This window comes from Phodopus roborovskii, unplaced genomic scaffold, assembly GCF_943737965.1.
Source record: "Phodopus roborovskii unplaced genomic scaffold, PHOROB, whole genome shotgun sequence".
NCBI lineage: Eukaryota > Metazoa > Chordata > Mammalia > Rodentia > Cricetidae > Phodopus > Phodopus roborovskii.
Window position 1 is genome coordinate 4,431,218 of NW_026126459.1, and position 58,279 is coordinate 4,489,496.

A 58,279-nucleotide genomic window follows, 5' to 3' on the forward strand; every position below is an offset into this window, starting at 1 on the left:
GATGCACACAAACCACATCACCCTTTCCTATGGGATAGAAATCAAGCTCTCATGCTGTCCAGGCTGGCCTGGAGCTCACTAGGTAGCCAAGAATTGCCTTCAGTTGCTGATCCTCCTGGCCACCGGGATCAGAGGCGTTGCACCACCACACCTGAATTTTTGGTTAGAACCCAGGGCTTTCTGCATGCCAGGCAAGCACTCTACCAACTGAGTATTATTAATTTATTTACTGGGTCAGGGTCTTGCTATCTCACCTCATGCTGGCCTCAAACTTCTGCCTCTGCTTCTTGAATAACTGGGCTTCCAGGCCTGTGTCACAGAACCTGGCTGGGCATTGTTCAAATGCTGAATTTTGTCGAACATTTTCCACATGCTCACATGGAATACAACGAATTGTATTCCACCCGCCCTTATACCAACACCACACTGTCAGTGTGTTCATGGCAGCTTTGTTATGCATCTTGAAATAGGAAACTGTTCATCCTTTATATTTGTTTTTGTGGGGAGGGGCTCTCATCTAGCCTCGATCTTTACATGTAGCTCCAATTGACCTTAAGCTGCTAATTCTCCTGCTTCAACCTTCTAAGTGCTGGGATTACAAGCATGCACCATTGTGCCCAGATTGTGTGCTGCTGAGGTAGAACTTGGGGTCTGGTGCATACTGCACTGCGTTCTGCCTGCTGAGCCTCATTCCCAGCCCCTCTGCATGTTTTAGTTATGTGGAGCTTCTTGCTATTTCACGGTGATATGAAGATAGGCTTTTCTATGACCCATTAATTTTCATGAAGTTTGTCCTGATAGAAACTGCATTGAATCTCTAGCTTGCTCCAAGGTATGTTGCCATGTCAACAATATTAAATATTCCAACCCATGAGCACAGGGTTTTTTTTTTAATCCCTTTAATGTTTCTTTAATTTATTTCAGTAATGCCTCATAATTTCCAGTGTGCAAATATTTCATCTCTTTTCTCAAATTTATCCCAGGTTTTTAAAACATATGGTATTATAGATAGAGCTGTTTTTCTTTTTCTTTCTTTCTTTTCTTTTTTTTTTTTTTTTCGAGACAGGATTTCTCTGTGTAACCCTGGCTGTCCTGGAACTAGCTCTGTAGACCAGGCTGGCCTCAAACTCAGAGATTGTCTGCCTCTGTCTCCTAAGTGCTGGAATTAAAGGCATGTGACACCATGCCAATCTTCTTGATTTAATGTGTATGTGTGTGTGCTTGAGTGTATGTGTATTGTATGTGTGCAGGGGCCTGTGAAGTTAGAAGAGACATTGGGTCTCCTGGACCTGTGTGTACCGGTTGTTGTGAGCTACCACAGGTCCTCTGCAACTGCAGTCAGTGCTCATAACCACTGAGTCATCTCTCCAGCCCCATATATTGCTTTTTAAAAAATACACTTATTATCGGTTATTTTGTTGCATGTGTGCTCATGTGCATGCCTGATGCATGTGGAGGCCATGGGACAATGTCAGACATTTTCCTCTGTCAGTTCCATCCTCCTTTTGAGACAAGGTCTCTCACTGACCCTGGAGAGGGCTGACCCACCTGGCTGGCTGGCTAGCAGGCTACAGTGACCCTCCTACCAGGCCTCTGCAAACCAGTCTTACAGGCGAATGAATGCCTCTGAGCCTCTTACTCAGATTCTAAGGTTCCAAACCCAGACCCCACCTCTCCCTGTAAGCACCCTGCTCAGGGAGTCATCTCCCTGCCCTGCCTGTCATTCTGACACCTTGCAGGTCTCTTGAAGCTGTGTATTATCTATATTAAACTTTTTGTGGATTCCAAGATTTGGGGTGTTGAAGATGATAGCATTCACTTCCTTCTTCCCCATTTGGACATCTTTTATTTCTTTGTTGCCTGATTCCTCCAGCAAGAATGTCTGAAATGCTGAATTACAAAATTAAAAGGTCTTGCCATTGGTTGGTCTTGATCTTTTGGTAGAGTGAAGGCTTAATCTTTTACCACTGAGTACAATGGTAGCTGTGGCTTTCCCCCAAATGTTCTTTACTGTATTTAGAAAGTTTCCTTCTATTCCTGTTTTTCTGAGGGTTTTGTTTGGTTGTTTATATGTTTATGCTTGGCCTGAGACAAGGTCTTACTGTGTAGCCTTGGCTGACCTTGATTTCATAGAAATTCACTTGCCTCTGTCTCCCAAGTGCTAGGATCAAAGGCGTGCACTACCATGACTGGCTTTAGTTTATTTTCTAATTATGTGCATGTGTGAGTGTACAGGCATGTGCTTGAGAGCAAAAATGACTACAGAGGCCAGAAGAGGAAGTTGGATCCCCGGGAGCAGGAGGTACAAGTAGTTTTGAATCAACTCTGGTGCTGGGACCCAAACTCAGGTCCTCTGTAGAAGCAGTACGGGCTCTTACCCAATGAGTCTCCAGCCCCTTATGGAGGCTTTTACATTAACGTCAACAAAGTGTATTGATCAGAAGTTTTCTTTCTTGTGGATGAATTAAACAGCATTTCCTGCTGTTCTGAAAGTTGAGTTCTAATGTTAAAGTCTCTTTGAAATGTTTGGTGACATTCACCAGCAAAACTTTCTTGTCCTGGGCTGTTTTGGGTGTGATGGCTCACTACTGATGCAAAGTCCTTTTGTTGTAGCACACCCCAGTTCCTTCTGTTTCTTCTTAAACCAATTTAGAGGCAGTGCTTCTAAACATTAGCCCAGTTCACCTAATTGTCTGGTTTGCTGAGTGCATGATTCCCATTATCCCCTCGCCCTTCCTGCCCTGTCAGAGCAACTGTGGCGCCACGTCCCACATTGATTGACTTATTTGCCTTTCCCCTTTTCATCAGCCTAGATGAAGGTTTGCCAGGCTTATTGATTTTTTTTCACAGAACTAACTTTTAACTTTGTAGCTGCCCTCTGTTGTGTTTCTCTCCTATAATCACTGAACATTCCTCCTGCCAAGTGGAGATGCAGCTTACTCTTCTATTGTAATTCCTCAAGCTGGGAGTTCAGTTTATTAACTTGAAATCTTTATTTCTTTTTAAGATTTATTTATGTATTTGACTTTTTTTTTCTTTTTGAGACAGGTTTTTTCTGTGTAGCTCTGGCTGTCTTGAAACTCACTCTGTAGACCAGGCTGGCCTTGAACTCAAAGACATCCGCCTGCCTCAGCCTCCTGAGTGCTGGGATTAAAGGTGTGTGCCACCACACCTGGTTGAAGTCTTACTTTTAAAATATAGTCATTGACAAGGCACAGCACTTAAGAGCACTGATTGCTCTTACAGAGGATCAGAATTTGGCTCCCAGCACCCACAGGGCAGCTCACAACCTTCTGTAACTCCAGTATTAAGAGATCCGAGTCTCTCTTCTGGCCTCTATGAACCCTGCACACACACCGTGCACATACATACATACATACATACAGACACATATATAAAACAAAAGTAAATTTTTAATATAAGCACATAATTATTTTTCTACTGCTGTGAGCAAATACCATGACAAAGTGATTTATAGAGGAAGAGTTTGTACGTATCATGTTGTGGAAGCCTGATAGCATGTAGATTACATGGTGACAAGGGCAAGAAGCCGATACCTCATATCTTCAAATGCAGAAACAGTAAAGTGGCATGGGACTCTCAAAGTCACCCCTAGTGATGAAGTCCTCCAGCAAGGCCACACCTCCTATGCCTCCCCAAACAGCACCACCAGCTGGAGATCCATTTTCAAATATCTGAGCCCATGGGGACATTCTGGGTGAAAGCATAACAGGTATCTATGGCTATATATTTTCATTCAAAAATTGCTTTTTCTGCTAGACCCTTTTCATTTCAAGGATCAATTTGAAAGTCTGATAATTTCTTATTTACTTTGATTGTCTTCTCTGTGAATGGGCTTACAACTACATCTTGGTTTTTCTTTTAGTTCTCTAAAAGGTGCTCTCTGAGAAAATTGCTTTGACTAGGTTCATATCATATATTTGTTTTTCTTTTTTAAAAGTTGTTTAGATAGGGGCTGGAGAGATGACTCAGAGGTTAAGAGCACTGAGTGCTCTGCTCTTCCAGAGCTCCTGAGTTCAATTCCCAGTAACTGCCTGCTGGCTCACAACCATCTATAGTGGGATCTGATGCCCTTTTCTGGTGTTCAGGCATCCATGCATCCAACACACTGATACATAAAACAAATAAAAAATAACCCTTTAAATTGTTTATATATTTAATTTATTTTATGTGTGTGAGTGTTTTCCCTGCATGGATGTCTGCAGAGGCCAGAGGAGGGCATTGGGTCCCCTGGAACTGGGGTTACAGATATTGTGAGCTGCCATGTGAGTGCTGGGAACCAAACTCTGGTCTTCTGCAAAAACAGCAAGTGACACTGAACTATCTCTTTAGGCCTTACATTATTTATTTTTAAAGACAGATTCTCACCATATAGCCCAGACTGGCTTAGAACACTCTATCTTCCTGCCTCAGCTTTCTGAATAATGAGATTGTAGGTGTGTGTCAACAAGCTCAGACACAAACACTCACACCAAAGACCACAAACTATATTCTCCTCTCTCTCTCTCTCTCTCTCTCTCTCTCTCTCTCTCTCTCTCTCCTTCCTCCTCTTTGATTTTCTTAAGTCTCCTTTTATTAGACTCACATCCCATATGTTCACCATCCTTTGAAGGGCCTTAGTTAGACCCATGGTTTCATGGGGTTTGCAAAACAGTGGCTCTCTATCTTTTTTTGTTTGCACTTAATAACTAATGCATCTTAGTCCAAAAGGAACATCCTTGGGTTGACTTTGTGTTCTCTGTCCTGATTTTAGGAGTCTATGACAGCCTCCTTTCTGTCTAGCTCAGGACTCCTCAGTGAATCTTTAATACTGTTGGTGAGATGGAGTCTTTCTATGTTGCTCAGGCTAGCCTTGAGCCCTGGGCTCAGCCTCCCAAGTTAGAACTACAAGTGCACATACCATGGCCAGGTCTGCAAATCTTTAGTAAATTTTTTTTTTCATTTATTCCAGACCCACAGATTGTCCCTTGGGCACAAATTGTAAGCTGCTATTTAATTTCTTCTTTGACTCTTGCTTTTGTGTTTTGAGACTGGGTTGCAGAGCCCAGGCTGGTGTCAGACTTTTTATGTAGCAGAGGATGGCTGTGAACTCTGACTCCTCTGCAGCCCAGAGCACTGAGACTACATTTGTTTACCAGGCTCAACCTCTCCTTTGACTTTAAAGGTCTAGATTTAGTCTCAAGTCTTTTGCCTTTTTGTCACTCCTCCCAATTAATTATTTCTGTTTGTTTGTTTGTTTGGGTTAAATGAGGAGTTTATGGAGCTAGTCATACATGGCAGGGTGCTGAGGAGCAGGAAAGACTCCCTGCATTCTTGAAAGCCCATCCTAGCATGAGTGATGACTCACACAGGCTGCAGCCTTGAAGCTCTCTGCAAGGCCTCAGGCAACGCTAAAGTGTATGTTTTTAAAAGTCATACATTCATAAGCTATTTAAGTCCTGGAATTTTAAGAATTGTGTCTTTCTCCCAGTACCCAGGAAGCAGAGGCAGGCGGATCTCTGTGAGTTCGAGGCCAGCCCTGTCTACAGAGAAAGAGTTCCAGGATAGGTTTCTATTTTATTTTATTGGACAGTCTGGCTGTTCTAGAAATCAGTATATAGACCAGGCTGGTCTCAAATTCATAAAGATCTGCTTGCCTCTGCCTCCTGATTGCTGGGATTAAAAGTGCATGCCATTATGCCCAGCTAATCAAATATTTTAAATTGTAAAACTTGAATCTATGAGGTCTAGAGAGACCACTCAGAGGTCAAGAGCACTGACAACTTTTGCAGAGAACCCAGTTTGGTTCTTAACACTCATAGCTGGTGGCTCATGCCTGCCTTGAACTCTAGTTCCAAGTAATCTGATGCCCTCTTCCCTGCTGGTGGCCAAGTCAGAGGAGGAGCAGGTAGCAACTGACTTCAGGTGATCAGTTCACCAAAATGCAAAGCACTGATAGATGAGTCTCAGATAGGCAAGGCCCCCAGGACTTCAGGTCCAGAATATCCACATGTTTCGGTGTGCATCGTAGCTGAAATAAAGCTTTCAATGGACTTCAAGTAACTAGAAAACAAAGAATTGGATGGTCAGTTAAGATAATTGGACAGGACTCTAAAATATAAAAAGTGAAACTAGTAACCTGTTTTTCTGACCATTACAAAAACTACTGCCTACGTAAGTGGTTATGCTGAAAGGCCCCTGAATATGAGAAGTCTAAAAGATAAATATTTAACTTTATGTGGGCTCTTGGGTGTAATTTGTTTTTCACCTGTAATATCTAAAATGTGTAATCATGTAGGGATATGGATAACATGTTGGCTTGTATTCATTATAGCCCTTCATTTAAAAACAAAATGTAGCCACACTGTAACTTTTATATTGCTTGAAAGATTCTGCTGGGGTATATAAATAAATTGTAAGGGAAAAAGTAAAGAAATGAGAAGACAACATCAGCAAAGATGGAGAAGGAAGTCATCAGGGAGCAGAGGAAGGGAAACAGTGTACAAGAACAGAACTGCAAAGAATAAAGTAGAACAAGGACAGAAAGAACAATAAAGTAAAGAAACAGCTTTTATCTCCCTCAGAAAAGAAGTCTGTGTGTGTGGTGTGTGCTGACTTTGCATCTCATTCCCAGTCTCTCTGATTTGCAGAAGTCTGGACCCTCTGTACTTCTGGCCTCCCGGGGCACCTGCACGCACATGGTGCTGTTGCAGGATATTTGTTTAACTATGGAAAGATATGTAACATTTGTTTAACTATGTAAAGATGTGTTGCTGTTTCACCTTGCCTGCCTGAGGCACCTGATTAATCTAATAAAAAGCTGAATGGCCTATAGTGAGGGAGGAGGTATAGGCAGGATTTCTGGGCAGAAAGAGTGAGTAGGAGAAGGAATTTAGGCTTGGGGAAGAAAGAAAATGAGATACCAGGAAGACACCAGGGGACAGACAGACAGACATAGATGAAGCAGGAAAGTAGGATGTACAGAATGAAAGGTGAAAAGTCCCAAGGCAAAAGGTAGGTAAATAGAAATGGATTAAGTTAAAAGAGGTGGTGGGACAAGCCTAAGCTAAGATTGAGTATTCATAATTAATAATAAGTCTCCATGTCTTCTTTTGGGTGCTGGTTGATGACCCAAAGAAAATGCCAACTACATAGTGCACATAAACTTCTGCAGACACACACCTGAACATAAAGAAATAAACAAATCTTTTTACTAAAGAAATGAGTTCATGAGCTGGATGGTTCAGTGATGCTGAGCATGTACAGCTCTCCAAGACTATCTGAATTTGGGTGCTAGCACCCAGGCTGAGTAGCTCACAACCACTTATAACTCCAACTTCAGGGAGGTCTAACACCTTTGGCTCCATAGACACCTGTACTGACATGCACACACTCACCTCTGTTAGTTGTTGAAGTCTCCTGTGGTTCTGATGATTGGATATGGAAGTACAAGGAACCTTCCCAGGGACTGTTTCAGACATTCCTAACTTTATCTCCTTCTTCCCGTAAAGGAGACGAGTCGTTTTTTTCTTCTCTTGGCTCAAATGTTTGGTGATGAATATTGTCAACATGATAGGATCTGGAATCATACAGAAGATAAACCTCTAGCCATGTCTGAGAGGGAATTTAGATTGAGTTGATCAAGGAGTGAAGACCCCTCCTAAAAGTGAGTGGTACTATTTCATGAGCTGGTGGCCCAGACAGAGACAAAATGAGAAGGAGAAGGCAAGCTGAGCACCCACCAGCATTCATTTCTCTACTTCCTGACTATCTTAATTAGGGTTTCTATCACTGTGAAGAGACACCATGACTTTATACAACAATTCTTATAAAGGAAAACATTTAGCTGAGGTGGCAGCTTACAGTTCAGTCCATTGTCATGGTGGGACATGGCAATATGTAGGCAGACATGGTGCTGGAGAAGTAGCTGAGAGTCCTACATCTTGCAAGCAATAGGAAGCAGACTGTTACACTGAGCTAAGCTTGAGCAAAAGAAACCTCAAAGCCTTCCCCCACAATGACACACTTCCTCCAACAAGGCCACACCTGCTTCAACAAAACCCCACCTCCTAATAGTGCCACCCCCTTTGGGGGTTATTTTCTTTCAAGCCACCACACTGACTGTAATCACACTGTCATCTGCTACCTTATGCTCCTGCTACTATGCCCTTCCCACCAGGATGGGCTGTACCTGAAAACTATGAGCCAAATAAACCCTTTCTTCCTTAAGTTTCTCTTATCACATCTTTTGTCCCAGCATGTAAAAAATGACTAATACAAAAGACATAAAAGCCCTGAAGGTTGCTGGAAACTCTGGCACCTGGGTCAGTGAGCTGAATCTGTGTTCTTCTGTAGAAACTGCTTTGCTCAAAAATCATGACCTCTAAACCTGCAGAACTTAGAGTTGGTGTAGTGAATGAACATTCTTAGGAAGGCTGATGGCACAGTGTTGTGGGGCCACTGACACCTCCATCTTGAACTCCTGAACTTGTGACGGAAGAAAGCCTACTGTGGTGATATCTTGCTTGTACAAATAAAACCTGTCCAAAGGTCAGAGAATGGAATTTGCCACTAGCTAACCTTAGAGGTTTAGAGGTCTGTACAGACACAGGAAATGAGCTAGCTGGGTGGAAACAGGATGTAAACAGGTAGAAACAGGAACTCATTCTCTTGTCTGTGGAGATGCTAAGGAGGTTAGGTGTGGCGGTGACTTGCGCCTTCTATCTGATCTCTCAGTACTTTTCTCTATATCTGACTCCAGGTTTTTATTATGTAAACCAATTAAGGACTCTGAGTACATTTTTGGGAGGTTCTTCTTTGGCAACTTATATCTGATTCAATGAAAAACATTTGTTCATTTTAGATTAAACGGCCATGCTGCTTGGTGAACAATAATCTCTTCTAATTAAGAGGTGTCTTGTTGAGATAGAATCTTTATCTTCACCTGTGGAAACAAAAGCAAAACCTCTTCTCCAATGTAACACATGTCCTGGTTTCCATTCAGAGGTCCACATCTTTGAAGTCCACTGGTTGGTTTAATTCCATGGTTTTTCTATTATTCAATGTCTCTCTGCAGCTATTGTTCCTTTTGGTAGAGCAAAAGACTTAATCTTCAGACCCCACGTTGGGCACCAAAATGTACATGGAGTTCTTAATTGGTCTCGATGATAAAAACCTGGAGTCAGATATAGAGGAAAATGCTGAGACATCATAGAGAAGAAGGATCAAGCCACCACCACACCTTACCCCCTTAGCATCTCTGCACACAAGAGAAAGAATTTCTGTTTCTCCCTGCTTATATCCTGTTTCCACCCAGCTAGCTCACTTCCTGTCTGTTCAGACCTCCAGACCTCTATGTTTAGCTGGTGGCAGGCTCTATTCTCTGACCTTCAGACAGGCTTTATTTGTACAAGCAAGATATCACCACAACCTACCTTATGTTGGTGTCTAAGACAAAGCAGGTCCTCTTGATTCCATTCTTTCTGGTTGGAGGGCTCATGCTTAGAGGGCTTTATCCTAGAGACCCATGGATGAGTGGGATCTAGGATGGAAAAGTGGATTTCAGAGTCAGAGTTAGGAAGTGAGACTTGAGTTTTGAGACAGGATACAAGGCAGACTAGAGATACAGCAGACAGAATGGCCGGACTGAGAATGCTCCTGAGCCCAAGTGACAGAGAGGGAGAAAATACATCCTCGAGTGTATGTTTCTCTGTTGCTAAGCCAGAATGGTCATGCATAAATCTAAAAATGGGTTCTAAAGAAGCAGTGTAAACACTGGTAGCCACCAAAAATAAGCCAGTGGGAGAAGGCCAGCCTTGTTGCTTGACCCTGGCCTTCTCTCACACAGTACTCCTCCTGGGAACTCTTGTGTTGGATTGTCATTGGCTGGTTTAGGAGACTCATTACAGCAGACACTGTATGACTTAGGTAAATCTCTTCAATCCCTTTATATCCTTAGAATTCCCATCTCTATAGGAATGTTTATCTATATATTCCCTGTTCTTAGCTCCACCTTAGAGCCCAGAGGAGAGGGTGAGGGAGGGTTGAACAGCACACAATTTGAGCTCTGTTGAACATCAAGTTAGGTTTCCAGGAGTCAAGCCTGTGGAGGCAGGGTTTCTGCCTCAAGATGGGTCTGTACCAGGGACTGGACAGATGGCTCAGTGGTCCTGAGTTCAAGTCTCAGAAATCACAACCATCTGTAATGAGATCTGGTGCCCTCTTCTGGCAGGCAGGGATACATGAAGACAAACACTGTATACATAATAAAACCCCTGGGCTGTTAGAACCTGCCACCTATTGGAAGGTAGCATTTGGTGCTGTTCATGGTCCTGAGAGGAACTGGGGGTGGGGGGTGGGGGGTGGGGTGCAGGTTTCTCTGGACCCATCAGTCCCCTTCCACTAGGGCAGGGAACTCTTCTAGAAATAAGAAGTCAGGCACGGAGTGAAGCAAGGGGTAGAGGGAGGGTGAAAAGCAGGCTGTATCCTTGAGTAAACTGCTTAGGTCTTCCTTGGAAGAAGAAGGGGCTTTTCTTTTGGACCCCATTTATAAAATGTTTAAGTTGTCAAGGCCTCTAAGGACTGGGGAGCTCTTAGTTCCACCACACAATTCCTCTTTTGGGTAGGTTAATAGAAGCCATGGAGAGGGATAGAGACCCAGGACCTCAAAAACATGGGTGTCAGGGCCCATGTGAAATGTCTTCAGTGTTCTGCCAGTGAATACACATAGAGTTCAATGAGTGTTAGCTGCCAGTGTATACACAGGGGTTTCCATGAGTCTCAGCTATGTGGACAGGGTATTGTGTATGAGACAAAAACCCACCACTAAGTCCTCAGAATAAGGGTTAGCATTGCTCCTGCCTGTGGAGAGGGTGAGAAAGATGGCTGGCATGGTCCACTATGTCTCAAGATTTGCTAGTAGTATTTTTATTTAATCCTTATTGAGGATTTATTATAGATTTCTTTTTAATATTTATTTATTATGTATACAGTGTTCTGCATGTACACCTGCACACACCAGATCTCATTACAGATGGCTGAGAGCCACCATGTGGTTGCTGGGAATTGAACTCAGGTCCTCTGGAAGAACAGCCAGTGCTCTTAACCTCTGAACCATCTCTCCAGCCCTTATTACAGATTTCTTAACCAAGAATAAGGCTCAGGCCAGGCATTAGTGGCACATGCCTTTAATTCCAGCACTCGGGAGGCAGAAGCAGGCAGATTTCTGTGAGTTCGAGGCCAGCCTGGTCTACAGAGCTAGTTCCAGGACAGGTTCCAAAAAAAAAAAACACAGAGAAACCCTGTCTCAGCCCCCTACACCAAAAAAAAAAAAAAAAAAAAAAAAAAAAAAAAAAGAGAATTATGATGGGAGATGTAATTCTGTAAATATGTTTCTTGTATTGGTTAATGAATAAAGCACTGTTGGCCAATAGGAAAGCATGATAGGCAGGACTAGGAGACAAGGAGGAGAGAGGAAGTGGTAGGGAGGAGATTCAAGATGGTGGACTGACAGAGAGAATGCCAGCCCTCTGGTAAGATGAGACCACGTGGAAATACTTAGATTAATAGAAATGGGTTAATATTTAAGACAGAGCTAGCCAATAAGAAACAAGTAACAGGCCAACAGCTTTACATCTAATACAGCGTCTCTTGTGTGTTATTTGGGGCTGGTGTGGCAGTGGAACCAGACCAGCTGGGGAAAAACCTACTCCTAACAGAATTAGGCTCAATGAGGGCTGGAGAGATATGAAGAGATGGCTTGGGAGATTAAGAGCCCTGACTGCTCTTCCAGAGGACCCAGGTCCAATTCCCAGTACCCACATGGCAGCTAATAACTGTCTGTAACTCCAAGATCTAACCCTCTCACACAGATATACATTCAGGCAAAACACTAATGAACATAAAATGAAAATAAATAAATAATTTTTAAAAAACAGAAAAATCAGGCTTAGGGGTTAAAAGTACCGGCTGCTCTTGCATAGGATCCAGGTTCCGTTCTCAGCATCCATATGGTGGCTTACAACTGCCTGCAATTCTAGTTCCAAGGAATCCAATATCCTCCTTCCAGCTTCTGTGGATGAAAGAATGAGGTCCAAGCCAGGCTGGGGTGCATGCCTGTTATCCCAGTACTTTGGAGATAGAGGCAAGAAAATAAGGAGTTCATGGTCACCCTGATTATATAAGCTTGAAGCTAGCCTGGGATAGATGGCCCCTGTTCCAAGAAAGGAAGGAAGAAAGTAAAGAAGACAGGAAGGAAGAACAGAAGGAAATGGGAGAGAAGGAAGGGAGTAGGGAGGGAGGGGAGGAGGGAGAGAGGGAGAAGGGAGGAGGGAGAGAGGGACAAAGGGAGGAGCTGTGGATATGAGTGAGTGCCTGGCGCTGTTTGGCGTGTCGGAACCTCAGACCCAGGTCTTCCCATCTCTAAGGTCACAAGCTTATCATTGCCTCCCTACATCTCACTAGACTCTTGCTTTCTGTGACAGGAATGTTGACTTGAGCCTGGCAAACGTCTTGGTCAGTGTCTGGAAGTAAAAATGTCAGAAAGAGGATTATACAGGCAGGATCTGTTTCTAACTGGGGTGTGAGCCAGAAGCTCAAGGGCCAGGGTCAGGGAGGGGGAAAGGGTGGGCTGGAGCCTCAGCAGGGCCCAGGGTTCTTCCTTGTCTTGGAGCCTCACTCACAGTCATGTTTCAGGTAGCAAATTTATGAATGGCTTCCAACAACAGAAGTCTCATGGGAAGCCAATAGAGATGTGACAGATCCGGCAAGAACAGGTGTAGTACTAGGAGGCCAAAGGCAGGCAGCTTCCTTCAGGTTAAGGATGAATCAGCCTGGCAGCCACCCAGCCTTCGATCGGGATCAGAAGTGCAGCCAGCATACACACAGAGGATGCCTTCAAAGGATATGGTCTAATTAAAGCATTTACTGAACAACACCCCTTGGTTTAATCACATGTTTCTCCACACTGGTGGACAATGCATGTGCCTATGCTGATTGGAGTAGTGCCACCTACTCCACACAAGCTGCACCTGATTCCTTCTTGAGGAAATGCTCAACCAAGGGGGACACCTAGAAGGCCACTGAGACCTGAGGTTGAAGGCACAATCTAGAACAGGAGCAGGGTCGCTCTACATGCAGAGAAAAATGACTAAGGGGCAGGTAGATTGAAAGAGCTGGATAAAGATGCTGATGCAGACATGGATACACAGAGAGGCGCTGTCTCAGTGAGGATCTCCTATGGGAAACTTCTGAGTGCTGGGCAACCTACTGGTACAGGGATCAGGCAGAATGACCACCAGCTGATACCTGGAGAGCCAGCATAGAGAGCTGGATGCTCACTGAGCAGTGCAGGAAGCAGAGGAAGAACAGTTGAATCAGGAGGTACTAATTTGTAGGGATTGTTTAAATGCTTGCATCTTGGGAGAACATCCATCTGCAAGGGGTGTCTGTAGATATGAGATCCTTGGCACAGCTTTTCACCACCAACCATTTCTTGGGCATTTCATTTACACACAGATCATCCATTTATAGTTTTTTTTTTTTTAAAAAACCACATTTGTTTATTTTGTTCTATTGAGACAGGGTTTCTCTGTATAGCCCTGGCTGTCTTGCAACTTGCTCTGTAGACCAGGCTGGCTTGAACTCATAGAGAGCCTCCTGCCTCTGTCTCCTGGGTGCTGGGATTAAAGACATGCACCACCACCTGCCCAGCACACTTAATTTATTTTGTATGCATGTAGGGAGCATGTAACTGAAGGACTGAGGACAGTGTGTGAGAGTAAGTACCTTACATCAACCTTATGTCTCAAAGCTCAAAGTTCATCAGATTCGGTCGCGAGTACCTTTACCTGCTGAACCAATTGCTGGGCCCACTTGTAGTTTTCTTGTTTATTTTTAACACTCCTAGATTCTTCTTTATTAATGATTTGTTTATATTATGTGAATGTATGAGAGTGTCAGATCTCCTGAAGCTGGAGTTACAGACAGTTGTGAACTGCCATATGGGTGCTGGAGATTGAACCTCCTCTGAAAGAGCAGTCAGTGCTCTTAACCACTGAGCTATCTCTCCAGCCCCTGTAGCTTTCTTTTCTTTTCTTTTTTAAAGATTTTATTTATTTATTATATATTCAGTCTTCTGCCTGTATGCCAGCAGAAGCACCAGATTCAAGGTGGCTGTGAGCCACCATGTGGTTACTGGGAATTGAACTGAGGTCCTCTGGAAGAACAGTCAGTGCTCTTTAACCACTGAGCCATCTCTCCAGCCCCCACCCCCTGTAATTTTCTTAAAAGACTAGAATTAAGCCAGGCATGGTGGTAAATGCCTATAATCCCAGCACTTGGGGAATGGAGGCAAGATTAAATTTTAAGGACATCCTTAGCTATGTAGCAAGTTCAAGGCTGGCCTGAGCTATATGAAACATTGTCCTACTCTGCCCCCACCAAAGGAGAATTCTAGTAATGACTTAATTAAAAGATGAAGAGACAGTTGAGGTGGTATACATCATTAGTTCCAGCATTTAGAAAGCAGAAGCTGGTGGATCTTTGTGAGTTTGAGACTAGCCTGGTCCATATAGCAAATTACATGCCCACCAAAGTTGTGTGTCTCAAAACAAAAAAAAAATGAAACTGATTATGTAAGGTGGGTGACACACACCTGCAATCCCCAGCACTCAAGAAGCCGAGGCAGGAGGAGCATAAGCTCAAGTCCAGACTGAGCTACACAAAAAGACTGTCAAAAGTAAAAAGAGAAGGGAGGGAGGGAGGAAGAAAAAAGTAAAATATCACATTTTAAAAAACAATTGAGTGTATATGAGTGGGGAGAGTATGTGCATATGAGTGCAGTGCCCACAGAGGCCAGAAGAGGGCATCAGATTCCCTGGAAATGGAGTCACAAGGAAGTGTTGACGAATCAGCCTGGCACCATCTTGAGCTGTCTTATAGCAAAGTTAAATTAGCTTTGTTCCTGTTTCTGATTAAATCTCTCCTCCTCCTCCTTCTCTTCCCCCCTCTTCCTCCTGCTCCTCCTCCTCTTCCCCCTCTTCTTGTTTTTCAAAACAGGGATTTACTATGTAGCTTTGGAGACTATCCTGGAACTCACTCTGTAGATCAGGCTGGTCTCAAACTCACAGAGACCTGCCTGACTCTGCCTCCTGAGTGCTGGGATTAACCATGTGGGTCCTGGGAATTGAACTTAGGTTGTCAGGCTGGGGGGCAAGTACCTTTATCTGCTGAGCTATCTTACTGGCCAAGGGACAGTTTTAAAAGAAACTTCTAAGAGTTTATACCAAAAAGCATAGTAAATACTGTGAGGTGTGTCTCTTTAACACTGAGCCCCAAGAGTGGGAAAGCCCAGATTGGGCCTGAGGATGTGTCTGGATGTCCTCAGGAAGGGCTCTGAAGCATATGCTACACTCAGGTAATTGAGGAGGCAAAAACATGGGACAAGAGACTATGTCCAGCTGGTCATGATACCAGTTTAGAAGCAGCTACCCAACCTAAATCTCTGTTTTTCAAGGATTAAACTATACCCCGCCCAGAACCTTAACTACAAATGATTCTGTGGTGTCTATTTCAGGAAATGGAGACCATTCCTTTTTTTCAGTAGGCTGTCAGGACCAATTCATTATGCTTGTGACTTGCTTCTGCAACCCCACTTATTTGCCTACCAACCCCCCCCCCACTTGGGAAACCCCTACTCTTGAGCTAGAAAAACCTTATGTTCCATGTCCAGGGCCACTCTCCAAGACTTGTACTAGGGGAGATGGCCACCAGACCAGCTTTGTTCTGTGCACAATGAAAATGTTTGCTTCTACCAGGATGCTTTACTCCTGTCTGGTGGACTTAACATTGTGAATTGATTGCTGTGGCTACTGGAAACCAAACTCAGGGCCTCTGCAAATCACTGCATCATCTTTCTAGCCCCTAAGACATCATTTTAAACATTAGTAATTACTTCATACCCATAAGGCCTTCCTCCCTTCCCCACTTGGGCAACAGTGGACTCTAGTGAACACCCCTCTCTGTCACAAAGTGACTGAGTCACAAGTGGGCACATGACCTATACTGGTCCAACCAATCTCAAACCCCATACCCCCCCCCCCCGGAATTCTAGGATGCAGCCCCTCTTCCTTGGTCTGGGTGGTGTGTGGAGGGCTTGTCACTGCTGCTATAACTGGTTTCCTACTGTAAGAAGCTGGTCTGAAAAGAAGCCAGCTCCAAGACGACAGAGCCAGAGCCCTGACATCACAGAGGTGGTCATTAGTTTAATTTATCATTTGATTCACTAGGAATTGGGTTCCTGTATCCCTGACTGAATATACACTGACCTGCCCCTACCTGCTTTTCTACACAGCATGCTGAAGAACATGTTAAACTTTAGACATTGTCCACTTTTTTAAACCATTGCTTGTTTCCTTTGGCCAGAATCAAGGTCTAGAAATAGCACTGGTGACCATTAACTCTTTTCTGTGAATAAAGCCACTGGAGGAACACAGGCCTTTGTTCCCACAACAGAGCCCTTCCTCCTGCTCGAGGCCTGCTTCCACACTGGCTCAGATCCCAAAGCAACGTTTCTGGCCCGTGACTCACAAAGTAAATCACCTATAAGTGAAAAACCCCATATCATAACTTTGGCAGGAAAAAGAAGATGGCAAGCCAGGCAACATTCTTCATGCTGGAGCCTGTGTGCCAAGCGCTGCTCTGCGCACTGCGCATGAGCAACGTCAACGGCTTCCTTAAAAGCTGTGCGCACTTGCTTGTGTGTGACCCATTGTTTCCTATTCTGTGTGCTCACAATGGGACACAGAGCATCATGCAATAGCACCACCTCATCATGGAGCCCTGTCCCTGTCCCTGCCCTGGATGGTTCCCAGCACAGTCTTCCCCTTGTCTTGGCAGGTTGTTGGTGAGGACATGACTGTGTGCATTTGCCAAGAGGACAGTGGTGTCAAGAGAGGGAGGGCTCTGTCTTCTGTAACCTTGAACTTTTAGGAACAAGATAAATTAACTTGTGTTTTTGGGACGGGTCTCTTATAGCTCAGGCTGGATTGGAACTTGCCTTATACGCAAGGATAACTTGAACTTTTTTTTTTTTTTCCAAGACAGGATTTCTCTGTGTAAGGCTCTGGCTGCCTTGGAACACACTCTGTAAACCATGCCTGCCTCAAACCCAGAGATCTTTTTGCCTCTGCCTTCCAAGTGCTGGGATTAAAGGCATGCACCACCAACACACCTGGACCTGGCTTTTTTTTTTTTTTTTTTTTTTTTTAGACAGGTTTTTTCTACATAACCCTTACTGGCCTTCAACTCAGAGATCTGCCTGCTTCTGCCTCCTCAGTGTTGGGACTTTGTTTTGCACTTTGCAAGTAAATTCATTTACAGCAGGATCGGTGGTTTTGTTCCTTTGGGGACACTTGGCCTCAGCAGCCAGAAGGAAAGTCTGCAGTGAATTCAGACTCATTCTGCCCCATCCACAGGAAACACCAGCACCTTTTCATCACAGTCAATGATAGCAAGGCTCTGTGAAGGCAGAAGGAGAGCATGATCCTGCCCCTCCTCCCTGTACTCCAAAGCCCCCGTTTTGCAGGGTTTCTGCCTCTCCACCCTCACTCCCATTGGCCATCTCATGATACTGGCTATTAAGGCCAACAGGTGAGGGATGGGTGAGGTTGAAGAGTGGGGGGTTGATAGCAGGGTGGAACCTGTTGGAAATGGTAATCCTGAGGACCTGGGGTGAAGCCCACTAGCTTTGGCCCCATTTGAGGAAACCTCAGCATAGTATAGAATGGCCACTGTTTTGCCATCTATCACCCCCAGATTACAGCAGACCAGAGAGTTCATCTCCTGGCCAGCATCCTCTTTTACAGGGGTGGTAGCACACTTGACATCGAGTGCAGGCCTTAACATAGTTGGCATTTCAGAGCTTTGGCAGGAGTCCAGTAAACTGGTGGAAGTTGGTGCTGCCAGCTGGAGCTGTTAATAGAACTGAGTAGCTGCTGTGCCTTCCTCTTCACCACAGTTTAATTCAGTGCTAGGGATCAAGCCCAGGCTTCATGCATGCTAGGCAAGGATGCTACTAACTGAGCCACATTCCTGGAGAGACTAGCCAGTCTTGTATTAAAAAGCGTTATCCAGGCCGGGCATTTTTTCGTGGCACATACTTTAACCCCAGCACTCAGGAGGCAGAGGCAGAGGCAGATAGATATCTGTGAGTTCAAGGCCAGCTTGATCTACAGAGCAAGTTCCAAGATAGCCAGGACTACACAGAGAAACCTTGTCTCAAAACAAAACAAAAAACAAAAACAAAAAAACCTCAGCAAACACAAAACAAAGAAAAAAGGCATTGTTTTCATGCTTATTCTGGGGAAAGAGGTTGGTTATTTTTTAATGTGTGTGTGTATAGCTGAGTGTCTGTGTGTGTTGTAGAAGGCAGAGGACAAACTTGGGTGCTTGTTCTTGAATGCTTCCTACCTTTTTCTTGAGGCAGAGTCTCTCTCACAGACCAAGAACTTCACCACAAAGAACAAGCTGGCCAGCCCCATGCTTCTAGGGCCCATCTTGCCAATCACTGGGATTACCACCCCTGGATTTTTATGTGGATTCTGGGAACCTGAACTCAGGTCTTGAGGCTTGCAATCCAAGCTCTTTGCCAGTTAACTTCCCCAGCCCTTAAACAGAAAATGTTTCCATGGCTTCAGCCTCAAGGCTTTAAATGTCATGCATTCACACTGAGGGGAGGAATGAATTGCTGGGCAAGAAAATGAAATGTTCATCAGCTCTCACTGAACTTGCTGACTCATAGCTGCACACGAAACATCATTCCCCAAGGATCTGCTTGTCTTAGAACGTGCATTTCCAATCTTATACTCACTCTGGAGGACTGTTTCTTCATTTTGCCTGCAGTACCCTGGCCTGTATGCTGCCACTTTCTCATTAGTCGTTTTTATTTCGTTATATGTTTATTTGCCGTATGTGTCTACATGCACCCATATGCATACAGAGATATCTGGGAACTTGTGGGAGTCAGTTTTCCTCAATCATGTGGATATGGGAAACTGAATGCTGATTCTGCAGCTTGGCAGCAAGCACCTTTATTTGCTGAGCCCTGTCGCTGAGATTTTCATCGTTAGTTACATTTAAAGAACCCTCTGGTAACACTGAGTCAACTCTCTAAGTCAGAGATACAATGTAACATAATGGCAACCAGACCACTCAAAACAGGAGCAGTACCTGAAAAGCAGTTCTCCCCCAGACCGTCCTCATTCCTTTCTCCTCAAGGTGTCTCTTCTAAGTGATAGCTTTTAAGATTTTGCTTTTTCATAGTGGCTCACAACTTCAATCCCAGCACTGGGGGGAAGGGAACAGAAGCTGAGCAGAGCTCTGTGAGTTCAAGACCAAGCAGAGCTACATAGTAAGACACTAGTTCTTTTTATTATTTCTTATGTTCTATGATATATTTTTGAGTGTTTGCGTGCCTATGTGAAGAGAAGTAAAGGCAGATGTAAAAGCAACCAAAACTTTGAAAAAAAAAATTACTGAATTTCTAGACCGTAAATTATCTGTTGTCTAAAGTGTCTTTCCCTCCATTGTTGTTCTGTGAGGCAGGGTCCCACTGATAAACAACCTGGAACTCACTCTGTGGTGGCCCGTACCTCCCAGCAGGCCCCTTTCCGCTCTATTCTTAACTAAAGATTTTCCTCAGCTGGGGTAGTTGTTGGTAGCCAACACTTGGCAATGGTCTTGTATGCCTGAGCTAGGACCCTGATGCTAACTTCTACCAGGATGCTTCCTCTTTAGGGTCAGGATGTAAAGGTAACCTGGACACGAAAGCACAGCAGCCATTTCCTCCTTTTCCTTGCCTTATTTATTAGCTTAGACGTTCAGAGAATTTGACTGCACCTGGTGGCAAAGCAGCGCCGGCTCAGGATTGCTCACAGGAACACCTCCTCTCCCTTTTTTGAGTACAGGAAGGAGTCAGACTTTCCATCTTTGAGGTTCGCTGTGGACATGTGACTTATTTTGGCAAATGAGATGTGAGCGTAGGTGACGTCACTTCCATGTAGACGCTTTAAGACCTAGAGCAATCAACAGCGTCCCTAGGTTTTGTTGGTCCAGTGATGGTGAGCTTCCTGAGTTCAGTTGCGGCATGGTATTCCCCGCCCCGCCCCAGGAATACTTAGCATAAATAGAAAAGGGCTTCATAGAGTCAAACCCCTGAGATCTAGGGGTGCTTGGTTTCTTACAGCATGACTTAATCTCTGCTGGCCCCAAAGAAAAGCCACAGGTCCAGAACAGGACGCGCATGTCAAGCTCCCTCTCTGACAGCCTGCACCTGCAATCTCGCGTCCTAAGCCCGGGCTCTTCCAAACGTTCCCGCGCTGGATCTCGGCGATCCCCTTTCTCTAGCCAGTCTCGCGTTTGCTCCTTACCAATCACGCACTGGATATTAGGAACATTCTCGGTATTGGTATTGATCCGTAGCTTGCAAAACTGTTCAATCGCAGACTTCTGCGATTCCAGAGACACCGCTGACCCATGATCTAAGTGGTTTAAAATGTCAAGACCTAGGTGCTGTTCAAAGCGCTGTGGTGCACAGCGCTGCACCAAGTCTGCACAACCAAGGCCAAAGATTGTCACGCGGATGAAGGTGGTGGCTGGGAATGCGGTGCCCCGGGCCCGGGAGCCCCCTGCAGGCGGCAGTGGGAGAGGCAGAGGTGTAAGGGCTGCGGGAGGACCCGCCCTGACATCCAGCCGGAGACTGCGCAGCTGCAGAGAGGTTGGAGCGGCCACATCCTCAGCTGGGCTGTCCTCAGATAGAGAACTGACCCATCAGCTGAACCAACGGAAAATCAGGGCGTGGCTTGGGCGGAGTAGAGCGGAACAAGCACACCTACAAACTCAGGGTTTTTCCAATCTTCAGAATTGTGTGATGGGAGGGGGAAACAGTTCCCACGCATCCCACGCGTTTTGTAGAGAATGACCATTCCATGCTTCTTGCAGAGAATGAACAACTGAACTAGGTTGTTTCCCAGAAATGAGTTCCAGAACTCCCGCATGGCGAGGCAGGTATTATTTCGGCCAAGAGAGGCGACTGTGAGCTCCGTGGTCAGCATTGGAATGACCCTCAAAGCTGAAACCTTTATAGATCAATTAATGATAGGTAGATAAAATGATACATGATCGATGGATGATCAATAAATAGTTGGTTATAGATAGGTGATAACTAGATGATAGGTTGGTGATGTGTAGATGAATGAATGGATGATAGATAATAGGTATAGACAGATGATATATGAATGATAGATCAATGTATAGATGATGAGTAGATACTTCATATACTTCTGTGCAAGGTGGCACACACCTGTAACTCCACTTCGAGGCTGAGGCAGGAGGATCTCAAATTCAAAGTCAGCCCGAGCTACATATTGAAACCCCTGCCTCAAAACACCACAGCACCAAAAAAAAAAAAAAAAAAAAAAAAAAAAAAAAAGAAAAAGAAAGAAAGAAAGAAAGAAAGAAAAAGAAAGTGTGGTGAGATATTCACTTTGTCTGCACCTGTGGCACTGACCACGCCCATTGGGGGTGGGGACAAGGGCAGACGTTACCTGCGGGAACTAGGTCTGAGGCAGGGGCTCCTGGGAGCTCTCTTGCTTGCAGGACAGAAGAGCATTCGGTGGCCTCCTTGGGACCAGGAACCTGCTGGTGTTCATCTGTCTATGTTGTAAGTTATTTCTCCCTGAATAAACATCTATTTGGCCTATTTGTTTCTCCCGGTCCTTATTAAACCACAATAAGAAAGAAAAAAAGAAAGAAAGGAAGGAAGGAAGGAAGGAAGGAAGGAAAGCCAGGTGGTGGTGGCACATATCTTTAATCCCAGATCTTGGGAGGCAGAGGCAGGTGTATCTCTGTGAGTTCGAGGCCAGCCTGGTCTACAGAGAGTTCCAGGTCAGGCTCTAAAGCTACAAAGAAACCCTGTCAAAAAAGACCAGGAAAAAAAAAAAAAAAAAAAAAAAAAAAAAAAAAAAAGGAAGAAAGAAAGAAAGAAAAGTTGAACATGTAGCTCAGACTGACTTTGAATTTGAGACCCTCCTGCCTCAGCCTTGAGACGGAATTACAGGTGTGTGCCACAGAAGCATATGTTAGCTCTACAATATGGCCATCTGGTCTGGCAGAACACCATTCTCGATCAATTCACTTTAGAATGGGTGGCAAGAACTATTACCTTAACCTGTGCAGGGAAATGAAGGAAAGTAGCAACTTTGCTCCAGCATGCTGGTGATTGTCATTGGTATGAAACAGCAGCCTGGCCTATAGCTACTAGAATATTCCCTGAATGATCCTTGAGCATCTTTGACCCTTAGACAGGCAAGCATCCTTAGCCCCTTGAAGAAGGGACTGGAAGGACACCAGTAAAATCAGAGGCAAAAACAATATTAGGTTTTGGAAGGGGCTAATGGTTCAAGAGGACACTATGACAAATTACTGGGGACTGAGACATTTATTAGAAGACTTATTTACAGACAGAGAAGAACAGCATGGTGTGGGGGTGGGCATGGGGGTCCAAGGAAAGTTCAGGCCCCGAGTCCAGAGGCAGACAACATGGGAAGGTGTCTGGAGAGAATTGGAGCCCACTGACAGTAGGGGCCCCCTTGTTGAAGTTTCTTAGGCTGGAGAGAGGTTTACAGCAAGAGACTGCAGCTGGGCTCTCTGACCCAGGAGCAGGAGGCAGGGAAGGGATTGGGGAGTAGAATGGATACCTCTTCCATGGATACCTCTTGCCACATCAAAAAGTTTGCTAGTTCTGTATTCACAGAGAATGTCCCAAGAGGTGTCTGTTGGTATCTGTTCCAAGCCTGAGCAGAAGCTGAATTCCAATAGCATATCATCTTTTTTCCCCCACCAAGACAGGGTTTCTCCTTGTCACCCTGGCTATCTTGGAACTTACTCTGCAGATTAAGCTGGCCTCTAACTCAGAGATCTGCCTGCCTCTGCCTACTAAGTGCTGGGATTAAAAGTGTGTGCCACCACCAGCCAGCTCTTTTTTTAAGGTTTATTTTTATTATCTGTGCTTATGTGTATGCATGTATTCGTGTGTGGATATGAATGCATGAAGACAGAGAGGTTGGGTCCTCCTGAGATGTAGCTATAGGCAGTAGTAAGCTGCCTCCCATGGGTGGGTGAACTTGGGTTCTCTGCCAAGAGTAGTATGTTTGTTTGTTTTTATGTATACAGTGTTGTGCCTGCAGGCATACATGGAAAGGGCACCAGATCTCATTACAGATGGTTGTGAGCCACCATGTAGTTGCTGGGAATTTAACTCAGGACCTCTGGAAGAGTGCTCTTAACCTCTGAGCCATCTCTTCAGCCCATTGATTTGTGATCTTAACCACTGAGCAATCTCTCCAGCCCCCAGAACATTCTTGCTTTTATCCAGACTAGCACTCAGCTCCCATGAGCCATTTGTATGTTAAAGACAAAACTGTAGGAGACACTGCACATTTAGAGGTCATTGATTTAACAAAAGAGGGGAGAGATGGCTCATCATGCTTTTGTAGGAGACCTGAATTCTGGCTGGGCATTGGTGGCACATGCCTTTAATTCCAGCACTTGGGAGGCAGAGGCAGGCTATCTCTCTGAGTTCAAGGCCAACCTGATCTACTGAGCTAGTTCCATGACAAGTTCCAAAGCCACATAGAAACCCTGTCTCGAAAAAACAAAAAAACAAAACAAAACAAAAAGAAGACCTGAATTCTGTTCTGAGGACCCGTGTTGGGCCACTGACAACTGCCTGTAACTCCAACTCCAGGGCTGTGAATGACTTTGGCCTTCACCAACATCAATATATAAGACTGTGGGATAAAAGCAAAGCAGTGCTTAAAAGAGACGACATCCTTAGGAGAATGTCTTAGGGAAGAAAAAACAATCTGGGTCTGATGCCACAAGCCTTTAAGCACAGCATTCCAGAGGCAGAAGCAGTGTCTCCTACAGTTTTGTCTTTAACATACAAATGGCTCATGGGAGCTGAGTGCTAGTCTGGATAAAAGCAAGAATGTTCTGGGGGCTGGAGAGATTGCTCAGTGGTTAAGATCACAAATCAATGGGCTGAAGAGATGGCTCAGAGGTTAAGAGCACTCTTCCAGAGGTCCTGAGTTAAATTCCCAGCAACTACATGGTGGCTCACAACCATCTGTAATGAGATCTGGTGCCCTTTCCATGTATGCCTGCAGGCACAACACTGTATACATAAAAACAAACAAACATACTACTCTTGGCAGAGAACCCAAGTTCACCCACCCATGGGAGGCAGCTTACTACTGCCTATAGCTACGTCTCAGGAGGACCCAACCTCTCTTGTCTTCATGCATTCATATCCACACACGAATATATGCATACACTTAAGCACAGATAATAAAAATAAACCTTAAAAAAAGGGAGGGAGGAAGGGAGGGAAGGAAGGAGGAGGGAGGGAGAGAGGGAAGGAGGAAGAGAGGGAGGGAGGAAGAGACAATGGGAAATTATAGACTTCCTCCAGTGTGGATTGACTCTGAGGATATTGAAGTAAGTTAGTCACAGAATGCTAGCAAGTTTTTCCAACTTAATATAAGTTAGAGTTACCTGAGAATGCCTCTGTAAGATCAGATGTAGGTCATTTTCTTTTTAAAAATAACTTATTTATTTTTATTTAACATGCAATGGTGTTTTGCCTGCATGTCTGTCTGTCTGTGTGAGGGTGCCAGATTCCCTGGAACTGGAAGTACAGTCAGTTGTGAGCTTCCATGTGGGTCCTCTGAAAGAGCAGCCAGTGCCCTTAACCCCTGAGCCTTCTCTCCAGCCCATTGGGCATTTTTAAAATTAATGACTGGTGAGGAAGGGCCCAGACCATAGTGGGTGGTGCCATCTCTGGGCTGGTAGTCCTGGGTTCTATGAGAAAGCATGCTGAGCAAATTATGGGGAGCAAGCCAGTAAAAAACATCCCTCCATGGTCTCTGCATCAGCTCCTGCCTCCAGGATCCTGCCCTGTTTGAGTTTCTGCCCTGACTTCCCTCAGTGATGAATAGTGAGTGATAAGCCAGTGAACCCCTTCTTCCCCAAGTTGCTTTGATCATGGTGTTTCATCACAGCAATAGAAACCCCAAGATATACAGAAAGACAAGTGGGGTGTGATTCCAAGGAACTTGCCTGGCTCCATTTTGAAGGCAGGAGCCATTATGCTGCATTGTTAAAGATAAGTTCCTATTTACTGTGAGAGTTGAGTTGCTCTGTTTCCAGGAACTTGACCTTTCCCAACCCATGACCTTGACTTGTTTGTGAGAAAACCCTTACCCTCCCTGCCCCTCCTAATCACATGGTGACTACACTGAAGGGTCCAGAGTAAGTCTGAACATTAGCCCACCTACCCAGCTTCTATTGCTTGGACCCTTGCCCTGTAGTCTCAGTCACAGGGAGAACAGTTGGTTAAAAAATTAAGACAAGACCCCAGCTGTGTCAAGAGCTGTGTTAAGATAACGACAGACTTGTGTAAGCAAACCCCTTCTTAAGCTTGAACAAACACCTTGCTATCACAAATTGTACTAATTGTAAAAAAAAGTGTTATCACAAGTTGTAAATTCCCAGAATCAACCATCATCCAGGATGCAAGCTCAATTTGTAAAGATTATTTTTCTTATATCACCTTCCTACTTATGTCTTTTGCTTTAAAAAGGACCTACTCTGTTTGGGGTCACAGAACCAGATCCCTACCTGCCTGTGGCCCTAACTAGTTAAAAGTTCTGGTAGCCGGTGCTGACTGAATAAAGTTACTTCTGCTCATCTAACTTTTGTGGTCTTCAATATTTCATGATTCCCAGACCCAAAACACATGATGTTTTCTGGAAATTTTTTTTCTGTATTTCCTTACCTTTCCATTGTCTCTCTTCTGTACACCTGCTATGCAACTACTCATGATTTTACTCCTTAAAACGGGCCAAGAGCAGGGTGTTGGTGGTGGTGCACGCCTTCGATTCCAGTACTCGGGAGGCAGAGGCAGGAGGATCTCTGTGAGTTCAAGGCCAGCCTGGTCTACAGAGCCAGTTCCAGGACAGGCTCCAAAGTAATACACTGAAACCCTGTCTTGAAAAACAAATATAGGGGGGGGGGGATATGGATTCGGGGCTGCTTTCTTTAACCCAACTTAGGAGGTAGTCGCTGGCCAGCTCTTGGGTGCACCCCAATAAAAATCAAGTGAGGGTCAAATTGAGGTAGTGGTCTTATTCTTGCCAGTGGGATTAACAATTCCAGTTGACAAGTGCAGATCCCAGAGAAGGAAGGGAGAGAGCTGGTATGGGAGGGGGCAGAGAGCAAGACTCTTGGCTTTTCAGTTTACAGGATGGAAAGAGTCAAGGAGTGGATCTGTTTATGCAGATTATTAACATATTTAATGCAAACCTAGAGATGGCAGAGAAGCCCGAACACACCTTTCACTGTAACTAGCCACAATGCAGCTGGGCACAGTGTGGGACCAGGCAAAACTAATGCCATTTTAGACTAGACACTATCTTGAGAAACCCCTGACTGGACCCTGAACCCAGTTCCAAGGAAAACAAAGTTGCTTCAGAGCCCTTCATCCCTCTGAGACAGCCAGTTATGGGACTAACAGACCACATATCATGCTCACCAGATATCCCAGGGCCAATAGGACAAAGAGTCACCCCCCCCTTACTCCAATCAGATAATGCCAAGGCATGTGCCTTCCTAAACTTGTGTTTCTTTATCTTTATAAGTCCTCTCTGCTGCTGGTTTGGGCCACCCTCTCACTTGCTGCATAAGAGTGCTGCTGGGCGGCCTGAACTCAAGTTCTCTTACAATAAACCCCTGTGTTTGCACTGGTACCTGGCTCTGTGGTGATCGTGGTTGGGGGTCAGTCGTCTGGGGCATAACATCACATGCCTGTGATCACAGTGCTCGGAGGCTTTCTGGGGACTCTCGAGTTCAAGTTCAGCGTAGTTTATCTAGTAAGAAAGTGTCTCATAAAGCAAAACAAGCTGGGCAGTGGTGGCACACATCTTTAATCTCAGCACTAGAGAGGCAGACGCAGGCGGATTTCTATGAATTTGAGGTCAGCCTGGTCTACTGCTCGAGTTCCAGATCAGGTAAAGCTACACAGAGAAACCCTGTTTCGAACACCAGTCCCTGCAAAAAAAAAAAAAAAAGAAAGACATAAAACAACCCAACTACTTTATAGAGCTCCTGGCAAGATAAAATGTGTTTTTTGTAAGGAACTTAATGGGCACCCAAAAACAAGGACAGAACCAAAGAAATAATATTACCACTCACACTGCATTTCTTTATTGTATTTATTTGTATGGTATGTGTATGTGTGTGTATCTGGTACAAGCTCCAAAATGGAACATCAGATTCCTGGGAACTGGAGTTACTGATGGTTGAAAGCTGGCATGTAAATGCTAAGAACTGAACCTGGGTTCTCTGTAAGAATAACCAGTGCTCTTAACCACTGAGCCATCTCTGTGGCCTGTCCCTCTCTGTCTTTTGATAAGATATACAATGACTCCAGAGATGTCCTTGGAGTTACAATCTATTGGGAAAACTGGAAACTGCTTAGTTGCACAAGGGGCTCAGTGTATGTCCTTTCCCTATTCTTGGGGGCTTCTAGTGAAGGACTGGGACTGTTTGACTGAGCCTCTTCCTAGTGCCTGTGTGTTTAGCCTAAGAAATTACTACATTCTCCTACAATAGTTTTACCATCTTGTATTCTCCTTGCCAATGTCTGAGTGGTCCATTTTCTCCACATCCTTCCCAGCATCTGTTTATATCACTCATTTTTACTTTAACCAATGAATTTAAAGTGATATTATGAGGTTGTTTTGTTTTGCTTTGTTTGTTTGTTTGTTTATTTGTTTAAAGACAAGATTTCTCTATGTATCCTTGGCTGTCCTGGAACTTACAAGATCCACCTGCTTCTGCCTCCCAAGTGCTGGGATTAAAGTAATGAGCTGGAGTTTTTACTACCGTGTCTTCTGACTCCTGGGAACCTGGGCTTGGTACATTTTCTGACTCCACTTTTGCTATATTTTCTTTTTAAATGTGTCTACTTCTGATTGAAGTATTAATTCCCATTAATGCTGTTATATTGTGTCCATTGTTTTCCATGGCAAGTTCAACTAGTCAGTCTGCTTTGCACAAAGGTAGGACAGACATCCTCCAGGTGGGGGCGCTGTGATACTTTCTCATTTCAGGACAGCTGGCTACTAAGCCCAGAGCCTCTGTGGCGAGCACCGATTCACCTGCACAGACATGTATCCATGGTCGATTATCTGACCCCATGTCCTCCAAAGAACTCTGAATGAACCTTAATAACCAGAAGCGTTCACGTGCTTCATTTTCTTGGTCCACACTGCCACCCCTGAGAGCCAGGTCTGTGAGAACAGCAAGCTCGTTCATCTTTGAGCATCAGTCTTCCTCATCTGCAGGGACAAATAGGAAACGAGCTTGAATCACGGGCTCTAATGCCAGTCCATCCACCTGCAGCTGTCTGACCCTGAGCCATCAATGACCCATCTGAGCTTGTGTCCCCGTCGATTCCAGGCTCGCTCTACACCTGGGAAATTAGAGATGAAGGGCGCCAAAATCTAAGCGCACAATCAAAAACCCAAAGCTTTGACTGTCCCCTCCCGTCCTGAATCGAGAGGAAAGAACCCAGAAGTCCCACCCAGAATTCACGCCTCCTTCACACCCTTGGTTCAGCTGGCAGCTACCGCTCCAAGCACTCTGGCACAGCCTGGGTTGAGTCGGTTGGATGGAGAAGCCTGGGGCTACCCTAGAGGTGTCTGTTCTGCCCCTCAAAGAGCTTGGCACTTGCCTCCCTCTGCCATCAGTTACTTTCTCTTTCTCTTTGTGATCCCCTCGGGCTGCTGTGAGAAGCAGATCTCTGCCATGCCAGCGGACAGAGGGTAGGAGGGAAGGTGGGAAGGAGCCTGCTGGGCTCAATCGCCCAGAGCCCTCCCATTCCGGGAGCTGAAGCAGGAAGAGGGTGGGGCCTTTATTCACATGGCCCAGGAGTTCACTCGCACTTCTGGGGTCTCCCAAAACCAGTGCCTGTACACAGGAAATGCAACCCCAGACCGAGGGGCCGAGAACTGGAATGGATTCAGCCTGCATGGGATGCTGCCATCGCAAACCCTATTCACCGATCAGGTATGGTTGACCCGGTTACTCCAAGATTTCCTCTGCAGTCTCTTCCTGGCAGCCCCCATTGTTTTATGTGCTGAGCCTCTTCTCCAGGTCCCCAGGCCTGAGGCTCCTCTCTGTCTCCATGACCCTCTGTAGCTCCCACTCTCCTCCAGGGTCCTTGGTCTGAGCCACTGGGGTAGCCTCATAGCTGCTTCTACACTGGCCCACTGCACCCCTCTCTACCCATGTTACTTCCTGTTAAAACTCCTCCTCAGGCTGCAGCTGCTCCTCTATGGGTCTTCCTGCTCGTCCTGTGCTGGGCGTCAGAATTTAAAGAAAAGTCCATGGAAGCAGACTTTGAACTATCCTGTTTGGAACACTTTCCATGGATGGTTTGGCTATCCATGCTGTTCTAACCCAACCTCGGGGGATTCTGGGAAAAGAGGAGATGCTCTCTGAGACGAAGTGAATTACCTTTCCAGAAGTAGCCCCCCGGGAAAGAAAGAGTGAAAAGAGAAGACCCCCAAAACATCCACTGCCTGGATGGTCACCGTGACCTCACACAACACCATTCAGAAAACTGAGAAAAAGAATAGGGACAGGATTGGCACTGGAGACATGGGTCAGCAGTTAAGAACATTCGTTGCCTTCCACAGAGGACCCAAGTTCAGTTCCCAGCAAACACGTGGTATGGCTCACAACCACCTGCATCTCCAACTCCAGGGGATCCAAGGTCCTCTCTGAACCTGCAGACATCCCAGTATGCACATATTAACACACAACACATATACACACATACACATATAGCAATGTCAAGGGGCATGAGCATTGTATGTATGTATGTATGTATGTATGTATGTATATGCAAATGATAGCCCCTACTCCCACAGGTGACCCTGTCACTGATTTCTAGCCCCTCTCCTCTGGTACTTTTGATCTTGATTAAAGAATTCTTTGCACAGATCATGTGCAAAGTGGGAGGTAGAGGCCCAGTGTATTGCTAAGAAAGTGGGGCAGGAATGAGAGTGGTCAGCAACCGGTGACCCCTGGCCTCCTGCACCCCAAGCAGCCGTGTGTGTGTGTGTGTGTGTGTGTGTGTGTCTGTGTGTATGTATGTGTGGCATGTGTGAGTGGTGTGTGTGTGTGATGTATGTGTGTCTGTGGTGTGTCTGTGTGTATGTCTGTGTAGTATGTGTGTGTGTATGGTGTGTGTATGGGTATGGTGTGTGTGTGTATGTATGTGTGGTATGTGTGAGTGGTGTGTGATGTATGTGTGTGGGTGGTGTGTATGTGTGGTATGTCTGTGGTGTCTGTGTGTGTCTGTGTGTATGTATGTGTGGCATGTGTGAGTGGTGTGTGTGTGATGTATGTGTGTCTGTGGTGTGTCTGTGTGTATGTCTGTGTAGTATGTGTGTGTGTATGGTGTGTGTATGGGTATGGTGTGTGTGTGTGGTGTGTGTGTGGTGTGTCTGTGTGTATGTATGTGTGGTATGTGTGAGTGGTGTGTGATGTATGTGTGTGGGTGGTGTGTGTGTGTGGTATGTCTGTGGTGTCTGTGTGTATGTATGTGTGGCATGTGTGAGTGGTGTGTGTGTGATGTATGTGTGTCTGTGGTGTGTCTGTGTGTATGTATGTCTGTGTGTATGTCTGTGTAGTATGTGTGTGTGTGTATGGTGTGTGTATGGGTATGGTGTGTGTGTGTGGTGTGTCTGTGTGTATGTATGTGTGGTGTGTGTATGGGTATGGTGTGTGTAAGTGATGTGTGTATGATGTATGTGTGTCTGTGGTGTGTCTGTGTGTGTCTGTGTATGTCTGTGTGTATGTGTGTGTATGGGTATGGTGTGTATGGGTGGTGTGTGTGTGGTGTGTCTGTGTGTATGTATGTGTGGTGTGTGTTTGGGTATGGTGTGTGTGAGTGGTGTGTGTGTGATGTATGTGTGTGTAGTATGGGGGGTTGTGTGTGTGTATGGGAGGGGTGTAGGCTCTCAAGGTTAGTACTTTTTTTTCTTTTTTTATTATTTAATATTTTTTTCTTATTTTACATACCAATCCCAGTTCCCTCTCCCTCCATCCTCCCATGCCCCCATCCCATCCCCACTCCCCAGGGAGGGTGAGACCGTCCATGGGAGATCATCAAAATCTGTCAAGTCATTTGAGGTAGAGCCTAGGCCCAGCCCCATGTCTCTAGGCTAAGGGAATATCCCTCCATAGGGAATGGGCTCCCCAGAAGTCCATTTGTGCACTAGGGATACATCCTGATTCCACTGCCAGAGGCCCCATAGACTGCCCAGTCATTCTAGCTGACACCCATGTTCAGGGGGCCTGGTTTGGTCCTAGGTTGGTTCCCCAGCTGTCAGACTGGAGTCCATGAGTTCCTACTTGCTCAGGTCAGCTGTGGGTTTCTCCATACTGGTCTTGACCCCTTTGTTCGTCATTCCTCCCTCTCTGAAACTGGATTCCAGGAGTTTGGCTCAGTGCTTAGTTGTGCATCTCTGCTTCTGCTTCCATCAGCTACTGGAGGAGGGCTGTAGGATGGCATTTAAGGTAGTCATCATTCTCATTATAGGGGAAGGGCATTTAAGGTAGCCTCTCCACTATTGCTTAGATTCCTAGTTGGGGGTCATCCTTTGGATCTCTGTACTATTCCCTAGTGACAGATTTCTCTTTAAACGTATGATGGCTCCCTCTATTGATGTGTCTCTTTTCTTGCTCTCCTCTATTCATCTCCCATTCAATCTTCCTAATCCCTCAAATTCTCCTCCCCCTCCTCTTCCCTCCTCTTTCTCCTACCTCCCTCCCTCCTCCTCCCATGCTCCCAATTTGTTCAGGGGCTCTTGTCCCTTTCCCCTTCACTGGGGAAACTTGTATGTCTCTCTTATGGTCCTCCTTGTTTCCTAGCTTCTCTGGAGATGTGGATTGTATTCTGGTAAACCTTTGCTCTGTACCTAATATCCATATATGAATGAGTACATACCCATGTTTGTCTTTCTGTGACTGGGTTACCTTACTCAGGATGGTTTCTTCTAGTTCCATCCATTTGCCTGTGAATTTCCAGATTCCATTGTTTTTTTTTTTTCCACTGAGTAGTACTCCATTGTGTAAATGTACCACATTGTCTCCATCCATTCTTTGGTTGAGGGGCATCTAGGTTGCTTCCAGGTTCTGGCTATTACAAATAATGCTGCTGTGAACATAGTTGAACAGATGTCCTTGTTATATGAATGTGCATCTTTTGAGTATATGCCTAAGAGTGGAATTGCTGGATCTTGAGGTAGATTAGTTCCCATTTTCCAGATGAACCACCATATTGATTTCCAAAATGGCTGTATGAGTTTGTACTGCCACCAGCAGTGGAGGAGTGTTCTCCACCCCCTCTCCAGCATAAACTCTAGTTGGTGTTTTTAATTTTAGCTATTCTGACAGGTGTAAGATGGTATCTCAGAGTTGTTTTGATTTGCATTTCCCTGATGGCTAAGGATCTTGAGCAATTTCTTAAGTGTCTTTCAGCCATTTTAGATTCCTCTATTGAGAATTCTCTGTTTAGTTCTGTACCCCAATTTTTAATTTAATTTTTTGGTATTTTGGTGACTAGCTTCTTGAGTTCTTTGTATATTTTAGAAATCAGCCCTCTGTCAAATGTGGGGTTGGTGAAGATTTTTTCCCGTTCTGTGGGCTGTGGTTTTTGTCTTGTTAACTGTGTCTTTTGCCTTACATAAGCTTCTCAGTTTCAGGAGGTCCCATTTATTAATTGTTGATCTCAGTATCTGTGTTACTGGTGTTATGTTCAGGAAGCGGTCTCCCGTGCCATTTCATTCAAGGGTATCTCCCACTTTCTCTTCTTAGAAGTTCAGTGTGGCTGGATTTATGTTGAGGTCTTTGATCCATTTGAGCATAAGTTTTGTGCATGGCGATAGATATGAATCTATCTGCAATCTTCTATGTGTCTATATCTAGTTATGCCAGCATCATTTGTTGAAGATGCTTTCTTTTTTCCATTACATAGTTTTAGCTTGTCAAAAATCAGGTGTTCCTAGATGTGTGGGTTTAATATCAGGGTCTTCAATTCAATTCCATTGATCTACCTGTCTGTTTTTGTGCCAATACCAAGCTGTTTTCATTTCTATAGCTCTATAATAGAGCTTGAAGTCAGGGATGGTGATGCCTCTAGAAGTTCCCTTGTTGTACAGGGTTGTTTTAGCTCTCCTGGATGTTTTGTTTTTCCATATAAAGTTGAGTATTGTCCTTTCAAGGTTTGTGAAGAATTGTGGGATTTTGATGGGGACTGCATTGAATCTGTAGATTGCTTTTGGCAAAATTGCCATTTTTACATATTGATCCTACCTATCCAAGAGCATGGGAGATCTTTCCATTTCCTGGTATCTTCTTTAATTTCTTTCTTTAATGAGTCAAAGTTCTCATCATGTAGGTCTTTTACTTATTTGGTAAGCATTACCCCAAGATATCTTATGTTGTTTGTGGCTATTGTAAAGAGTGATGTTTCTCTGATTTCTTCCTCAGCTCCTTTATTGTCTGTATATAGTAGGGCTACTGAGTTTTTTTTAGTTAATCTTGTATCCTGCCCACTTTGCTGAAGGTGTTTATCAGCTATATGTGAGTTCCCTGGTAGAATTCTTTTTTTTAATAAAGATTTATTTATTTATTATATATTTATTATATACATATATAATATTCTGCCTGCATATATGCTTGCACACCAGAAGAGGGCACCAGATCACATTACAGATGGTTGTGAGCCACGGCCATGTGGCTGCTGGGAATTGAACTCAGGATCTCTGAAAGAGTAGCCAGTGCTCTTAACCTCAGAGCCATCTCTCCAGCCCCTCCCTGGTAGAATTCTTTGAGTCACTTATGTAAACTATCATATGATCTGCAAATAGTGAAAGTTTTACTTTTCCAATTTGTATCCCCTTGATCTGCTTTTGTTGCCTCATTGCTCTAGCAAGAACTTCAAGTACAATATTGAAGAGATATTGAGAGAGTGGAGAGCCTTGTCTTGTTCCTGATTTTAGAGGAATTGCATTGAGTTTCTCTCCATTTAGTTTGATGTTGGTATCGGTTTGCTGTATATTGCCTTTATTACGTTTAGGTATGTTCCTGTTATCCCTGATCTCTCCAACACCCTTATCATGATTGGGGTTTGAATTTTGTCAAAGGCTTTTTCAGCATCTAGTGAGATGATCCTTTTCAGTTTGTTTGTGTGATGGATTACATTGATCGATTTCCAAATGTTGAACCATGCCTGCATCTCTGGGATGAAGTCCACTTAATCATGGTGGATGATTTTTCTGATGTGTTCTTGGATTCGATTTGCCAGTGTTTTTGCATCAATGTTCATGAGGGAGATTGGTCTGTAGTTCTCTATCTTAGTTGTGTCTTTGTGTGGTTTGTGTACCAAGGTAATTGTAGCCTCATAAAAGGAGTTTGGCAATGAACCTTCTGCTTCTATTGTGTGGAACAATTTGAGGAGTATTGGCTCTTTTTATTTCTGGTAGAATTCTGCACTGAAACCATCTGGCCCTGAACTTTTTTTGGTTGGGAGACTTTTGATGACAGCTTCTATTTCATTAAATTGCTGATCTGTTCTTGATTTAATTTTGTTAAGTGATATCTATTCAGAAAAGTGTCCATTTCCTTAAATTTTTGAATTTTGTGGAGTACAGGTTTTCAAAGTATGACCTGGTGATTCTCTAGATTTCCAGTGTCTATTGTTATGTCCCCCTTTTTATTTCTGATTTTGTTAATTTGCATGTTCCTGCTTAATCATCTACCTGTCCCATACTGTTGTGTGTGTGTGTGTTTAGAAAATTCACCTTTCCCTAAACAACTTTATTCCATCTAGTAATGGGTAGGCCTGTATAGAGCAATTGCCAGAATTGGACTCAGCAAGGCATATCCCAGAAAAGCATGTCTTTAATCTTGCCAGCCATTATTCTTTCCACACTCTGAGTTCCTGAAGCCAGGGTTAGGCACTTGTCTGATAATAGCCTTGGCCCATGTGCGGCCTTATAACCAGGCAGGGATGTCACCTCTCCTCTCAGCGACAGAGATAAGACTCATTAAATCTGGGTCTTCCAGCCCTTTATTCTACAGGCTGTTGACTATGACAGGGTCCAGCCTGATGCTCTCCTCCCACCATGACTTAAGTTTAGAAAGTTCACATCTGTATTCTTGCTCCTCAAGATTAAATGAAAGGATGTTTGGCTTAAAGTGTGGCTACTGGATGTCTTGACCCTTAAGACCAAATTATAGGATGTTTGACGTAGAGCATGGCTACTAGGTGTTTTGAGTATTAAGTAGGTAACTACGTTTGTTTGTTCCTTGTATCATGGTAAGGAAGTCTTTTGACCTCCCCTTTAGACTGGGGTACATAAGTACTGTGAGTAATAAACTTGGGGCACCTGCAGTATTCACTGAGTGTCCCGACTCTATCTTCTGTCTCTTTCTTTTCTCAATCTTCATTCCCTCTTTCAGGTATGTTTGAACATGTCATCGTCAGCTGAACCTGACAGGTCTCCCTGTCCTAACATCTTGGACCAGCTGCCCAACCAGCTTCTCTTTCCCTCCCTGCTCTGTGATAGGGAGCTCTGCCTCCTGTGTTTTGGGATTTTGTGGTGGTGGCATTGGGGGTGGTAATTTGGCTGCTTTCAAGATTTTTTTTTTTCAGAAAGGATTTTGCTATGATGCCCTGGCTAGCCTGCCACTCTCTATATAGACCAAACAGGATTGGATCTTGGAATAATTCCCCTGTTCCTGTTCCCCAAAGGCTATAGTTACAAGCTTGGGCTTTCCCTGTCTATTAAATGGGAACGTGTCTTGCAGGGTCATGGAAGGACTTAGTGAGTTCTGACCCAAGAAATGCTGAGACAGTAGATTGTCTATATGAAGTCAGAAATTTCTCTGACAGTGTTTCTGTGTGTGTGAGGAGTTCTATATGTGTGCGCACATCTGGAAGCCAGAGGTTGATGTCAAGTGTCTTCCTCAGTTTCCCTACCTTTTTTTTTTTTTTTTTAAACTAGTGTCTTTCACTGAAACAAGCTGTGGATCCCTGATGGCCAACCAATGAGCTCCTGGGATCCTCCTGTCTCCGCGTTACCCCATCTCTGGGGTTATTGGCTTTTATATCTGCTCTGAGAACGGGGACTTGTGTGCAAGTGTTACTGACTGAGTCATTACTCCAATATCATTTCCTTCATTTTTAAAACCTCCATACCCTTCAGGGGTGTCAAATCAGGAAGGAGCTGGGTTGAAATGCCAAAAGTTATTACTCATGGATGGCAGAGTTTTGTGCTTTACATATTGTCAGGTAGGGCTCCACTGGAAGGATCAGCACTGGGGCATGGGTTGGAGGGCACCTCTCTGGCAGCTCTCCTCTCCCCCACCTTCCTGCTTGGAAAGACTACAGTACTTGTCAAAGGTTGAGGGAAGGCGGTGTCTCAGGCCTCCAGGGGCCTTGTTCTGCTTGGAGTCACTCAGGGCACATTCTGCAATTTCTGTTTTCTCTTTTGTGCCCGCAGAAACCCGATAAAGATGTTATATCAAAGAACATTCTACTTCCACTTTAAGAATCTCCACTATGCCAATGGTCGAAATAATACCTTCTTGTGCTACGAAGTGAACAGAGTACAATGTGATGAGCTTGTCCCCCTTTGCCAAGGGGTCTTTAGAAAAGAGGTATTAGGGTTGGGGATGGGGTGCAATCCAGTTGGTAGACTGTTTACCTAACATGCATGGAGGCCTGGATTTAATCCTTGGAGCACAGAAAATCCAGGCATAGAGGCTCATACTTGTAATCCTAGCACTTAGGAAGTGAAGGCAGGAAGTCCAGGACTTCAAGATCATCCTTGGTTATGTAGAGTTTGAGGCCAGCTTGGGCTATCATGTCTAAACCAACAAATCAATAGTAAATAAATGAATACCAAGAGGCTGCAGAGGGGTGCCACAAAAACATGAGGACCAGAGTTCAGATCCCAGGCATCCATGTGAAAGCTGGGCACACATAGAGCGCAGCTATAATCCCAGCCAGTAGGAAGCAGAGCCAGGGAAGCTCCACAGCAAGCCTGCTCTCTGGGCTGGCTGAATCATAGAGTCCTAGGTACAGTAGGGGAGTCTGCCTCAAGCTGGAGAGTAAATGAGAAAACATCCAGTGTAAATTTCTAGCCTCCACATGTACACGGTCCAGCACACACACACACCAAGAACAAAAACAAAACCTAAATAGATTGGTCAGGCTCTTCTCAGAACAGGCAGGAGCTCATCCCATTGAATATAGAATGATTGATTAATGTGGCTGGGCATGGCAGTGCACACTTCTAGTTCTAGCCGTCAGGAGACAGAGGCAGGTGAGTATCTGTGAGTTCAAGGTCAGCCTGGTCTACATAATCAGTTCCAGGCCATTCATAGTTACACAGTAAAACCTTGTCTCAATAATAATAATAATAATAAGTTGTGGCACATGCCTTTAATCCCAGCATCTAGAAGGGAGAGGCAGACTGATCTCTGAGTTCAAGGCCATGCTGATCTACAGAGCTAGTTCCAGGACAGCCAAGGCTACACAGAGAAACCCTGTCTCAAAAAAAAAAAAAAAAAAAAAAAAAAAAAAAGATAAATAAATAAATAATAAACAATTTTAGATTCAACAAAACAACGTAGGTTGTGCACATGCTGTAAATGTTAGTCAGATGAGCCACATTTCGAGACTCAGGAGCTGCCCTTGGCCAGCTAAGGGGACATGTCAACCCAGCACATATGGCAGATGATATCCAGCTGTGCCCTGTGGACCTGGCTACAGCAAGGTCAGAGTGCTACTGAGAGAGGCCAGGGAGATGCAGAACAGATGTGGGGTTGGTAGGTAAAGCAAGAATGGCGAGGGATGCAAGCTTAAGGAAGGAGGATGGGAGGGACAGTGACAAAGAACAGTCAAGTGCCAGAAGCCCTGTCCCTGCCCAGTCCACCCCTCCACCTCATCATGCCTTCCCCTTTCTTTCCCAGAGCAGTCACCTCCATGCTGAAGTGTGCTTCCTCTCCTGGTTCCACACCCAAGTACTGGAAGTGTTGCCCCCTGGTGAAAGGTACAGCATCACCTGGTATGTGTCCTGGAGCCCCTGCAATAAGTGTGCAGAGAAAGTGGCCTGGTTCCTGGACACACATAGCAACCTGAGCCTGGCCATCTTCAGCTCCCGCCTCTACTATTTTTGGAAGCCAGACTACCAGGACAAGCTTCGCAGGTTGAATCAGGCAGGAGCCCACATGGCTGCCATGGACTTCCCAGGTGAGGGCTGGGCATCAGGGCTACAGGAGGGACTGTGGAGAGTCCTGCTGGCCCCTGACTACCTTCTCTCCTCTTCTATCTCAGAATTTAAAAAGTGTTGGGACAAATTTGTGGACAATGATGGCAAGTCATTCAGGCCTTGGAAGAGACTTAAAATAAATTTTAGGTCCCAGGATTCCAGGCTTCGGAAGATTCTCAGGTGAGGGGCTTCCTCATGCCTGCCCACCTCCCTTCTTTTTCCTCCTAGACCTCCTCTTTCTCTGGGGCATCCTTACCCACAAGACCCTTCCCACCCCTTAACATGGTTTCCCCATTATATCACAAATCTAGCTGCTAAATGGAAGCGAATTGGTGTATGAATAGGCATGGAGATGGGAAGGTAAAGAAACTCCAACAAGGCATCCTTGAGGAGCTGGAGTGATGGTTCAGCAGTTGAACCCAGAGGTCCTGGGTTCAATGCCCAGCATCCACATGGCTGCTCACAATTCTAACTCCAGTTCCAGGTACCCTCACACAGATATATATACACATAGAAAAAAAAAATTTTTAAGTCAGCTGCTGGGCAGTAGTGGCACATGCCTTTAAACCCAGCACTCAGGAGGCAGAAGCAGGCAGATCTCTGAGTTTGAGGCCAGCCTGGTCTACAGAGTGCATTCCAGAACAGCTAGCACTACATAGAGGAACCCTGCCTCATAAAACAAAACAAAGGCGGCCTGGGTGCTCAGAGAGGAAGGAAGAGGCTGTCAGATCTCCCAGCTGCCATGACATCACCCTCCACATGCTAAGCCAGCCCAATATGCTCTCTCCAGGTCCAAGAGGTTGACAGGTGGTTTTCTTCTGAGGCTCCCTGGCTTGTAGATGGTGCCTTCTTGTTGGGTCTCTGTGTGCTGTGTGGTCCTTGTTTCCTAGGGTCCCTCTGTCCAAATCCCCTCTTCCTGTAAGGCTTGGATTAGGACCTGCCTAAGAGGGTCCATTCTGAATCCTGATGCTTAAGGCCTTGAACTCAAGGCTCCTCACAGAAGAGGATTTTTTTTGTGGATGGGAAGTGCAGAGTCCTTACTATGATTGTCAGCACCCAGGAGAATCCCTGACACCCTCTTCCATCGAGACCTTACTACACCCTGGAGCTTTTCCCACTCTGTCACTCTGTCAAATATCTGTCTAGTGTCTCCCTGAGGTCAAGTTCTGGGTGGGGTGCAGGTGAGCCATGGGGACTGAACATCAAGGAATGTTGGAATATATACTTCCATCAGAGGCTGGGGAGAGGGGGCTGAGGAACAAGATGGGCAAGAGTAGAAGCAGGCTGGTAAGATGGCTCAGTGGATAAGGGTGCTTATCATGCAAGCCTGTAACATGAGTTTGATTACTGATTCCTGGAATCCACATACAGGAGAAAGGAGAGAAAAAATTACAGAGTTGCCCTCTGACCTCCAGATTTAGGCCATGGCAGATATACACCTATATCATACACATACATGCACACACATACACACACACACACACACACACACACACACACACACAAAAAAATGATAATAATAATAATAATACAATTAAATACTTTTTTATTTTAGTTTTTAAGAGTAGAAGGCTGACCAAGAGGAACAGCCAGGGAATGCATGTCTGGCACTGGGCAGGAGGCAGGTGTTTTGGGGAAGCTCAGGGAGCATGCTGACAGACAGACTGGCCAGGGACAATAGCCCTTGGTGTTCCCTGCCATTTCATAGCACCATGAGAAGCAAGAGCTCAGCTTGACCCAGATGACTCCAGGCATACAGACAGAGGCAGTGTTACAATGAGGTCACCGTGTGGTACCCAGAGTTCCATCTTCCTTTGAGCTGTTGGCATGTCATTTGAAGGCAACATCCAGAGGTCCTCTGGCTGGGTTAGCATGTCTGCCTTCCAAATCTCCCCCAAGGGAAGAGGTACAGAGGGGCCCTGATGTAGCCCCAAGTTCCACTGCCCCCATCACCAATGTTGTCCCTCATGAGCTAGACTGTGTCTTTCTTGTGTTGAAAGATGCTTAGACCTGTGCTTGAGACCTGCCCCCAGGTGTCCAGCAGCAGCCTGAGCCTGGCAGGCTCCCCTGGCGGCATGTCTGTTTTCTGTCCAACACTGTGCCTCTCAAGGCCAGAAACCTGGGAATTCTCCAGGGAGAAGCCAGGGTTCTACCCTTTGATGTGGGACTCGCCTGGAGCCTTTTGGATAAGCTGCCAGTATACCGATGGTGGAATCTTCCTTGGAAGTGGGCTCCAGGACATTAGGACAGTGCCTCTAATCTTGTCTGAGCTTCTGTTATTGTCAGGAATGGAGCCAGGGCTGGACAGAGGCTGAGAGTGGGGCGGGGGACGGAGGGCAACTGTAGGGACAAGGCCGCTGAGACTGTGGGTCTTGTGAGAGCCAGGCCCTTAGGTGACATCCTTCACAGAATGTTCTTTGTATTTTCTAATCTGAGCATCCTTGGTTGGGACTTGCCAAAGCAGGCAGGCAGCTTCAGGAATGTGAACTTGAAGTCCATGTCCTTGTATCTTAGACCTGGCAGGGCTTGGGGGGAGCCACCTCCTCCCTAACCCCTACTCCTGCGACTTTCCTGAGAACAATGGGGGCCACAGAAGCAGCAGCTGGAGGAGGAGGGATCACACTCCAGCAGTGTTCTTAATTTGCTGTGTGACCTCTAAAGACAGTCAGTTTCAGCCTCTCTGTGGGCTTGAGAACGGTTTTGAGATGTCAGAGCCGTGATGCCTCTTCCCCCTCCCCCATTCCTGTATTGTTGGTGTAGCAGGTAGGGCAGAGGTGCTAACTTCTCCAGGGCTGGAGGTGAACTCCACACCAAGTGACTGTTAGGGGTGAGTGAAGAGGGCTCCGTCTGCCCTTCCCCCTTCCCAATCCTGCTCTTTACCCACTTCCCTTTCGGAGTTTACTTCCTCTTTCCTTTAGGATCCCTGCATGGGGAGATCTGTCCCCATCCTAGACTGTGCCAAGTCAGAGGACAACAGGAAGGAGGGTGAGCCTGAGACTGAGCCAGCCTAACTGCCCTGGGCCCTCCTGTTCCGGGGTGGGACCTGTAGATAACTATCAGGGTCTCCGAGACAGAGCCTACTGGGCAGGAAGCCCCAGGACCCAAGGACCAACCTGCCCAAGATACCCCACAGGGTGCCCCAGGACAAGTATGTGGGAGGCTTGAAAAAAGACAATATTGACAGGCAGGGCCTAAGGAGATTAAAAACAGGAGGACCGGCAGAGACCCTGGTAGGAATGGGTGAGTCACAAACAGATGTTTTAAGAGCCCAGTCACAAACCAAGGACTTCCCCAAGGCCACAGGTGGCCTCGAGAGAGGGGAAAGGACCAGGTATCTGTTTTGTATCCCCTCTTGCCCCAGATCCTGCTTCTTCAGAAGCCCCCACTGTTTCCCCAGTCCTGTGCTCCTAGGAGTTTAGTCTTAAATGTTTAAATATATATTTACATTTTTAAATCGATGTACAAAATAATGGATTTGATTGTGGCATTTTCACAAATGTATATCATGATTGGCGTGCATGTGTGTGTGTGTGCGCGCGCGCACACACACACACACACACACACCAATGACTTCTAGTTCCCTCTCCTGCTGATCCTTCCTCACCACAGAGTCTCCAAGCTCTTACTTACACCACACACACACACACACACACACACACACACACACACACACGGTTTCATTTCTGTTTTCTGTCTAATCTGGCTTATTTCCTTCATATCATGGTCTCCAATTCCATCCATTTTCCTGAAAAGCATATGTGTTCCCCTTCATGGCTGAGTAAAGCCCATCATGTTTATAGGCTCTGTTTTCTTCGTCCATATATCTGTTGATGGACACACCCAGGCTGGCCCCATATTTTAGCTTTTGTGGGTGTTAGAATAAACGTGGATGTGCAGGTGCCTTGTGTCGTGGGGACTTTAAGTCTTCCATTTCTAGGACCCATGTCTGGGCCCCATGATATTCTAAGTCTTGATTGTTTGTGCAACCTCCATGCTGTTGCATAGTAACTGCACATTGGGGAGGGGCTTCTTTCTCTACGCCGTTTCCTCACCAACATTGGTTGTCATTTATTTTTTAATTTATTTTTGTTTAATTTTATTAGATAGTGTCTCACTGGGTAGCCCTGACTGGCCTCTAGCTTGCTGTAATCTTCCTGCCTCTTGATGCCCAAGTGCTGCGATTACAAGCATGAACTATTGCTGATTGATAAGGAAAAGCAATGTAGGTTATGTGCTGAGAGGCATGTTTATGTGTTCATGTGTGTGTGCATGTTGGGAATGACAGAGGAATGCTGGGTGGTCTCACTGAATGGGCTTCATGGGCTGGATAGCCAGTTCCCGTGATGTCCTGTACAAAGCTTCCCAGTGTTGGGATTGCAGGTTCAAACCTCTATAGTCAGCTTTTATACATGGGTGCTCAGGATCCAAACCAGATCCTCCTGCCTGCATGGCAAGCATTGCACCAACTTAGTGATCACCCCTATCCTCAGTGTAGTTGGGAGTTTCATTCCCCCCTCCTGTCAAGATGTTGAACATTTTTTTCGTCATGCATTTTTTTTTTTTTTTTTCAAGACAGGGGTGTTTTTTTTGTACCTCTGGCTGTCCTGGAATTCACTCTGTAGACCAGGCTGGCCTCAAACTCAGAGATCTGCCTGCCTCTGCCTCCTGAGTGCTGGGATTAAAACATGTACCACCACCTCCCAGCACCACCACTTGGCTCAATGTTTTTTGTTGTTGTTGGTTTTTGGGTTTTTTGTTTTGTTTTGGTTTGGTTTTTTGTTTTGTTTTGTTCTTTTAGTTCTTTATTCTCTATATATTAATTCCTTGTTAGATGTATGACTGGCAGATTATCTCCCATTCTATAAAAGAGTCTCAACCCATTTTTGTGTTGTGTTTGTATATGGGTAAATGGGTACATGTGTGCCAAGGAGAACATGTGGAGGTCAGAGGTCAACTTGTGACAGTTGGTTTACTCATTACACCACATGAGTGTGTGTGGCTTTCCCTCTAAGGGCACATGCACACACAGACACACACACTGGGCACACGTGCCTTCAGGTACCTTGGGGAAAAGCCTGGCTCTTCAAGAGCTACAAGTTAAGAGAAAGAAAAGAACAGTGAGGAGGCAAAATTCCCCAGTCCTTACACAGTGCACCAAACGCTAAAATGCCACATGGGGATGGCACACACATACAGAGTCTCATATAAATAAAAAATGAATAAAAAAAATTTTAGAAGACCTGCCTATGCTCACAGGTCTTTTGTTTTTGTTTTTTCTTTGTTTTTTGTTTGTTTGTTTTGTTTTTTGTTTGTTTGTTTGTTTTGTTTTTGTGTGTGTGACAGGGTGTCTCTGTGTAGCTCTGGCTGTCCTGGAACTCACTCTAGACCAGGCTAGCCTTAAACTCAGAGATTCATCTGCCTCTGCCTCCCAAATGCTGGGATTAAAGGTCTGTCCCCTACCCCCATCTCTGCTGCAGACCTTTAATCCTAGTACCAATAAATGGATCTCAATGAGCTCAAGGCTAATCTGCACTACATGGGGAGTTTTAGGTTAGCTGGAGCTACACTGCAAGACCCTGTTTTTCAGAACAAAAGATCTGCCTGGTGGGCACAGGCAAGAATGGGCATAAGTAGATTATGGGCCCTTTGAGGAGAGAGCTTAAACCCTTGAGTGGTTCACTGTTGGAATAAGGCTGCTTTCCCAACACCATCAGCACTTTTGGATGTTGTAAGACCCCATCAGAGAGAGCCCAAGAGAGCCCATCCTCTCTGAGCTCTGGCTGCCCTTTTTGTCCCTTTATCGTCCTTGGTTTAGGTTCATAAGCTTTGGCTGTTGAATACACTGAAGGATAGTTCCTGCAGGCTGTTTATGTGCTCCTAATATACAAAGTTCCTGTATGTTGCTGGTCTGTTTGTCATGTGGAATTATGTGTGCATTCATGCATACATGTGCCCCTGCCCATACTTCTTGGGAAGGGGAGGAGCTTGGTTTCACATGAGTGTGAGGATAACAGAATGTTACCTTCCAGCAAGATCTGGGTCAAGATAAGAAAAGCTTGGGGACTGCAAAGAGCACTCAGTGGTTAAAAGTACAAACTGCTCTTGCAGAGGAACTCCACACACAGGTAGTTCATAATTGCCTGTAACTCCAGTTTCAGGAAATCTGACACCATCTTCCGGCCTCTGTCGGCATCTGCACACATGTGCACATACCCACCTCCCCCCACCCAGCCTCCACATAATTAGAGATGAAGACTAAAATCTTTTTGTTGTTGTTTTTGAGACCAGGTTTCATTGTGCAGCCCTGGCTCTCCTGGAACTCCCTGTGTAGACCAGGCTGGCCTCGAACTCACAGAGATCTGCCTGCCTCTGCCTCCCTAGTGCTTGGATTAAATTGTGTGTTACTACTGCCCAGCTTAAAATCCTTTTTAAAAGAAAAAAAATATGTCATTGATCTTGGACAATGAACTTAACCCTAGGCAGGAAGTGGGGGTACACAGGGGCAAAAAAAAAAAACATTATACATTAACCTGTATTTGCAGTTTTGCATACAAAAGGCATGTGGTCTCGTCCCGTTTCCCCCCCCCCCCCATTCCCCAACCCCCAATGTTCATGCGGCGACTTTCTCCTGGAGAACCAGGCAGGATGAGGATGCTGGAATGGAGACTGACTGTTGGGTCTCATGATTGGAGACTGCCCAGATCACATGGCATCTTCGTAGTATTTCTCAGACAGACACCTCAGGATTGTCCCCCATATCTGCCGTCTTGAGGATCAGGCCTTCCTTGCCTGGGATTTGAGATGGGATGTTGGCCCTAGATTTAACATTTATCCAATTGCTTCCCCTTCAGCAGGCCCATTTTTCTTTCTGAGAAGTTAGTTGGATGGGTTAAGAATCTCGTCGAATTTTAAATGTGGTGAGGTTTTTGTTATTTGATTTTTGTTTGATTTTTATGATTTGGTTTTGTTGTTGTTTTCCTTTGGGTTTTTTGTTTTCTTTTCCTTTCTTTCTTTCTTTCTTTCTTTTTTTTTTTTTTTTTTTTTTCCTTTGTTTGTTTTTCAAGACAGCATTTCTCTGTATAACAGCCCTGGCTGTCCTGTAACTCACTGTGTAGATCAAGTTGGCCTCAAACTCACAGAAATCTGCCTATTTGCCTACCTCTGACTCTTTAGTGCTAGGATTAAAGGTGTTCGAGACCATGCCCTGCTCATGTGGTAAAGTTTTGTGTGTGTTGAGAAAGAGACAGAGAGAGAGAGACAGAGAGAGAGAGAAAGAGAGAGATGAACATTTTGCCTGCACTTATATAAGTGCACTTGCATATACCGCCTGTAGAGGGCAGAAGAGGGTATCAGATGCCTTGGAACTGGAGTTACCGAAAGCTGCTAGCCACTATTTGGGTGCTGGGAACTAAACTTGTGTCCTTTGCAAGAACATCATGTACTCTTAACCACTGAGCCACCTGGAGCCCTTCAGATGGCCCTATAGCCCCAACATGTGGTGAGCTTGAGTAGATTTGAATCTTGACAGAGATGCATGGAAGACAGAAAATAGGGAATCACTGAACACTTGAAAAGTATAGGGTGAGGAATATGGCTCATGAGGTATGAGTATTTGCTTTGCAAGCCTGAAGACTAGATTTCAAAATTCCAGTACCCATGTGAAAAGAGTCGGGCAAAGCTGAATGTGTTTATAGTCTAGCCTTGGGTGTCAAAATGACCAGGTCCCAGGAGCTTACTGGCCAGCCAGCCTAAACTAAATGAGGACCTCCCAGTTCAGTGGGGGCAGCAGATAAAAATAGCCAGTGTCCTGCTCTGGCCCCTCATGGGCACACATAGGTGTACCAAACATACAGAAAAGGAGAAGACAGCCAGGCTGTAGTGGTGTATGTACACCTTTAATTCCAGCACTTGGCAGGTGTATCTTTGTGAGTCTGAGGCCAGCCTGATCTGCAGAGCATTCCAGAACAGCTAGGACTGTTACACAGAGAAACCCTGTCTTTAAAAAAAAAACAAAAACAAAAACCAAAGGGGCACTGGTGGCTCATACTTTTAATCCCAGCACTCAGAAGGCAGAGGCAGGTGGATCTCTGAGTTCAAGGCCACCCTGGCCTACAGAGTTAGTTCCAGGACAGGCTCAAAAGCAATACAGAAAAACCCTGTCAAACAAACAAACAAACCAAAGGGAGAAAAAAAAGAAAGAAAGAAAGAAAGAAAGAAGGAAAGAAAAGGAGAAGATGCACAATACTCTGGAGGCCCAGATCTCCTGGTGTGGGATTCATAGTTTGGTCTTCACACAGGGAGTTAAATGCCTTTAGAGTCTGAAAGTCAAATTTGTTCCAGTTTAAAAGAAAGCACCATTGTAGTAAGTAAAAAAGGACAGAGGATGACTATGACATGAAGGGACATGATGGGACTATGGGCTTCACAAAGCCCCCCACCCCCCATGGAAGGTAAAGTTGAAGGCCCTACCTGGTCTATAGAGCCAGTTCCAGGATAGCCAAGGCTACACAGTTTATCTCATAAAACAATAACAACAAAAATATGTCTTGGGCTGGCAAGATGTCAAACTAGGGAAATGTGCTGCCAACCGGATGAGCACATGGTAGAAGGAAGAAGGAGGGGACCAGGTCCTGCAAGCTAACCTCTGACCCACATACGTGTTATGACACTCATCCATGCATAGTTGCCCATGTGCACCACCCAGAATTAATAAATAGATAAATAAATTAAAGCATTTTCTGAAATGGTTCAACATGACCCTCATTCCTAAATGCCATGCACAGGGAGTGTAGAGGCAGCAAAGGTGTAAGGGAGAATTAGCTCCTGATATACTTTGCCTCAGAGTTGGGTTAAGGCTAGGCTGAGCCCAGAGGTCACATTTCATACCTTCATTTGTTTGTTTCTTGTACAGAAGCCCAGTGAGTCTGCTGAGAGAAGACATATTCTATTTGCAGTATAACAATAGACACCGGGTTGAGCCAGTCCAGCATCGCTATTACCAAAGGAAGACCTATCTATGCTACCAGCTGGAGCAGCACAATGACCAACAGCCACTCAAAGGCTGCCTGCAAAACAAGGTGCCAGATAGGTCCTCAGAGCCAGATGGAGAGGCAGCCAGGGACTCCCCCTCTCCAACACATCATATACTGTGAGGGTCCCAATTTTCACTACCCCCCCATACTGGAACTTGGTCTTTTGTTGTTGTTTTTGCTTTTCAAGACAGGATTTCTCTGTGGCTTTGGAGCCTGTTCTGAGACTAGCTCTTGTAGACCAGGCTGGTCTCAAACTCACAGAGATCAACCTGCCTCTGCCTCCCAGTGCTGGGATTAAAGGCCTGCGCTACCACCGCCCAGCAGAACTCAATCATTCTTGGTGGCCCTGGTTCTTTCCAGGTTCCCTGTATAGCACACTCCTCCTGCCACCCATGGTGCACTCAATGTTTTTCTGTGGAGCTTTGGAGTGAGCCTGTCCTTGAACTCACTCTGTAGACCAGGCCACTACGGCCAGGCTGCACTCGGATGTTTGATTTCCCTCCCAGTTTTGCTTTTTTACTGCCTTGGAGAAACAATGTACTGCACACAGTGGCCTCTTCACTGCCTGATTACAACATCTGTGAAAAACTTGTCAGAGCCGGGTGATGGTGGCACACGCCTTTAATCCCAGCACTCGGGAGGCAGAGGCAGGCAGATCTCTGAGTTTGAGGCCAGCCTGGTCTACAGAGCGAGTTCCAGGGCAGGCTCCAAAGCTACAGAGAAACCCTGTCTTGAAAAAACCAAAAGAAGAAAATCAAAACTCTTTGGGTTAGCATCCTGAAGTGAAGTCACTGCACTGGGAACCATGACTTGAATGCACCAACCATTTGCTGACCCCTTTCCTCTGGGCACTTCTGGGATCTTTGTCCAATTTAGAAAAGGCTGTGTGCTTTGTGATGTGGAGTTAGTGGGTAAAGCGCAGAAAGGAGAGGCTCTCCTTGTGCTAGGCAAGACTTTAGAAAATTCACACGATGTCTGGTTTCTGCCTTTCAACTTTTCCTTCTCTCTGCCTGGACTCCCCTCAGAAAGGTAAACACGCAGAAATCCTCTTCATTGATGAGATGCGTTCCTTGGAACTCGGCCAAATGCGAATCACGTGCTACCTCACATGGAGCCCCTGCCCGAACTGTGCCCAGGAACTGGCTGCATTCAAAATGGATCACCCAGACCTGGTTCTACACATCTACACCTCCCGTCTGTACTTCCACTGGAGGAGGCAGTACCAGGAGGGCCTGTGTTCTCTCTGGCGATCGGGGATCCAGGTGGACATCATGGACCTCCCGCGTAAGAAGGAACCACAGCCACCAGTGGGCAAAGGTTTCCCAGCTCCAGGAGGACTAGCCATGGCCAGAAGGATGGGGGAGACGCTGGGCAAGAAGGAAGGGTTCTGACCCTGCTGAGATCAAAGATTTGCCTCCACCCGGAAGGGCGGATTCTATCGAGAGAGTAATGCCCTGGGAGGGGAAGGTGGGAGGACGTAAGAGGAAGGCCTCTGCACGACCTGGGGCCTCACTGGCTACCCTCTTTCCATCTCAGAATTTACTGACTGCTGGATAAACTTTGTGAACTCCCAAAGTCCGTTCTGGCCGTGGAATAATCTGGAGAAAAACAGCTGGTGCATACAAAGACGGCTCCAGAGGATCAAGGTGAGAACCGCCCTGCTGTTCTCAGGCCCCGCCTCGTAGTACGACCCCGCCCTCTTACTGCAGGCCTTTTCTTCTGCAGAGTTCTTCCTCCTGTTGCCTGACTTCCTGCTATAGGCCCCGCCCCCTCTTTTCCTGTTCACTCTCCGCTTGCCTCTCTCTCTAGACGTCTTTTGTTCTCTCCCTCAGGCGCTCTCCTCAAATCTCTGTCCCTGTTCTTCCCTTGAACATCCCTGTTGCCTCTTTCCTCACACCCATTGGCACAACATAATTTCTCTCTCAACAGTCCCGGGGTCTGCAAGATTTGACGAATGACCTTGGAAATTTACAACTTGGACCCCCATTGTCCTGAATGGCAAAAAGAGATTCAATAGTCTCGAGCGTATCTTCCAGCTTCCACCCCAACGCCAAGTCTAGAAGACCTTGCTCTTCTATTTCTATTGCCGTTTTTTGTTTGTTTGTTTTGTTGTTTGTTTGTTTCTTGGGACAGGGTCTCACTGTGTAGCTTGCTTCTAGACTAGTCTGGCCTGAAACTCATAGAGATCCACCTGTCTCTGCCTTCTGAGTGCTGGCATTAAATCATGCCCCACCATTCCAGAACTTGCCTTCCTTTTATTCTCATTTTTCTTTCTTTTTTTTTTTTTTTTTTTTTTCATCGATAGGTGCTTAATTTTGTAATTGAAAATTTTAAGTTGGGCTGGGCATGGTGGCTTAGACCTCTCTGAGAGTTAGAGGCCAGCCTGATCTACATATCAAGCTCCAGGACTACACAAAGAAACCCAGTCTCGATAAAAATAAATAAATAAAAAGGAAGAAGAAAACAATTAAGTTGGGCATGATGGGTCATGTCTGTAATTCAACACTTGAGAGGTTGAGGCAGGGGAATTGCCGCAAGTTTGAGACCAGCCTGGTCTACAGAGTGAGTTCCAAAACAGGCTCCAAAGCTACAGAGAAACCTTGTCTCAAAAAACCAAAAAGAAAAAAAAGAGCATCACCTGTTCATATTCACTATGTTCTCTTTTAAAAGGGCCATGCCCTCCCTCTCTTCCTTTCTCTCCCTCCCCTCTCTCTGCCCCTCTTTCCTCTCTCCCACTGCTCCTGTCCCTGGAGGCCAGTCTCCCCCATCCCCTCCCCTTTTTTATGATTCCTTTCCCTAATAAAAAACCCCTCTGCTTGAACCATGTTGCATAGTGTCTTTCTCCTGAGCACATTTTTTAAATTACAACACCCTGTCCCTTCCAAAGTCTGTTATGTGTCTAAATAAACAGACTTGATGCTGTACCATGGTAATCCTATGTACTGCAGAGGTTGAGACAGAAGGATCTAAGCTGAAATCAAAGCACCTGGATAATCTAGGAAGATGTGTCTGCAGCCAGAAAACAGAAATGAATACTGGCGCTCCGCTGACTTCGAATTTCCCTCTTAATCTAGGACCCCAACCCCTGAGGAGGTAGCTCCCACATTAGGGTGAGTCCTCTCACTTAGACAGTCAAACCTGGGAGATGTTCAGTGGGTAAGGTGCTTGCCGTGCACCAAGAGGGCCTCAGTTTGGATCTTCAGCACCCGAGTAAAAGGCCAGGTGTGACATTATCTGCCTAGAACCCTGGTGCTGCTGGGATGGGTTGGGGGACTCTGGGAGAGGATGATTCCAAAGAGATGGCTGGCCAGCCAATTTAGCTAAAATGGTGAGCCCTGGGTTCAGTGAAAGATTCTTTCTCATTAATCAGTTGCCAGGCATAATGGTACTTAAAACAAAGAAGAAAAATAATTGAGGTGGTGGTGGTGCACACCTTTAACCCCAGCACTCTGGAAGCAGAGTGAGTCTGAGGCTAGCCTGGTCTACATAATGACTTCCAGGCCAGCCAAGGCTACATATCGAGACCCTGCCTAAAAAAACAAAACAAAGCAAATAACAACAAAAAACCAACCTCTCCTTGAGCTGGAGTTACAGGCATCTGTGAGCTGTTTAAAGTAGGTGCTAGAAACAAAACTCTGCCGGAACAGCAAATGTTCTCAACTGCTGAGTCATCTCTCCCAACCCCAGAGACAAGTTTTGTGGGGTTGTTTCTCCTTCCTGCTGTCATGGGGAGCCCCAGGGGTTGAACTCAGGTCATCAGGCTTTCAATGCCCAAGTGCTTTTGCCTGCTGACAGCTCATCAAATCCACAGCAGCAATTCGAACAAGGTGGGATTGAAGAACTAAAACATATTTATACTTTAATGCATCAGAAGAAGGTAGGGACTCCAGAGATGGCTCAGTGGTTAAGTGTTTGCTGCACTTCCAGAGGATCCAAGTTCAGTGCTCACTCACAGCTGCCTGTGGCTCCAGGCCCCCAAGAGATCTATGTCGTCTTCTGGCCTCCACAGGCATTTGTACACACATGGCATGCACTGACATCAACACATGCATACACATAAAGAAAAACAAAAAGCCAGGCAGTGGTGCACATGCCTTTAGTCCCAGCATTTGGGAGGCAAAGGCAGGGAGATCTCAGTGAGTTTGAGGCCAGCCTGGTCTACAGAGTGAGTTCCAGGATGGAACCAGGGCTATACAGAGGAACCCCATCTCAGAAAAAAAAAATCTTTAAAAATTAATAGTCAATAGGGGTAGAGGAATGGCTCAGACCCAAGTGTGCTGCTTTTATAGAGGACGCAAGTTCAATTCCTAGCATCCCCACCTGATAACTCACAACTATCTCTAACTCCTGCTCCAGGGGATCTGACTCCTCTGGCCTCCATGGGAACCTACAGTCACGTGTACACACACACACACACATTAATTTTTTTAAAAACAGCAGTCAAATCCATGAAGGAAAAACTATTTGAAACCCCAGATTTGGCTGGAGTGGTAATGTTGCTAGCTCAAGGTGGACCATGATTGATCTAATCATGTAACTCTTTCCCCTTGTTTCTCCCAAAGCTAAGAGTGTCTGTGTGAGAAAACATCTACTGGGAGAGCACTTAGACTTTAGAGACAGACAGACAGACAGACTTTGGGCTTATTTGGTTAGATGAGATCTAAACCATTTGTGTGGGTGTAATGTATTGGTAAATTGTCCATGCTGTTTGAACTCATTGAAAGTCTGACTCTGGAGGTGGGGTTGCTTTCCCCCATCTACTTCAGATGCAAGCATGTTTATGACAAGTGTCCCCCCAGATTCCCTGTCTAGGGATGGGCTGGCCCCATAACTGTGAGAGGGAAAAGAGAACCACAGAACAGCCCAAGGGTAAAAGTAGTGTCCATGACAAAAGAGCAGCCACCTCCTGCGATAGGGAAGTACCTTAAGTGAGAAGGTCAGCCATGGAGGCACTGGGAACTGTACCTAAAAATCAAAAACACATGGTGGGGGGGGGGCAACTGAGATACCAACCCCTCCCCAGGACCAATCAACAAAAAGGTGACCATGTTCAAACCAGTAGGCAGCCCTCACCACAGCCAAGCAGCACCACTATGTTGGACTTCATCTTTCCTATCTCTGAAACTGTAGGAGGCAGCTGTGTTTAAGCCATCACGATGTGGCAAGCAGCCTCCACCCGGTCGCCTACAGTCGTCTTAACTCAGAATGAAACTTGCACCTGCAAAATCTTTGGTTGCTATTCTAACGTTGATGTGTCTCTCTCACTTCCTACCAAAGCTAGGGGCTTCTCAGCCTCTGAAAAGACCCAGAAGGGCTGGGAGTTCTCACTCTGGGTTCCCCAGCTAAGAAGAACTGGAGTGAGGAGAGCATGGGGACTTCAGATGGACACTTTGTTTGTCTGCCTCCCGAGTGCTGGGACTAAAGGTATGTCACCATCGCCTGGCCTAATGTGTGGGCACAGAGGCCTTTTTTACTCACAGAGAAGCAATAAGGAAAACCAAGAATGTTAAATGCACAGGTGCTTTTTCTCACTGGAGGAGATGAAATAGCTGTTTTCCCACTCAGAAGGCTGGGAGTGGATTTTGCTAGTGACCTGGTGACCTTTTTGCCATCTGTGGAGACACTTTTGCTATAGAGGCAGACCTCACCCTGATTCTCCAGAATGATTCCAGACTCTTCCCTCCCTAGACCATTACCCATCCTTAGGGGAGATATCACATGGACTTTATGGCCTGTTGCTCTCTATGCTATTGGTCAGAGGCCACACTAGATTCCAGCCCTTTGAGCTATAGAACTTAGGCGGAGGCAGGTGGATTTCTGTGAGTTCAAGGTCAGCCTAGTCTACAGAGTGAGTTCCAGGACGGAGAAACCTTGTCTCAAGAAACTAAAAAATTATATATATATATATATATATATATATATATATATATACATACATACATACATACATACATACATATACATACACATCCCCAAAGTCTGGTCCAGGTTGATGAAGTCAACCTACACTGGGTTTTCATTCTCATCTCTTCAAATGGTTCTCTTCCCTGCAGGGGTCCCTCACTGAAGGACACTTTTAAGAGAGTTTTTTTCCCCTCTCTAGTCAAGGTTTCATGCAGCTTAGACTAGCTTCAAATTGACTACACACTGAAGATAATCCTGAACTCCAAATCCTCCTGCCTCTCCCTTCCTGGTGCCTAGGATTAGAGATGGGCACCACCATTCTTAGTTTTATGTGGTGCTGGGGCTTAATCCCAGGCTCTGTGCATACTAGGCAATTGCTCTCCCAACATCCCCAGCCCTTATGATGCTTTTTCAATCATCAAAACTCCAGGCAGAAGCAAGCCCACCATCAATGATAAGCATTTGCCTCTCTTGCATGAAACCTTAGTTTCCAACAGTACCAGAGACTCAGTCAGATAAGCCTGTAATCAACAAAGGCCATGCTATGAGAGCCAGAAGGCCTTTCTCATTCAACTGGTTGGTTTGGAAAATAAGGTTTTTTGTTTTCTTTTCGTTTTGGTTTTTCTAGACAGGGTTTCTCTGTGTAGCCATGGATGTTCTAGAACTCACTCTGTAGGCCAAGCTGGCCTTGAGCTCACAGAGATCTGCCTCCCAAGTGCTGGGATTAAAGTTGTGCACCACCACCACTCAGCTGGAAAATACAGTTTTCAGATCATCACTTTCTTTTGTATTTTTCTAGGGTATGTTCAGCCCTGAAGAAGATAGAGGGAAGCTTGAGACACAGCTTTTGCAAGCATGGAGCTTCAGCTCTGATAGGGAAGGTCCAGTAGATTCCCACAGGGCCTGAAAGCCTGTGGGGAAAAAGCCATGTCTTAGTTTTCCTTCCTATCACCGTGATAAAATACCATGACCAAAAGCAATTTAGGAGGATAGGGTTTATTTGGTTTACACATCTGGATCACAGTCTATCGAGAAGGGAAGTCAAGGCAGTTCCTGGAGGCAGGAACTGAAGCAGAGGCCACAGAGGGGGCTGCTTACTGGCTTGCTCCCCATAGCTCACTAAGTCTGCTTTCTTTCTTTCTTCCTTCCTTCCTTTCTTTCTTTCTTTCTTTCTTTCTTCCTTCCTTCCTTTTTTGTTTGTTTGTTTGTTTGAGACAGGGTTTCTCTGTGTAACAGCCCTGGCTGTCCTGGAACTTACTTTGTGAAACAGGCTAGCACTGAACTCACAGAGATCTTCCTACCTTTGCTGGAATTAAAGGCATGGGCCACCACCAACCATCCAGTCAGCTGGCTTTCTTCTAAGTCCCAGAACCACTTGCCTAGTGGTGACACTGCACACAGTTGGCTGGGCCCTCTCACATCCATCAACCACTAATCAGGAAAATGCCTCATAGGCTTGCCCACAGGCCAATCTGCTGGAGACATTTCCTCAGTTGAAGTCCCTTCCTTCCAGATGACTGTAGCTTGTGACAAGTTGACAAAAACCAACTAGCAGCATCAGGTGCCACTCTTCACCAATCCTCTGACTGAGTCCAAGCTAACACCCTCCTGCCCCGAATTGTCAGACCACACGTGGAAGTAGACTCCCTCCCAAAGATGCAGTAGCTGGAATGCCAAAAGGACGTAAGAACATGGCCAGTCCAGCAAGCACCTGTGTAATGGAGGCCTGCCATGTACAGGATGTCACAGGCTGGCCAGGACACGGGGTACCAGTGCCACCACAGTGATGAAAAGCTCCAGAAGCTTGGGTGTGAAGACAGCTTCTACTTTCCTCTCCATTCTGTACCTGTTAAAACTGATGAGTATGTGTTCACCTCTTTTTAATAATATGGGAAACTAAGCTCTGGCCTACTCACAAACTATCTCACAAACACCATCACCACAGTAAACACTCAGGCTGATCTCCCCTGCTGGTCCTCTTGGGAGGTCTGCCTTGAGCTCCTTGGACTCTCTCTCCCTGGGCTATCAGCCTGGGAGTCTTGGGTACAAAGAAGCTGGGATCACAAGGTGGTGGGAAGTTCTGAGTGGATTTAATGTAAACAATGTCAGCCCTGACCCAGCTGGCTTTATACTCCTTCCTCCTTTTTAATTCCTTTTCTTTTCTTTCTTTCTTGTCCTCCCCCCTCCCCCCCACCCCAGTCTCTCATAGCCCAGCCAGGCCTCACAATTGCTGCATAGTCAAGTATGCAGGTATTGCAGGTATGGGCCTACACACCCAGCCTTTTGTTTGGTTTTGAGACAGGGTCTCCCTATATAACCTTGCCTGCCTGCTATTCCCTATGTAGACCAGGTTAGCTTCAAACTCATAGACATCTGCTTGCCTCTATTTCCAGAGTGCTGGAAAGTACTATTGAAGGCATCTAGTCCCATGTCTCATACCTGCATTTCTATTTATTTATTTATTTATTTATTTATTTATTTATTTTTAAGGCAGAGACTCACAATATAGACCTAGCCTATATACAGGCTAGGCTCAAATGAATAATCCTGCTTCAGCCTTCCCAACACTGAGACTGCAAGTGTACATAAAGTATGGCTTGAGGTCAGCAAGGAAAACAAGTACAACAGAGGATTCTCAGGGAATATGAGGGTAGGTAGGAGATGCGTTGCCTCTCCATCTGTTGCCTTAGGTGATGATGATCAGCTTCAGTCATCATCCCAGCATTTGCCCAATGGCACAGACCCCCTAGGGCAGGTGTGATGGGCAGTGGAGGCTTTGTGAGGATTCAGCATAGATACTCTCTCCCAAGGCTGGCTAAAAGCTACTTAGGGTGATGACTTGTCCCATCCATCCATGGTGGGTCTCAAATGATGCTGAGCCTCAAGGAGGCCACTTACCAGTGTAATGACTGATTGGTCACCCTGGGACTCCTGACCCCTTAGAGCAGCCATTCTCAACTTGTGGGTTGAGACCCATTTGGAGGGGTCACATATCAGATATCCTGTGTAAGTGAATGCATTATGAGTCATAACAGTAGCAAAATTACAGTTATGAAGTAGCAATGAAAATAATTTATGGTTGGGAACTGTATTAAAGGGTTGCAGCCTTAAGAAGGTTGAGAACCACTGCTCTTGAGCATTTGCATCTGTTTAGCACCTAGTCACCTACGTCCTTGCTGCCATCTATTGGTGGCAAAAACATCAGATTTACTCTACAGGCCTTTCCCTTGCTGCAGCTTTAGAAGCAGCATTCTCCTAGTAGAGAAGATACAGTCGTGTGGGCATGGTCATCAGATCTGCTGCCCTGCCCCATGCAACATCATCCAGGGCAGCCAGCCTGTGGGGACAATGAACACAGCCCAGAGAGGGTTGTCTGTGCAGGCGGCATCTCTGGGTAAGATCTAGTATACACATCCAATGAATATGGCCCTGTCCAGGAAATGGCAAGGACTGGAAGCTGGGTAAGTCCTTCCCTGGACTTGCAGAATCTGTTCCTCCTGTGGAATGGAATCAGATGTCCTGTTACCAAGATGGCAATGCAGGGTGTTCCTCAGAAGCTACTAGTGGGGTCAACAGGAGAAACAAACTCACAGAACTCATTTGGAGGCTCCCCTGGTCCTGAGGTTACTACTTCACACCCAGGAGAGGAGCTTGCTGGGACCTGGAGTTGTCGTCCCTGGGCAGTCTTACTGCTCCTAACCCCAGTGGAGACTAAATCAGTATAGGAAGCAACGACAAGTTGATGAAAGTAAGGCAGCTGGGCCCTAGTCCCCTTGGATGAATGCACTGACCAGTGGGAATGCCAGCTGAGGGGGCCAAGGAAAGGGACAAGATGAATGCTGTTCAGTATAACCTTGAAGCCAGTATCAATGGCCTCCAAGGACCCATGGCCAATCTTCCAAAGGCTCTTAAGTCTCTCTCTTATTATTTTTTTGTTTGTTTTTTGGAGATAGGGTTTCTCTATGGCTTCAGAGGTTGCCCTGGAACTAGTTCTTGTAGACCAGGCTGGGCTTCAACTCCAAGATCTGCCTGCCTCTGCCTCCTGAGTGCTGGGATTAAAGGTGTGTGCCACCACAGTCCAGCTGCTCTTGGGTCTCTTTTGCTGATTTTGCTGATCATAGGGCACCTCTTTGGAGAGTCCCAAAGAGTGTGGACTTACTGTGGAGTTCAGCTAAACAGAGGAGTGGCCCCCCACACCTCCAGGGACCCTCTTGACATCACCTCTCATCTTGCTGTGGGTGGATACATGGAAGGTCCCTTTCAGATCTCAAGTGACAGTAGACATCACTCAATTTTTAAAGATTTAAAAAAAATTTTTATTTAGTATATAGTGTTCTGCCTGCACACTTGAAGAGAACATCAGATGGTTGGATCATCATATAGTTTCTGGGACTTGAACTCTGGAAAAACAGCCAGTGCTATTAATCTCTGAGCCACCTCTCCAGCCCGACATCACTTTTTAGTACAGGGTCAATACAACAAATGGGTGGTTGGGGAGGTGGACACTAGCACATGCAGGGCCACCCAGTGAGGGGTTGCCCTACCATGCCATTCTTGGGACTGGGCAATGCAGTGCGCATATCAGGAGTCACGTGTCACAAATGACCCCTTGTCCCTAAGTACTTCTGTGGTACATCCCTTTCTTCCACTCACTTTGTTCCTGTGACCCCCAAAATAATCTCTCACAGAACATCCTGGTCTCAGGCTCAGCTTTGGGGATAACTCAGGACACCCCCAAATCTATTTCTTTTCCATGTCTATTAGCAGATGTGGGGTCCAACCAATTACCCAATGTCCAAACTGGAAAGTCAGGCATGATGTTGGTGTGTATGTACACACATGTCCACCCCACATTCAATCAGGGAGGAGAGT

The 58,279-nt window shown here is 45.6% G+C and overlaps 1 protein-coding gene across 1 annotated transcript; it reads left to right on the forward strand.

Annotated features, from left to right (window-relative positions):
• The first annotated feature begins 28,901 nt into the window (after positions 1 to 28,901).
• On the forward strand, positions 28,902 to 50,317 carry Apobec3b (apolipoprotein B mRNA editing enzyme catalytic subunit 3B). Its single transcript, XM_051189385.1, has 8 exons — positions 28,902 to 29,187; positions 36,699 to 36,855; positions 38,173 to 38,452; positions 38,537 to 38,651; positions 47,383 to 47,548; positions 48,529 to 48,787; positions 49,040 to 49,149; positions 49,433 to 50,317. The coding sequence occupies exons 1-8, from the start codon at positions 29,102 to 29,104 to the stop codon at positions 49,496 to 49,498; spliced, it is 1,239 nt and encodes a 412-aa protein (XP_051045342.1). The 5' UTR covers positions 28,902 to 29,101; the 3' UTR covers positions 49,499 to 50,317.
• Positions 50,318 to 58,279: the final 7,962 nt, after the last annotated feature.

What these genes read in the sequence shown, in the direction of transcription:
- Apobec3b (XM_051189385.1), top strand. Translation starts at nt 29,102, where the DNA reads ATGCAACCCCAGACCGAGGGGCCGAGAACTGGAATGGATTCAGCCTGC. An exon ending in AAGGGGTCTTTAGAAAAGAG is followed by an intron (nt 36,856 to 38,172) that starts GTATTAGGGTTG and finishes TTTCTTTCCCAG; the next exon opens with AGCAGTCACCTCCATGCTGA. An exon ending in GGACATCATGGACCTCCCGC is followed by an intron (nt 48,788 to 49,039) that starts GTAAGAAGGAAC and finishes TTTCCATCTCAG; the next exon opens with AATTTACTGACTGCTGGATA.